The 71,349-nt window shown below is 44.2% G+C and overlaps 2 protein-coding genes across 2 annotated transcripts; both read left to right on the top strand.

The window, feature by feature from the left end:
• Positions 1–14,597: 14,597 nt before the first annotated feature.
• On the top strand, positions 14,598–48,881 carry Clspn (claspin). Its single transcript, XM_028790138.1, has 26 exons — positions 14,598–14,696; positions 16,241–16,349; positions 17,009–17,406; positions 18,946–19,107; positions 21,307–21,384; positions 22,360–22,432; positions 23,337–23,445; positions 23,624–24,189; positions 29,501–29,692; positions 30,473–30,645; positions 31,931–32,106; positions 32,618–32,682; positions 33,431–33,627; positions 33,908–34,062; positions 35,173–35,402; positions 35,875–35,977; positions 38,474–38,549; positions 38,949–39,046; positions 42,097–42,261; positions 42,366–42,487; positions 44,178–44,305; positions 45,552–45,654; positions 46,233–46,315; positions 46,522–46,683; positions 47,543–47,692; positions 47,940–48,881. The coding sequence occupies exons 1-25, from the start codon at positions 14,673–14,675 to the stop codon at positions 47,651–47,653; spliced, it is 3,858 nt and encodes a 1,285-aa protein (XP_028645971.1). The 5' UTR covers positions 14,598–14,672; the 3' UTR covers positions 47,654–47,692; positions 47,940–48,881.
• A 14,925-nt stretch (positions 48,882–63,806) lies between these two features.
• CUNH1orf216 (chromosome unknown C1orf216 homolog) lies at positions 63,807–67,827 on the top strand. The gene is made up of 2 exons (XM_028790167.1): positions 63,807–63,881; positions 66,103–67,827. The coding sequence occupies exon 2, from the start codon at positions 66,103–66,105 to the stop codon at positions 66,793–66,795; it is 693 nt and encodes a 230-aa protein (XP_028646000.1). The 5' UTR covers positions 63,807–63,881; the 3' UTR covers positions 66,796–67,827.
• Positions 67,828–71,349: the final 3,522 nt, after the last annotated feature.

Genomic DNA, 71,349 nt, shown 5'->3' with positions numbered 1-71,349 from the left:
GGGAAATATGAGCTTGGCTGCTCACTGATGCAGAAAAGGAGGGAAAAGTCTGAGCGTGTCCTCACTCAGTGCATGCACTCAGTCCTCTGAGAGCATCACCGCAGGGCTGCGGGGAGCAACAAAGCTGTGGACTGAACCTGACTGAGTGAGGAGAGTGAGAGACAAAGTCAGAGAAGAGATGATAGGTAGGCGGACAATAAGGGAGTTGTAGACCTATTTGGGAATCTAGATTTTTCCTCTGAATCATTGGGACTATTTAAAAGAAATCCAAAACAAAACAAGACAAGACACTACTTGCTCTTGAAAGGATCAAAACAGGGGCTGAGGGTGTGGTTTAGTTGGTAGAGTGTTTGCCTAGCATGCTCAAAGCTCTGGGTTTGACTTCCAGAACTGTCAAAACTGGGTATGCTGGAGTGCAAGCCTGCAACCCCAGAACTTGGGAGGTGGAGGCAGGAAGATCTGAAGTTCAAAGTTAATATGAAAACACAGTCAGTTGAGAATTAGACTAAGTTACATGAAACCTGTCTCAAAACAAACAAAAACAGTATGAAGTGTTGGCAAGATGACTCTTCAGTTAAGAGCTAACTGCTCTTGCAGAAAACCTGGGCTTGGGCTCCAGCACCCAAATCAGGTGACTCACAACTGTTTGTAACTTCAGGCAGGGATCTGATGCCCTCTGATTTCCATGGGAGCTTATATGCATGTGGTATACATAAACTTGTGCACTCACACACATATACATATAGAATGAAGAAAGAAAGAAGGAAAGAAGGAAGGAAGGAAGGAAGGATGAAAGAAAGAAAGAAAAGAGAAAGAGAGAGAGAGAGAGAGAGAATAGGTTACAAAAATGGGGTTGGCTAGTATTCCTTATAAGCTAAACTCCTAGGCCCAAGAAGCACCAAACAAAATTTTATCTGGAAATAGTCTTTGCAGAGACAGCCAATCATAAGAATGCAGCATTGTTAGGATGAGTCCTAATCCAGTATGACTGACATACTTATAAAAAGAGAAAATTTTCCAGGTGTGGTGGCATACACTTTTAATCCCGGCATTCAGAAGGCAGAGGCAGGTAGATCTCTGTGAGTCTGAGGACAGCCTGGTCTATGTATAGTGAGTTCAGGGACAGGTACAGCTGCATGAGCCACATAGTGAGACCCTGTCTCAAAAGAAACAAAAATAAATAAATAAAAAGGAGAAGAATAATACAATGACAACTCTGGAAACAGACTATACAGGTAAGCCCACAAACTATGCAGAGGTATGGGAACCATGCCCTCCAGTTCTCTAAGGAAGTATGTGACCTGGCTTGATCTCAGACCTCCAGGCTCCAGCACTGTGAGGTAGTTCACTTCTGCTGCTTGTACCATCCTGCTATGGCAGCTCTAGTAAACCAATATGATGCAAGAGCAAGACCAGGAAGCTGAAGAAGCAGGTCACAAGATGATCCAGGAGAACGATCACAGTGGCCTGGGTGAAGGAGTATAGCTATGAGTCCCAGCTATGTTTTCAAAACAGAGCTGATGGGATTTCCTGATGAGCTGAGTTTGGCATATGAAAAAAGAGAGGCATTAAGAATGATTTCAAAATTTCAGTGCTGTCAGTGCTCCAGAGATCTGCCTCTCTGTGCCTGAGGGCTTTCCCAGATGGATAAGGAAAAGCCACTCCAGCAGTTCCAACCTTAGACCTGAAGGACCAGAGATTAAAGTGTATAGAAAAAAAACTCTGAAGTCTGTGTATAAATAGCCCACCTCCTCCCTCCTTCACGTCAGACAGTGATGTGCAATATAGCCCAGGACTGCCTCAAACATGGCTCTCCCTCCCCAGGGCTGCAATTACAGGTGTGCAGTCAAGCCTGTTGCTCCAACTCCAGGGGAAACTGATGCCATCTTTTGGCTTCTTTGGTTATTGCATGCATGTGCACAAATCCACACCTAGACATGCATATCCATAATTAAAAATAAAAAGTACAAGTTGGCCGGGCAGCGGTGGCGCATGCCTTTAATCCCAGCACTTGGGAGGCAGAGGCAGGCGGATCTCTGAGTTCGAGAGTTCGAGGCTAGCCTGGTCTACAGAGTGAGTTCCAGGACAGCCAGGGCTACACAGAGAAACCCTGTCTTGAAAAACAAAAAAACAAAAAAACAAAAAAACAAAAAAAAAAAACAAAAGTACAAGTTGACTGGAAATTGGCCTGGAGGGACAGGCCTGACATGCCAGCATTTTCAAGGCTGAGACAGAGGATGATGAGTTCAAGGCCAGCTTGTAATACATAGTAAGATACTATCTCAAAATGAGAGGCAGGTGCAGGGGAAGTTGATTGGAGTCTTCTATTCAGTTTTTTTTTATGTTGCCAGTTGATGGTCTTTCATGATAATGGCTTCGTTTCTCTAAGGATGTTCAGTTCTACAGAACATGTACCACTTCCATATGTCACCAAGGCATGAGGAGTCCATGGGAGCTGAACTGGGAAAGGCAAAGAACTGAGACCATGTTGCCAATCCCCCACTTTTCATCGTTCGAAATAAACCTCCAGAGTCAGAAAGCACAAAGGTGCTTCCTACTAATGCTCTTGTCTTCCACCCATCCATCTCCCTGGGTCTTTCTACTTGGGTTTCTAGGCCTTCTTCTGGTATCTGAACTGAGCTGTAGTTGTGGGGCAGGGGGAAGCTTGCCTGCCATCAGCATCATCTCTGCACACTTACTGAAAAGCTTTCTCAGCAGGGCTTCCCACCGCCCCTCTGATGTTCCTCTCCCACTCGCTATCATCATGGGTTAATTCCGGTGTTATTTGCCTGCTCGCTTTTGTGAAGCTCTGGGAAGAAGAGGAGGTAAGCGTCTGTGTTCAAAGTCACTGCTCTCCTCCGTATCCAGCATATGGTCGCCACTTAGCCAAGTTATCAGCTCTGGGAACAGAATTTCAGGGGAGATAGTCTTCTCTGTAGTCTTCTCCAAGACCCCTTGGAGATCCTGGTATGCTTGGAGTTGCTCTCCCCCGCCCAGGGAGCTAAAAGCGAGCCAAAAGTATTTTTGCATAGGACTTGTGCTCTTTTCCAGCTATCTGACTATACAGGCATCTCCTTCTTTCCAAGGAGCCGACTCAAGCTGACTCCATGCTGTCAAGCCTTGTGTGTCACATGGGACTTAATGTTGAACAATATGCACAACTATATTAAGTCCTCGGAAATTAGGATGCACTTTGGGCTGAGTGTATCCTTGTGGTATGGGTAAGGGTGATTTAGGACACAAATTTATACAAGTTTCTCTCTGCATCTTTCTCCCTTCTTCCCTCCCTCTCTAAAGGACAAGCAAGCAAGATTTTACTGAGCAGAAATAGGGTCTCTATAGCACAGAGGGGTCTCCAGAATGTGCCACACAATCCCAGTGTTTCTTACAAAGCTGATGCTAAGAATACCTGAAAACGCTTTCATTGTAAAACAGTACTATTCTAAGTACTTAACATGTATGTGTGTGCACGAATGTGTGCATGCTCCCCACTTATACAATCACATGCGCATACATGTGCATATGGAGGCCAGAGGGCAACCTCTGGTGTTGTTTCTCAGGAGACATTCATCTTGCTTTTAGAGTCTTTCACTGGTCTGGATTTATCTGTTTCTGTTTCCTACTCCCTAGCCCTGCAGTCCTGGAATCACACATGCTGCCCCCCTCCTTTCCACATAGGTTCTGAAGATTAACCTCGGGCCCACTTCACTAAGTAAGCTATCTCCTTGCTGGTTTTCCTTCTCTCCCTCCTCTTCTGTTTCACCAGCATTGGGAACTAGTGATCCTCGGTTAGTTACTATGTATGCTCAATGGCTCGGCCCACCAGGCCTTTTCAGATTTTTTTTTTTTAAAGCTGTACTGTGGATTTGAACATGGTGACTTGTGAATGATGGGTAGGCATCCTACCAACTGAGCTACATCCCCTGTTGCACTGATTTTTGTTTTCTTAGAACAGGGTTACACGTAGCCTAGGGCGGCTTCAAAGTGGATATGAAGCTGAGTATGACCTTGAACTCCCGGTTCTTCTGCCTCCATCTCCTGAGTGCACAGATTATATGCTACCATACACAGTTCTAAATACTTAATATCAACTTGTAAAATAAAGTAATTGCATACTAACTATAGAATCTTCAGTGGGGCCATGATGTAGTTATTACCATTGTCTCCAGTTTGCTGCTAAAGAAATCAAAGCAGGGACAGGGAAGATGACTCAGTTGGCAAAACACTTACCTTACACGAATTTGGATCTGTAGCACCTGTGTAAAAAGATAGATGCCATTGTGCATGCACGACATTCTAGCATTCAGGAGGCAGACACAGGAGAATCCCTGGACTGCCTGGCCAGCTAGTCTAGCCAAACAAGCGAGCTCTGAGCTCAACAAGGGACCCTGACTAAAAAGATAAGGTGGGGAATAATTGAGAAAAAGACTAGATGATGGCCTCTATTCATTCTCTCTCTCACTCTCTCTCTCTCTCTCTCTCTCTCTCTCTCTCTCTCTCTCTCTCTCTACACACACACACACACACACACACACACACACACACACACACACGAGAAAGAGAGAGAGAAACAGACAGACACCAAAGCACAATGGAGACAAACCTAAGCCTAACATGCATTTCCCTAAAACAAATGAAAGAAAAAAAATACTCAGATCCAAGAAGCCAAGAAAACCCTAGCATAAGCATGTATGAAACCATACCTGGACATATTTTAGCCAAACTACTGAAAACTCAAAACCAGATGGTTCAGTGTTTAAGAGCACTGGCTGCTCTTCCAGAGGACCTGGCTTCCCAGCACCCACGTGACAACTCACAACCATTTGTAACTCCAGTTCTAGGGGATCTGATGCCCTCTTCTGGTCTCTGCTGGCACTAGGCACACAAGTGGTGTACAGACATATATGCAGCCAAGATATTTACTCATTCATACAAAATAAAAAAAAATGAAATAGTGATAACAATTGAATCTGGAGGTGGGGCGTGTCTGAGAATACAGTTCAGTGGTAGCATGGCTTGTCTAGCATGCATGAGGCCCTGGGTTTGATCTTTAGCAGTGCAAAAACAAAGCAGCTGAATCTGCTGCTACACTATTCAGAAAGCCAGTTTTAACGCAGAATGGGAACTAAACATTGGCCCAAAACAATAACATAGGAGTTGTCTGAAAGCAGATATCTTTTTTTTTTTTTTTAAATTTATTTATTATATGTAAGTACACTGTAGCTGTCTTCAGACACACCAGAAGAGGGCATCAGATCTCATTGCAGATGGTTGTGAGCCACCATGTGGTTGCTGGGATTTGAACTCATGACCTCTAGAAGAGCAGTCAGTGCTCTTAACCACTGAGCCATCTCACCAGCCCGAAAGCAGATATCTTATTTATCGTCTCTACTCTCAGTATAACTGTGCATTGTTAACATGACTTTGCCATGAAAGAAGAGCAAGAGCATTGGAGCAAGTTTTAACCAAGCATTTCTCGTAATGTTCAGTGACAGAGGAATGGCCAGACCCTACACTCATTTCGGCTATCACACTACTATAGCATTGTACAATGGTGATGCTGGCTGAGGGAACTGGCATTAATTTTCTACTTGCCACATACCAATCAGTAAGTTACAGAACGTGATCGGTACCAACACACTATTAGTATATATTAATATCATATACACTGTTATATATTATAGTCTTATGTATTAATATATTATGTATTACAATATATGATAATAGTATGTATGTGCACACTCACACATGCATGCATGTTGAATCCAAGAAAAGAGAAACAACTTGTATTCAGTTGCATGGCTGAGTAGTAGAGCTGGCATCTGGATAAGGATGTCTCTGATGCTGGTGCCTGCCTTGTTCCAATGCACCTTTACCTGGGCTGCTTTACCTGGGCCTATCACAGTGACATTTTCCTCTCCCATGTCCCTGGATCCAGTGTGTTCTTTCCTGACCCATTCTCCAGACTGAAGCAAATTCAAGTTCATAATACATTACATTGTTCAACTTGACTCAACCTGACTTCTCTTTGGTCAGATGGGTTTAATTTGCTTGGGCATTTAATGTCACTGAGATCCAACTTGTTATGTGAATGAAGCCACCTTCTGTTTCAAGTTTATTCAAACCAATTTGATCATTATTAATCCTATACAAATATATTATATGAATTTATTATCAGGCTGAATTTTATTGTTGCAGAGGTGGAGGACAGACATCACCTCAACATGGAGAGATAGGTTCCATGTTCCTCCATCTTACTACCAGGTCATGTGTTACAGTGACACCAAATCTCAGACTGAAACTGACACAGATTCAAATACTTATTAACAATCAGGTAAAATCATTCATATCATTCATAAGCTCAATGACGTCTCAGCTCTTGGTCATTGTCTTAGTCAGGGTTTCATTGCTGTGAAGAGACACCATGACCAAGGCAATTCTTATAAGGGCAAACATTTAATTGGGGATGGCTTACAGGTTCAGCGGTTCAGTGGGAAGCATGGCACCGTGCAGACAGACATGGTTTGGAAGGAGCCAAGACTTCTGTATCTTGATCCAAAGGCAGACTGAAGGAGATCTGCTTTAGCAGGCAGCTAGGAAGAGACTCTCTTCTCTGCACTGTGTACAGCCTGAGCATAGGAGCCCTAAAACTCACCTACACAGGGACACACTTCCTCTGACAAGAGCACACCTATTCCAACAAGGCCACACCTCCTAATCCACTTCCTCTGGGCCAAGCATACTCAAACCACCACAGGCATTTTATGTACTCTGTCAAGAATCTTTCACGAAACCCTTACTTTAGGTAAATAAGACATTGTGACAGGATTCATCTTGGATTATAAATAGCAAACAGGATTCTTGGCTGAAAGGGGTGCAAAGGCCTGAATAGAGAGCTAGTCTATACATCTCTCTGAAGAATCTAATTCCTGGGCTCCCTAGATTCTGCTCTCTAAACATTCAAGGGTAGGGAAAGTTGTAAAGAGCAATGCTTCAAACCAAATCACACAACTTTCCATTCATTTCACTCAGGAAAAACTATGGTCAATGCTGAAACACATTTAAGGACTTTGTAGGAATGACTGGAGGGAAAGACCTTTTCATTGCTACTGGAATGCAGGCTTAGGATTGGAAGTTCTCAGATATGTCTAACCACTCCTAGAGTGTAAAAGCATTTCCTTCCTTTTTTTCTTTTCTTTTTTGAGACTAGGTCTCATAGAGTCCAGGCTGTTGAATCCTCCCTCCAGCCTTTACTTCCCATGTTCCGTGATTACAGGCACCACCACCACACCTGGCTTTATATGTTGCTGGGAATTGAATCTAGGACTTTGTGAACGCTAGGCAAGCATTCTGTCATGTCTGGAGTGTATATTTCTTACTAGAATCTTCAAATGTTAAATATGGCTCCTGGAGTTTACATTAAAGATACTTAACACACATATATGTCAAATTTTAATGTACATTAAAACACTTATGATTTGCACATATACAAAAACATCTATAAACATGGTAACACTTGCTTTTTTTTATTTTGGTTTTTCGAGACAGAGTTTCTCTGTGTAGCCCTAGCTGTCCTGGAACTCACTCTGTAGACCAGGCTAGCCTCGAACTCAGAAATCTGCCTGCCTCTGCCTCCCAAGTGCTGGGATTAAGGGCGTGCACCACCACTGCCCGGCAACACTTTCTCTGGAGTTCTGTTATGTGATAAAACAGGACAAGCTGATTTCTTTCTTCCTTCCTTCTTTCTTTTCTTTATAAATCTATTTATTCTATATCTGTGAGTACATTGTAGTTCTCTTCAGACACACCAGAAGAAAGCACCAGATCTCACTATAGATGGTTGTGAACCACCATGTGGTTGTTGGGAATTGAACTCAGGACCTCTGGAAGAGCAGTCAGTGCTCTTAACCAACCACTGAGCCATCTCTCCAGCCCTATTCTTTTTTTTTTTTTTTCGAGACAGGGTTTCTCTGTGTAGCCCTGGCTGTCCTGGAACTCACTCTGTAGACCAGGCTAGCCTCGAACTCTCGAAATCAGAAATCTGCCTGCCTCTGCCTCCCAAGTGCTGGGATTAAAGGTGTGCGCCACCACTGCCCGGCTTTCCAGCCCTATTCTTTCTTTCTTTCTTTCTTTCTTTCTTTCTTTCTTTCTTTCTTTCTTTCTTTCTTCCTTCCTTCCTTCCTTCCTTCCTTCCTTCCTTTCTTTCTTTCTTTCTTTCTTTCTTTCTCTCCTTCTTTCTTTCTTTCTTTCTTTCTTTCTCTCTTCCTTTTTCTTTCTTTCATCTTTTTGTTTTGTTCATTCATCTGGAGGCTCACTGAGTCTGGCTGGTCCAAAAGCATCAACCGTGGCCTCGTCCATTGGATGCTCCACAGTCTTCAGCATTGTATGCGAGTTCCATCCACAATAAAGGCGAGCTGGTTCTAGCAGACGTTCAGGTTCCAACAGCACTGCAGAGTGCTAGTGAGTTGGATTTAACCTTTCTGTCTCATTCGCTGTCTCCTTCCCCATCATAATCACCCACTCTTCTCACTCCTTGAATAGTTCCTTAAACCTCTGGTTCCTTCCTACCTCCACGCCTTTGTTCATTCTACGTTCTCTGCCTAAATTATTCCTCTCCTCTTCCTCTTTGCTTATTTGAATGTTTCCCACTGACATTTCGCAAACTTGGCCTCCCCCACCAAAGGCCAACCATGTCTGCATCATGACGACAGCCATGAGAAATCTCTGGTTGCTACTCTAGTAAAACCATCCTTTGGGCCGATGGTGGGCACAGCGTTAGTCTGTCCAGTAGGATCTACCCCTTGCTAGCTATAACTTTCAAGATAGACTTTAGCTATCTCACATATCTGAAAGAGCTCAGGCATTAATCAACCTATAGGTGCTAAAACTGAACAAGATGTACAAATGGAGTAGCACCCCTCTTCCTTCTGTGGTAAAATCCTTTCCCTCAAGCATACATACCTAGAGAAGTCTCCCTACATTGGTTAAGGCTTTTATGATTAGCTATTATATACATAATATATATGAATATGTATAGAATATGTGACCTATATACATAAATATTTACATTCAAAAGATGTTCTCTCTCTCTCTCTCTCTCTCTCTCTCTCTCTCTCTGTGTGTGTGTGTGTGTGTGTGTGTGTCAGTGTCCTTGGAAGACAAAAGAGTGTCAGATCACCTAAAACTGGAAGTTATGTGCCATCTGATGTGGGAGCTAGGAACTGAATTCTGTTCTACAAGGGCAGTATGTGCTCTTAACTGCTAAGCCCTCTCTCAAGCCCAGACTAATAAATATTGGTCGATCAAGTGCTTGGGATACTAATGTCTCAATAAATCTTTGTACTGATATAAAACCACCGGAGAAAACTGAATCCATCTGGGGCAGAGGAACTCCTGTTATATGTACCCTTGGATAGGGAACAAGGGAAGAAATGGATTAGTGAAGGCAATAAGTGGGTCGGGCACAAAAAGCTGCTGAGCTAAGGCTCTCCTTGGTGCTAGGATAACAGATGTGTGCACCGTCTCACCGTTTCTGTGGCCTTGGGCTTGCTCAGTAAGCATTCTAGTGCCCCGAGCTATGTTTCAAATCCTCCTTTGCTTTCTCTGTTCTTCTGTCTCTATTTCCCCTCCTCTCCTGGCCTCAGACCCACAATCTTCCTCCCGTAGACCTCCTGAGTGATGAGTGAATTTTTTAAAAAGATTTATTTATTTGTTTATTTTTGGCTTTTTCTTTTTTTTAAGATTTATTTATTTATTATATATGAATACACTGTAGCTGTCTTCAGACACACCAGAAGAGGGTATTGAATCCCATTACAGATGGTTGTGAGCCACCATGTGATTGCTGGGATCTGAACTCAGGACCTCTGGAAATGCAGTCAGTGCTCTTAACCACTGAGCCATCTCTCCAGCCCTTAGTTTCTTTGAGACAGGGTTTCTCTGTATAGTCCTGGCTGTCCTGGAACTCACTCGGTAGACCAGGCTGGCCTCGCCCGGCTTATTTATTTATTTTATGTACATGAGTACACTGTAGCTGTCTTCAGACATGCCAGAAGAGGGCATCAGATCCCATCACAGATGGTTGTGAGTCACCATGTGGTTGCAGGGAATGAAACTCAGGACCTCAGGAAGAGAGCCAGTGCTCTTAACCGTTGAGCCATCTCTCCAGCCCCCGTGAGCAAAGTTTTACTTAGTGACATGCATTCTCAGTTTTGATGGGCACTACCATGGTCTGTCACTGGAGTTACCCCGGCTCCCACCCCTCAAAATTAACTCTCCAACAAGCACTATCAATTCTGCCTCTTTTTTTTTCCAGTCCATCTCTCTTCCATTGTTGCTATCATTGACCTAGTTCAAGTTCCCATAATCTCCCAGAGACAACTGGTCTCTCTGCCTCCGGTTAATTCCCTTTCACACACTGCTAGAGTAATCTTTCTCAGGTATATATATATATATATCTGACTATATCACTCTCCTTAACCCTTTCTACCCCCGACTTCTCAACTGCCCCACTTATTCTGTTTAAATTCAGAGTAGAACATTCCAGACATTTTGTTCCTTGTGTAACTGGCAGCCTTCATTTTGGCCCCTCCTCCAATCCCACATCCACACCCTGTGCTCAAGCCATAGTGACCTACTTTCAGTTCTGCAAACACAACATGCTTTATCAAGCCCCTGCACATACATGGAACGCTTTCTGTGCCAGCTGGATGGATTAATTCATCTTTGAAATTCAGTGAGTGAGTCATTTTCCCTGACTTGCCCCAGCCATAGTCTGTCGCCAGCTATAGTTGCTTCCCCCTCCAGCTCTCCACAATTTCTTGCACAAATTTACATATTGCATATACTTGCTTGCTCGCCTGCCTCCAACTGGCAGTGGGAGGCTCTCTGAGAACACACTGATTCTTATGTGTCTTTGCACGCTTCATATCTATTGTAGGCTTAAAATAGGTGCTATTGAATGAACAGGCGACTCTTTTGTAAGTGATTTAGGTTGGACAAAGTTGTGGTATAGGAGCCTCTGCATAGAAAATAGCCGGTGTGTATGCTGACTTACCTTCTAGAAAGGCCCTGGTCATTTTTTTGCTTTTTGTATGATATTTTGATCATTTGTTCAACAATTAAGCACCTACTCTATGTTTCAGGTCTTGCATGACTTTTTTTTTTTTTTAAAGATTTATTTATTTATTTTAGGCATATGAGTACACTGTTGCTGTCTTCAGACACACCAGAAGAGGGCATCAGATCCCATTAAAGATGGTCGTGAGCCACCATGTGGTTGCTGGAATTTGAACTCTGGACCTCTGGAAGAACAGTGCTCTTAACTGCTGAGCCACCTCTCCAGCCCTTTCTTTTTTTCTCTTTTCTTTTCTTTTCTTTTTTCTTTTCCTTCCTTCCTTCCTTCCTTCTTTCCTTCCTTCCTTTCTTCCTCCTTTCTTTCTTTTCTTTTCCTTCCTTCCTCCTTTCTTTCCTTTTCTTTTCCTTCCTTCCTCCTTTCTTTCCTTTCCTTTTCCTTCCTTCCTCCTTTCTTTCCTTTTCTTTTCCTTCCTTCCTTCCTTCTTTCTTTCTTTCTTTTTTTTTTAAGAATTAGGAGGTAATTGTGTTAAGAAAGCCAGATGTGACCTCAAAGAAGGATATTCTGTAAAAGCTTTAAAGTTGTTTGAAATTAAATTAAGAAATTTTTTTGGAAGTTTAGTGCGTGGTGATACTTCATTTTACCAAAGACAAGTTCGAATAACTCTTCGGACAATTTTACGGAGCCTCTCCTACTCAAACACAACCCAAGCCTTCTGTATGTGGCTTCAAATAAGAAGAGTGAAGGAATGGGAAAGATGCTGAAAAGATGGCTTAGAGGCTAAGAGCGCTTGCTGTTCTCACTCGCTGCTGGTAACTCCAGCTTCTGAGGGTTCGAGTCCCAGACCCCACATGCTAGAAGAATACCGATCCCTACAGGTTGTTATCGGTCCCCAACATGGGTGAGGGCATGTCCACCCTTCCCCAATAAAAAAAAAGTGCATGTGGGTGGGTGGGTGAATTACCTCAAAAAACAAACAAACAACAACAAAAAACCCTAGAATAACATTACTGAAACCTACCACTGGGTGGCAGTGCTTCTCCGTAAATGAGGTGTCACAGGCCTAGGCCTTTAGACTAAACCATAAACTCTACAGAATTGTAGTAAAACTATAACGGGATAGGCTCTCTTTCATAAAAAGAAGGGAAAAAAAAAAAAAAAACTAGAGACCTATCAGGAAGGGAGAGCATTTACTTAGCATGGATGAGGCTCTGATTCTCAGCATGGCAGCCACAAAACCAAAAGAGTCAAGATGAGAATTTAGGCATCTCTTCAAACTTTTCTTAATCTTGAGCATGTGTCTTAGTTCATTTCCATGGAACAAATCATAACAGAACACTTGAAAATGCCATGAATGTGTTAAGTTCCATTTTTCTCATGTACTTGTAATCTCAGAATATTTATTTATTTATTTATTTATTTATTTATTTATGTGTGTGTGTCAGATGTATGCTCGTGCTGCATATGACAGATGTGTGGAGGTCAGAGGAGAACTTGGAGGAGTCACGTCTTCCCTTCCACTGTGAGTTCTAGGGATAGAACTGGCCTAGGCTCTAGGGTGGTAGAGGCCTCTGCACCAAGCACCTTCACCTGCTGATCCATCTTGCTGACCTAGAACTGATTTGTAAATATTGATTCTGTGTGCTATGTCAAAATCCAAAGTGCCAAATTTGAGAAGTATAGGCTAACAGATGAAAGTAATTTTTATTTACTTTGGTGTATTATGGGTGTTTTGCTTGAATGTATGTCTGTGTTCCACATTCGTGCCTGTTGCCCATGAAGGCCAAAAAAGGGTATCAGATCCCCTGGAACTGGAGTTACAAATAGTTGTGAGCTGCCATGTTGGTGATAGGAATTGAACCAGGGTCCTCTGGAAAAGCAGCCAGTGATCTTAACCTCTTAACCTTGTTCCAGCCCTTGGAAATAATTTTTTAGACAGAAGTGTAATTGGGGTAACAGAACAGGAGAAGAGCCGGGCAGTGGTGGTGCACGCCTTTAATCCCAGCACTTGGGAGGCAGAGACAGGCAGATTTCTGAGTTCGTGGCCAGCCTGGTCTACAGAGTGAGTTCCAGGACAGCCAGGGCTACACAGAGAAACCCTGTCTCAAAAAAAAAAAAAAAAAAGAAAAGAACAGGAGAAGGGGGACTTTGGAGGATGCTTTCTGTGAGCCCTGAAATCATAAAGAGCAGGTGACAGTGGGATCCTGCAGTTCCTAGCTTTTTAAAAGTCTGTTCTCATTTGCTAAAATGGAGAGGACCATATTACTTCCCTTACAGGCTTACTCCGAAGATTAAGAAAATGATGATTATAAAATTCTGCCCATTGTTTCTGTCACAAACTGCATGGCCAATAGAAGTCAGCCCTCCAAATGCTGGAGGAAGTGCTACAGATAGATGCATATTTGTGAATCATTGATGTATATGGTCATAGTAAAATAGTTTTTTTAAGGTGAAATATGAGGATGGGACTCTTTTTTGTATTTTTTAGAAGCCTGGAGATTACTACCAGGGAGGGTCTCACAAAAGCTAAGCAAGAGCTCTGCTACTAAGCTACAGCCCCAGCTCCAGACCCTTAGGGGTGTAGAAGTGGGCTGAGATGTGAAGAAACGGAGTTGCTTTTTATCTGAATGTGTATTCAGATAAGGTTGGAAACTTTAAAGGGGAGGCCAGTGTCAGAGGTGACCGTCATCCTCAATATCCTCTGAGGAGGTTCTAGGGATGTGAGGCTTTCCATGCTAAACCTGGGAAAGTCCTAAGCAAACTGGACTGAGTTGGTCACCATACCAGAATAGGTGAACAGTAGGTGGTTGGGTGGGAGGGAGGATAATAAATACTCAGATACTTTCTTTCCCTGTGCCAACTGTTTCTTTGCAATAACTTTGTAAAGCGTTTTACCACTGGCTTGACCATACAGAAGACAAAAGGCAAGGAAGCTGGGACAATACAGTCCAGAGAGGTCAGTTTTGCCTGCCTATGGAACACAGGAAAGAAAGGACAGAGAATCGACCCAAGGAGGTAAAAACATTAACTCTGTAGGTTAGGATTGCTCCAGGGATGAACTGATGGAGAAAGCCTCCAATGGGGTCTCAGACTCCCTCAGCAAAAATTCAGGTGTGAGACACGCCCAGATACTTGGGGACTTCTTAGTTCACTTCCTTCGTTGAAATTTCTCTCCTTTAATTACATACGGTACAAGCCATCGAACTAAGACAAAGGTCAAAAGTCCAAGAACACCATTCGCAAAATACCTTCTTTCCAAGTCATAGCACCGGACCTCTTCGCACCGGAGAACCCCCAGCCACCCCAAAGCCACTCCTAGATCTGGTTGACAAGAGCAGCTACAACCCGCCAAACCAACCCAAATTACATTGGCGGGGCCGGCAGGAGGCACTTCCTGATTGGCAGGGCGATAGGGGTGGGGCCTTGGAGGGAAATCCTTCCTCGGATTGGTGCAAACTATCGAGGTTGAGCGCTGTACGGCGTCTGGGCGCGAAAGCTCGAACTTCGCTGCTGAGCTGGAGACGGCGGGAGCTGTCGCCCGCCAGTTGAGGTTACTGGGGACACGTTCTCCTGGAGCCGCGGTGGGGAGGCCGGAATCATGACCCGCGAGGTGGGTTCTGAGGTGAGTTTAGACTCTGATCCGGGCTGTGGAGGCCTGAGGGCCGGGTGGGACAGGCGACCCAGCAGGGCCGCAGTACCGAGCCGGGAGGACTACAATTCCCGGCGTGCACCACTCCGAGACCACTGGACTGGGTCTAGGTGCCTCTTGAGGGTCTCCATCTGGCTTCCCGCGCTTGGTCCCCACAGCTTCTGGTCCGGCGGCGCGCTCTGCTGTCCGCCCAGCCCGTCCTCAGCTTGTCACTGCAGCCCGCCCTGCTCTTTGGCGCGTTTCCTGCCGCGCAAGCTCCTTTTCCAGCATCCTCAGGAGAAAAAAAAAAGAGAGAGAGAAAAAAAAAAAAGAGTCATTGGCCAGCCTGGCCTGGAGGTTTTGGGGTGGGATTTAAACACAGGGTGAGGGTTGTATGCAGTTGGAACTCAGGTTCTGGGAGGGACTTCTGAGGGTGGCGCGCGTGGGCCCATTGACTTTGCCCACAGTGCTTCATTGGTCCAGCTCGCGGCGTCCTTCTAGTAGCTGACGGCTCACTAGTCGAATTTGGCCATAGAAAACTTTTCCCGGGATCTGTGTTCTTTTTCTGGAGCCAGGACTAGGACCAAATAATTAGTTGCCTTGGAAACAGATTTAATGGGACACCAGAAAACCTAATCACCAAAGGAAAGCCTTATTTTGACGCTGAAGTTTTCATGATTAGATATTGAACAAAATATCAGTCTTAAAAAATCAAGATCTCATTGTGTACCAACCTGTCTTCTCGTCTCACCCTGATCAAAAAGAAGCCTTAATTTCAGTAACATTATTTACAAAAGGTGGCTGACTTCATAAGCCACACTTTTGCTGACTCTTACTTAAAGAAAGAAAGAGACAAACAGGGCCAGAGAGATGGCTCAGTGGTTAAGAGCACTGACTGCTCTTCCAGAGGTCCTGAGTTCAATTCCCAGCAACCACATGGTGGCTCAAAACCATCTGTAATGGGATCTGATGTCCTTCTCTTGTGTGTGTCTGAAGACAGTGACAGTGTACTCATATACATAAAATAAATAAATCTTAAAAAAAGAGAAAGGAACAAACAAACAAAACATAAAAGTAGGAGACAGAGAGGCAAAGTTATAAGACTAGTATGTGTTCAATTCCCAGCGTCCACATCAGGACTGTCTGTAACAACAGCTCTAGGGTGTCTTATGCCCACTTTTGACCTCCGCAGGCACTTCATGAATATTGTGCACAGATGTATATGCAGATGAAACACCTATACACATAAAATAAAACAATCTTCTTTTCAATTGAAAAAACAAAAAACCAAGTGAATCTAATTTGTACAATTAACGTGTTTAATAAAAATAAATGGAGCTGTTCAGTTAGCATCCTGGAGCAATTAGTCATTGTTTGTGTTTGTTTGGTTTTGGCCCTCTATTTTAAATGTCATCCCTTCATCACACTGTCCTGTTGGTTCTTTCCAGTTGCAGCTGGGTGAGCCCTTGCTTTGTGGACCCATGTGTACTCAGTTCAGTCTCCTCTTTGTTAGTGCTAAGTTTATTCTCATTTTCTAGGTTAACCTGGAAGTCAATGATCCAAAACTCATTTCACAAGAAGAAGCAGACAGCCCTGTAGACAGTGGACAGGGCAGCTTTGAAGCACTCGAGTCCTTGAGTGATAGAGGTTTGTAATATATGTTATGTTAATTTTAGGAACAGAGTGTGGGGTCCTGGGCTGTGAGTGATTTCAGTTAATCTCGTTATTTTCTTGACTTATCAAATTGTTAGTGCCCCAACTTTAATAATTATTTTCTTCTTTATAACATAAAAAAAAAATAGTGCTTACATATATATATTTTTTAATTGGATATTTTATTTATTTACATTTCAGATGTCATCCCCTTTCCCCATTTCCCCACCCTAGAAAAGCCCTATCCCATCCCACTTACATATATTTTTAAAGAACTTCCATTCCTGTTATATAACAGGAATAAATAATATGTTATTTTTTAGATAAAAATAGATAAAATGTCTAATAGTTACTTCATTGCCCAGTTAAATGCATTTATTATAAAACAGGATTTCTAACACCTGCCAGGATGATTAGAACAACTTTACGCATTATAGATGTATATAATTACATTTCTTAGCAAGAGAGGTTTTGCCACAGAAGGTTTTTTTTTTAATATATTTTTAGATATGCTTTGCTACAGTGAGTTCTTAATGGTAGTTGTGTAATCCCACAAGGTGATATATCACATGTGTAATTAAATATATCTTTAAGTAGCTAGGAAGAAGGACAAAGGATTGGGTGACTGGGTACCTTCTCTTCGTTTCCTCCAGATTCTGACGAAGAGATATATGTGAGTAAGAAACCGAAGAGCAGGAACGTGTTACATGACAGCGATTCTGAGGCTGAGGACAGAGATGATGCGCCGGAGAAACCCTCCTACGACAGCGCGGAGGAGAATAAGGAGAACTTATACTCAGGGAAGAGTCAGAAGATCAGAAGCATTTCCAAAGCTCTGGCTGACAGTGACGAGAGTGACATGGAGGGAACTCTGTGTCAGGAGAGTCTTGAGACAGGAAGCTCTGTGGACTTTACCGCCAACAAAAAGCTCCCCAAAACACTCCGCAGAGAAGGAGCTGAAGGAAAAGCAAAATCCAAGAGAAGACTCGAGAAAGAGGAGAGAACAATGGAGAAAATCAGGAGACTGAAAAAGAAGGGAACAAGATGTGAGGTATGCTGAAGTGTTCTGACCTTTGTAATTGTTATTTTTGATCAGGGTCTCACCGTGTCGCCTTGGCTGGCCTGGAACTCACTCTGTAGACCAGACTGGCCTCAAACTCACAGTGATCCGCCTGCGTCTGCCTCCCAAGTGCTGGGATTAGAGGCGTGCACCACTAATTTTTTTTTTTTTTTATGTGTATGTGCTTATGTCTGTGCACTATGTGGATGGTGTAGTGTAGTGTAGGTTCCTGTGGAGATCAGAGGTGTTAGATCCTCTGGAACTAGACTTACAGGCAGTTGGGAGCCACCAAGTGAGGGTGCTGGGAATGGAACCCAGGTTCTCTGAAACAGCTCAAGATAAACTTTTTTTTTTAAAAGAATTATTTATTTTTTAAGATTTATTTATTTTTTATATATGAGTACACTGTAGCTGTCTTCAGTCACACCAGAAGAGGGCATTGGATCTCACTACAGATGGTTGTGGGCCACCATGTGGTTGTTGGGAATTGAACTCAGGACCTCTGGAAGAGCAGTTGGTACTCTTAACCACTGAGCCATCTCTCCAGCCCCAAGATAAACTTTTTAATTCCACATGTGAGAACATATGATGTTTCTCTTTCTACCTTGACATAATGTTCTCATTCTATCAACACTGCTGCAGATGACACAATTTTATTTTATTTTTTTATGAGTGAACAATATACCCTTGAGTATGGATGAACATTTTATGTATCTCTACTTGTTGAGGTACATTCCAAAAAACAATTAGGTTTTATTTTTTAGGTAGGTTGGTATTTTAGAAACATAGGTTTTAATTCCTGATAATTGTTTCTGCACTCAAAATATAGCTTTAAATTGACTGCTTTGCATAAAGAGTGACGGTTATGTAGTTTACAATTATTGATCTTTGCCACTGTAGATGCATTAAGGATATTTCCAAATAAATGGGGTACTGGTTTCTTGGTGTGTTCTTGTAGTAATTCTTTGTTACTGTTCCTCTGATGACATTGACTTTGAGGGGAGAATTTTTAAAAATACATGTATCAATCAAAAGTTCCATTTGTTAACTAGAAAAATTGTCTTCAAATTTTATTTTTTAAAGATTTATTCATTTTATGTGAGTATACTGTTATTCTCTTCAGACATACCAGAAGAGGGCCTCAGATCCCATTACAGATGGTTGTGAGCCACCTTGTAGGTGCTGGGAATTGAACTCAGGACCTCTGGAAGAGCAGTCGGTGCTCTTAGCCACTGAGCCATCTCTGCAGCCCATCCTCAAATTTTGTAGAGTAATTGCTCCATAAGTATTTAGTTGACTTTTCAAGACATTTTTTACTGTTTGCTAAGTAAATGTTGGGTAGTTACATAAAAATTACAGCTTGGGTTTCAAAGCATAAGTGTAAGTTAGGAGCCAGTGAGAGTGTTTTAGATGCAAGGCAGTTGTGTGTTAATGAAAGGTGGGCTTTTTATTCTCTTTCAAGTTACCATATGGTATTGTGAGATGCTAGGCTTCAAAATGACTTGATTGTGCATTTTCTTTATTGTCTAGGAAAGTGATGCAGACCGGCCAATTAATGACAGTGGCTGTCTCCTTGAAGATAGTGACCTTTTTGAAACAGGTTTAGAGGAAGAAAATGACTCTCCACTGGAAGATGAAGAGTCGTTAGAGTCAATAAGGGCTGCTGTAAAAAGCAAGATGAAGAATCACAAGGCAAGTCAAGAGCTGACCCAGCCCACTGCTTCAGTCTTTGTTTCATTGTTGCATTTACTGTGACAGCTTGCAGTTTTTAAACTTAATTTTTTAAATATTTATTTTCATGTATGTGGGTGTTTTGCTTGCATGCATGTCTGTGTACCACGTGTGCATATGGTGCCCATGGAGGCCAGAAGAGGGCATTAGATTCCTTGGAACAGGAGTTACGGATGGTTGTAAGCTGTTTTGTGAGTGCTGGGAATGGGCCTTGGTCCTTTGTACTTGGTTCTGTGGGTAAGATGGTTTGCTGTGCAAGCCTGAGGACCAAAGTTCAAATCTTCAGAGCCCAGATCACAAAGCCATGTGGTCATGAGCTGTAGTCCAGGACTGGGTTGCTAGGACTTGGTGAAGAAACTCTGTCCCAAGGGAGTGGGGGAGTGGGGAGGGATAAGAGAGTAGGACACCTGATAGCCTTCTCTGGCCTCCATGTGTACACCAGTGTACAAATAAGCAAGTACAGCAAACATGCACTCATACATACACACAATAAAACCTAAACAAAAGAGTATTTTTGTTAGGTTTCTGTTGCTGTAGTAAATACCATGGCCAAAAGCAAGCTGGGGAGGAAAGGGTTTATTTCAGCTTATAGTTTTGTAGTCCCAACGTGAAGAGAAGTCAGGGCAAGAACTGAAGCAGAAGCCATGGAGAAGTGCTGCTTACTAGCTTACTTTCCAGAGCTTGCTCAGCCTGCCTTTTTTTTTTTCTTTTTTTTCATTAATTTATTTATTCACTTTATATCCCAATGGCTGCCCTCCAACTCCCCTCCCAATTCATCCCCCCCGGTGGTTCCCTGGGAGGGGGGAGCGCCCTCCCCCCCCCTCCCCCCGGATATTCCCCCCATATCAAATCTCTGCAGGGCTAGGAGCATCCTTTCCTACTAAGGCCAGACAAGGCAGCCTAGTTAGAGGAATGGATTCCATAGACTGGCAGCAGCTTTAGGGACAATTCCAACTCCAGTTGTTGGGGGACTCCTATGAAGATGGAACTGTATATCTGTTACATATGTGCAGGGTAGGGGGCTAGGTCCAGCTTGTGTATGCTCTTTGGTTAGTGGTTCAGTCTCTGGGAGCCCTCAGGGGTCCACGTTAGTTGACTCTGTTGGTCTTCCTGTGCAGTTCCTATCTCCTTCGGGGCCCTCAATCCTTCCCCCTTTTCCATGAGCAGCCTGCCTTTGTATATAAGCTGGGACCACCTGTCCAGGGATAGCACCTTCCACAGTGGGCTGGGCTTCTCCTCCATTAAATAAGATAGTACTCAACAGATTTGTCAATTTGACCAATTTACAGATTTGACCAATTTACAGAGGCATTTTCTCAAGGTCCCCTCTTCCTCGATATGTCTAAATTCATGTCAAGTTGACAAAAGTCAACCAGCAAAAAGGATTTTCTCTCTGTGTTTCTTTCTCTTTTTCTCTTTTTCGATTATATTTTATGTGTATGAGTCAATACGCTGCATGTATGTATATATCCCATATGCATTCAGTGCCTGGGGAAGCCAAAAGAGGGCATTAGATTCCCTGGAACTTGAGTTATAAACTTCTGTGAACTATGATATAGGTATTAGGTCCTCTGTGAAAACAAGGGCTCTTATAATCCAAGTTAACATTTCCAGCCTCCATAAAAGAGGGATTTTTTTTTTCCTTTAAAGTTCCCTAGAACCACCAGACAGGAAGCGCTGTGAACTTCATTGCCAACAGAAAGCACTCTAAAACACTCCACAGAGAAGGAGCTGAAGGAGAAGCAAAGTACAAGAGAAGTTCCCTAGAAGTCATTTTCCTTCTTAGGAAATACATAAACAGGAAAATTAGGGTTATAATTCCATTCGTATCTAACTTTTTTTTTTTTTTAGCACAGTAGGAAAACTTATTATCCAGTAATTATTAATTTAAGAATAAAGTAGTGTGATATAGTTAGAAACATCATTTTACCAGCCTTGGTGCTTGTAATATCCAAGATACTTGGGAGGCAGGAGAATTGCAAGTTCAAAGCCAGCCTGGGAGACTTAATGAGACCCTATCTCCAAGTCAAAGTTGAGGCCTGGGGATTTATCTCAGCGGTAGGACACTTGCCTAGCATGAGTTCTACTGAACACCAACAAGAGAAAAACATCTTCTTATCTGAGTTTAGTTTTGTCTTTAATCAATTTGCAATCTTTTAGAAAAAGGAACCATCTCTGGAGAGTGAGACCTTTTCATTAGAAGATGAAAATGAGTTATCCAAAGGCAGTGTGAGGAAGGTAAGTCAGACCCCTGGCCACTATTTGTACCATCTCTTTCCAGAGAAGAGTGTGTTTTTCAAGGTAGATATTGTATCTTACTTGATTTCCTTGGTAACCAATGTCTTCTTTCTTTTTTATTTACTTCTTTCTTTTGTAAAGATTTGCTTTATTTATTTATTTTAAATTTTTGTTTTTTTGAGACAGAGTTTCTCTTTATAGCCCTGGCTGTCCTGGAACTCACTCTGTAGACCAGGCTGGCCTCGAACTCAGAAATCTTCCTGCCTCTGCCTCCCAAGTGCTGGGACTAAAGGCATGTGGCACCACTGCCTGGCCTGCTTTATTTTTGTATGTATATGTTTTGCCTGTATGTGTGCCTGTCTGTATGTCTGTCTGTGTGTCACGTATTTATTTTTACGTGTATGTGTTTTGCCTGCGTGTGTGTGTGTACCACATGTGTTTTGTCTGTGTGTATTTCATGTGTATGTGTCTTACCTGAATGGTGTCTGTGCACCACATGTTTCCTTTTTGTGTGTTTTGCCTGTATGTATGTCTGCATACCACATGTGTTTTGCCCGTATGTATGTATGTATGTATGTATGTATGTATGTATGTATGTATGTATACTACATGCATGCAGTGCCTAGTGGCCAAAAAAAGGCATCAAAGCCCCTGGACCTGGAGTTATGGATGGTTGTGAGCCACCACATAGGTGTTGGGAACTGAGCCTGGTCCTCTGAGAGAGAAGCAGGTGCTCACTGAGCCATCTCCTTATCCAAAATGTTTCTTTGTACACAGTAGGAACAGAAGTATCGTTCGTTCGTTAGGATAAATTTGTTTTCTGAGACTTGCTAATAAATATATTCCTTATTCTTGTATTGCATATTTAATACCTATTCCTTCTCTTCCTGTTTTCTTGGAGACAACAACTCTTCAGGAATAAATGTCTTCCTGGAAAACACCATTAATGTAGTTTCACTTTGTTTTGTTTTTAAGGAAAGAAAGGCAGCAAAGTTAAGTAAGGAAGCATTAAAAAAGCTACATAGTGAGACCCAGCGTCTAGTCCGAGGTAATACAAACCACGAGATGCATCCTGATGGGCTTTGTTTTGTTTTGTGGGTTTTTTTGTCAGCTCATCTTGGATGTTGGGGAGTTGGTTTGCTAATACTCATAATGTGAATTCATATCACGAGTGTGATACCAAATTTAGAGTTAAACTTGATAAATGTCCATTGTTCCCAAGCCCTTGGGCCATTAATATAAATAGAAAATTTGCAGAACTGGTAGAGCTAAAGGGGGAACTGTTTTTAAAAATATTTTAAGTTATATGTTTGTGTATGTATATGTGTGGGGTGGTATATATGTGACTGTACCTGCCCAAAGAGGCCAAAGAAGTCAGATCCTCTGGAGCTCGACTTACAGGCGGTTGTAAGCTGCTGCTGACCTGATGGGTTCTGGGAACTGAACTCTGATTCTCTGTCAGAACATGAGTGCTCTAGTCCTTGGAGAGGAAACTGTTGTCTATGAACTGACCACATTGAGATCCCTGTAGGAAATTTTGTAATATGTGAAATTTTTTGAAATATATAAAAGATTCTGATTTAATAGGTCTGAAATGGGATCTAAGAATATATATTTGTTAAAAGCATTCTGATTTCTTTTGCCTGGCATATGGCCCAGGACCCTAATGGTGTTTGAAGCTGGGAGGATTGAAAGTTTGAGGTCAATATGGATGATACAGTAAGTTCCAGGCCAGCCCATGTCACCCAGCATATCCTTGTTTCATAACAGAAGAAACACAAACGCCAGGTATCTTTAAGGCGCTTGCTGGTGTTTGGCTCTTGTCCTTGGTAAACACAGGACTGTTTTCTGTCTCGTGATAGCTTGGTTTTATATTATTTGGTTAACTGAATATGAAGTGACATTTCAGAATATGCACATGAGTATTTCCTTGTTTTGTTCCATTTTTTTAGAATCTGCACTTAATCTTCCATATCATATGCCTGAGAGTAAAACTATTCACGATTTCTTCAAACGTAAGCCCCGGCCCACTTGCCAGGGCAGTGCCATGGCCCTGCTGAAGTAAGAACCTGCTTTCCTTGTGGTTACAGTCTTAGAGAATGTTCAGTTTTGTAGCATCTGGTATAAAGTTTAGACTCCTTAGACCCTTAAAACTGCTTTAAACCATCCATTCCGTGTTGAGAGATGAGAGTGTTTCGCAGTGAGAATTTTCAATTCCGGCTCATGTCCCTCCTTCTAGGTCATGTAAGTATCAATCAGGCCATTACAAGGAAACCATAAACACTGCAGATGCAGCTGGAACGAATGCTGATGACCCCAGCAAAGGTCCTGAGCAGAGAACAGGGGCAGGGATTGCAACGGAAACTAAAATTCTCCCTGAGGTCTCAGAAGAAGCCAGGATCACTGCTGGATCAGATGACACTTGTGGGAAGAGTCTGATAAGACGAGGAGAGCTGGAAATTGAGGAGACCGAGAAGCACAGTGATGACAGACCTTCTTCTCCCGGGGATAGATCCTTGTCACAGCATGAATCCTCCATCTCCAGGATCAAAGACAATGAGGGGCAGCAGGCTGGAGAACTCACTAAATCTGACCCTCCTTCCCTGGAGGGAGAAGAACTGAAAACAGCAGAAGAAACTGAGGCGCCTGAACAGAAACCTAAATCAGCAGCTGCCCCACCTGAAAAGGTGAGACGATTCACCGTGGACCGACTTAGACAGCTGGGAGTGGACGTTTCCAGTCAGCCTCGGCTGGGTGCTGATGAAGACTCCTTTGTGATACTTGATGAACCTGAAACCAACAGAGGTAACCCATGAAACAGGGAAGAGTCTCTGGGGTGGTTCCTACCTGCCACTTTTGCTGCTGTGGAAGATGGGGAGCATGGGAGAAGCCAGTGAGTGCACATGATCATCTTCTAGATGCTCTAGAAGTGGGCAGAATCCTGTTCAGATGAGGTTGGCAGGATGTCAGGATGATCTTTTAAGTCATTTTTCAAAAGGAAACCTGGTGATAATTAACATTCCGAGGAGGCATACTGCTGTTTGGTTATGGGATTTAGGAATTTATTTCTGCCTTTTTGACTCAAACACCTAAATTTTTCTATGACCCTGTGTCAGATCTTATTAAATCATTCATAAAAACATTCCCATTTTTGACAGCCAGAGAGAAACACTTTAGTCCACTTAAATTGTCTGCAAAACTGAATTTCTTCCTCCACTCCCATGCTCAAGAGATACTAAACTATCTGCTGCATTTTTAAAATGCTCTACTCCTTTCTGGGCTGGAAGAGCAAAGTCACCTTGTAAGAATCCTGTTTACAATCGAGGTACTCTATCACACACCCAGGTAAATCAGATGTCGATCCTTCACTTATGGTGCTTTCTCTGTCAGACCCGGGAAGATATCTCACTGGTTAAGAGCAGTTGTTACTCTACCAGAGGACCAGAGGGAGTTTGAGTCCCAGCATCCATGTTTGATGGCTCATAACTACTTATAACTACAGCTGCAGGGACCCTGATGTTCTCATGTCTCATGTTTCTCTGGCTAGTTTCAAACTCACTGTGTAGCCATGGATGACCTTGACCTTCTGAGTACTGGGATTGCAGGCATACCTGGTTAATGGGAACTGGGGATTGAACCTAGGACTTCATGTGTGCTACTTGAGCACTATGCCAATTGAACCATATTCTTTCCCTAGAATATATTACAAAATGTTTAACTGAGTATAGGGTATTTAGTTGTTGAAACAGGCTCTCTCTGTGTAGTTCAGGCTAGCTTTAAACTCCCAGTCCTCCTGCCTTTCCGTCATACTGTTAGGATTTGGTAGGATCTGGTATGTGCCAGCTCAGGTGCTATACTAAAGTTATATTGAAATAATGTATTCAAATAAATAGAATAAGGAAGCATTCACATGATGGTAACTAAAATTGTTTACATCAAGACTGTTCCAGTCAACAACTTGTTGGCAGGTGTTGTGTCAGCCACAGGGTCTGGTATATAAAATATGCTTGGTGGCTTTGTTGAATAGGTGGACTTTGTAGACTTTGTAGAAGTGAGAGAAGGATATTTTACAGATATATTTATTTTTTACCTTTTTTTTTTTTAAGTTAGGGGTCTCAGTATGTAACCTTGACTATCCTAGAACTTGTGGTATAGATCAAGCTGGCCTCAAACTTTCAGCGTTCCTCCACCTCTGCCTCCCAAGTCCTGGAATTACAGGTGTTTACTCCGAGCATGCCTGAGAAGGACATTTTTAGAAAGGACAGAAAAGGCTCTGCACAGTACGTATTGGGAGAAGATGAGAGTTTGATTGGAACTAGATGTACAGTTAAGTTACATAACACAATTAACATAGATTCATCAGCAAAGGACAAGAAGGAACTGCTGCCCACAGCACTGAGGAAACCTGTTGCTAAATGACTCTAGGAATTACCTAAGGATGTTCTAAGTTGTCCTGTGCTGGAGGAGGAAAACAGTTTGAAGACCTACCATATTAAATACTGGTAGAGTCTCTATTATCGATTCTTATTTTGTAAAGTGAAACTGAGGCTGGGGAGTTGGGTAATTTTTCCAGCATGACACTTAGCTTATACAGAACTTAGCATAATACCTGCTACATGATACATACTTTCTTTTAACTCAGTATGCTTTCCAGCTAAGTGTGATAGCTTACGCCTTTAATCTGAGCATTTGGGAGGTAGAGGCAGGCTGATCTCTATGACTCCCATGCTAGCTTGGTCTACATAGAGAGTTCCAGGCCAACCAGGGATACAGAGCAAGACCCTGAGTCAAAAAAAAAAAAAGTTTTTTTTTTCCTTTAAATATGATTGACATGTAAGCTTGGTTTCCAGACCAGTCTTTTTCACTGTATTCTATACATGACCTTGGAGTCTATTCATGCAGTAAACTGATTTAGCATTTGGTTGGGTACTATGTGTACAAGTAAGACACAATCCTTATTCTTAAGGAAATGAAAATATAATAGAGATAGGCAAGCAGACCATTATCAGACTGGATGGTAAGCAAAGAGGGCAGTTTGTGTCACTGGAGAAGATGCATAGGAGCCCTAGAGCACGGTGGGGGTTATAATGAGAATTTTGGTTTCTTTAAAAACATAGAAATATTATAAGAATGTGTTTTCATTTTAATCCCAGGTGTGGGATATGGGGCTGCTTCAGATTGTCCACAGCAGCTGACCATTATTTGCTTCACGCTCTAGCAGGGGTGTGGTTTCGCCGGCTGCAGATAGTGTCTATGACTGTGTGACATTTGGAATTTTGGGGGCTCTTCAGAGGATATATAAATGCTAGACCCCCAAGTGGTGGTGGGTTGGTGTTGGTGACAGTTTGTTAATTAGTTGTTCTCGAAGAAGAAACAAGAGGAAGAAATTAGATATCCTGATGGTAGTAAAGATCAAACTTGCTCCAAGGAACTCGACACACCAATCAGCAGGAAGCAGTCTAACAACAGTGTCGTCCCCTTTCTCCTCTATCCTTTATTCTCTCCTACCTAGTGTTAGGGGATTGAAAGGGTAGAAGAAGAGGGGTGGAGAGAGGTGGAAGAAAAAGGAACCCACAAAGTAGCAAAAGTCTGGCTATATGGAGTTCTGAAACCTGAGGGGGAGATACCAAAGGAAGGGGGGAAAGACAACTGCAAAAGACACAGATACTAGAAAGCACAGAGTGCGGCTGGTAGATGTCCAGGCTGTAGGGGTATTGATGACAGCCTAGATCCAGAAGGGCTTTGGGGGCATTCGAGAGCAGTAGAGCTTCAGTTGAGCTTTTTCTAGTAAAAAACTGTTGAAATTTTTTGTTTTAAGGAAGGAAATGGCTCACTCACTAATTTTAGAACGTTCAAGCTGATAACTAGTATAGTTGATGCCTTGTAAGGATTTAAGATTAAAATTACAGGCATGATACCATGTGCCTGTAATTCTAGCACTTAGAAGGCTGAAGCAGGATTATTGAAAGTTCAAGGCTACCCTGGGCTATGTAGCAAGTACTCTAGGCTAGCCAAGGGTACAGCATGGTCAAGATTCTGTTTCAAAAACCGAAGAAACAGAAAAGGGAGTTGAAGAGATGGCTCAGTAATTAAGAGCATAATCTGATCTTACAGAGGATCTAAGTTCAGTTCCAGCACCCACGTCTGGCGGCTCATATCCACCTGTAACTCCAACACCAGGGGATCTGATGCCTTTGGGCCTCTAGGGGCACCTGTCGTCATGTGCACATACACAGGCATGCATACATACACACGTGTAGGTAATTAAGACTTAAATAGAATTCAAAAAGTAGAGACAAGAAAGAAAACAATGATACATTTCAATTTCTTTATCTCATAGAGTAAATGTCCATGGGAAAATGTAGATTTAAATTGAAATATATTATTCCTATTCTTTATGAAGGCACATGAACTAACTGGGACTGAGACTATGGACCGGAGCTACAGGCATAGACTTGAGCTGGGGCGGTTTTTCATTTGAAGAGATGAAACTAGGAAGACGGAGGGAAGGAGAGTAAGGGATAGGTGAGTCAGGTAATGAAGGCAAAGAAAGTGGCTGCCTCACCTGTTCCAGGATGGAGAGCTGGAGAGTCTTCACATTCTCTTATTTTGAATGAAGACACTTCCTCGATGTTATTTTAGGGCCTTGGTGAGATCTTCCTACTCAACTGTTTTATTGTATTCGCATCAATAGTGAGCTGCCTATTTCTGTTCTCTCTCTGCTGGGACCACCTGTTGCTTCCAACTTTCCTGAGTCACTATTAATAGGAGGCAGACTCAGGCTTTCTCTCACTGTTCTTTTGTCTGCAAGTAGATATACCATCTTTTAGAGTTGAGTTTTTACTGCTAGTAATTGTTAGAGGCACAACAAAAACTTTGGTTTCCTTCTCTAGGGAAAGTAAAGAACTCATGTAGACGATAACCAAACTGCAAACAACTCGGGTTTGAGTGCATGTTTGTAAGAAATGAACCATTGACTGGTGTGATGGTGTGCACTTACAGTCTCAGCTCTCAGAGAGTGGAGGCAGGAAGAGTGGTACTTCAAGATAAGCCAAGACAATGTGAGACCCCGTCTCTAAAAATAAACAAAATAATAAGACCCAGCAAAAAATAAACTTTATTTTATGTTTTCAAACTAGTCTTGCTTCTTTTTTTTTTTTTTTTGGTTTTTCGAGATAGGGTTTCTCTGTGTAGCCCTGGCTGTCCTGGAACTCACTCTGTAGACCAGGCTGGCCTCGAACTCAGAAATCTGCCTGCCTCTGCCTCCCAAGTGCTGGGATTAAAGGCATGCACCACCACTGCTCGGCTGTTTTGCCTCTTTTTAAAAAGTTATTATTTGTTTCTTTTTATGTGTATGTTTCTGAATGTATGAGTGTGCACCATGTGTGTGCAGGAGCCCCTGGAGGTCAAAAGAAAGGATTGGATCCCCTGAAATGTTACAGGAGTTGTTAGCTACTGTGTAGGTGCTGGGAACCAAAACAAACCGAGGTCCTCTGCAAGAACAACCAGTGCTCCTAACCACTGAGCCACTTCTCTAGCCCCAAATTACACTTGTTTTTTGAGACAGTGTCTCACTGTGTAGCAGTGGCTTTTCTCCTTGGAGACTTTGGAGATTGGGTGGCTTGGAACTTGCTGTGTAGACCAACATGGCCTTGAACTCACAGAGTCCACCTGTCTCTTTAATCCCAATTAACCTTTTTAATAGCTGAAATGAAGGCAGTTTTTTTTCCCTACTGATTTGATACTAAAAAAGAAACTGAGGGCTGCAAATGTCTCATAGAATAAAAGCACTTGTCACCAAGCCTGTTGGCCTGGTGTCCCTGCACCCACAAGATGAAAAGAAAGAACTAAAGCTTGTCTCCTGACATCCACACAGGGCCATGGCATACATTCCTACATACACACAATAAATAAGTAATAAAAATTTGCTTTTAAAAGTCTGGTTTTTAAACCAGAGAAAGAACAGTTATAGACTATAGCGCATGAATTTTGTGCAGATCTTAGTAGCAAGGTGGGTTTGGTTTCTGCTGTTGTTAAGTTGGAAAACTTATCATTCTTAACTGAAATCTTCGCATGAGCATGGCACATTGACACATTGGTTCACATTTGGGTTTAGAATTGGAAGCCTTGAAGCAGCGTTTCTGGAGGCACGCTAATCCAGCAGCCAATCCCAGGGCTCGTAAGACAGTGAATGTGAATATCATTGTGAAAGACTTGGGCACTGACGGGAAGGAGGAGCTAAAAGCAGAAGTGGTGCCTGTCACGTTGGCAGCGGAGAAGCTGGAAGGAACAAGCCACACAAAACCAGGTATTTGTCTTTACTATGAAAAGCCTATGATAAAAAGTTACAGGACCTTTTCTCCTTGGAGACTTTAGAGATTGGACCCTGCCTTCAGGATGATTTGACGGTGGCAGGGAGAGAGATGGGAGTGGGCAAGATAGCTTTATTTTTTTAAAATAGTACTTAACTAATTATAAAAAGTAATAAATAATCACAGAAAAATATAGAGAGAAGCCAGGCATAGTGGTGCACATAAGTGCACATCCCAGCATTTGGGAAGCTGAGGCAGGTTTATCACTTTAACAAGTTACTTTTTAACTGTTTGGGTTTTTTTTTTTTTTGTCTTTTTGTTTTGTTTTGTTTTTCGAGACAGGGTTTCTCTCTGTAGAACTGTTTGTTTTTATGTAAGTAAGTGTATCACTGTTTACCTCATGACTTTTGAGCTAGAGACTTTTCCAGTGCTAAGAGTCAGACCCAGGAACCCTTGCATGCTAACCACGTGTTTTCCTACTGAGCTACATCCCTATCCCTTTGAGCTAGAGACTTCTGAGGCTTCATTCCCTTTCCTTCCTTTTAACAGTTACTTATAATCACCTGGGTACAAACATTCTCTTTTATACTATCCCATATAGAAATAAGTAAAAGCCTAGGGTACTAAGATCTTTGGTTTTCCTTTGGGGTGTTCAGAATACAAATAGAGTTTGTATTAAATTGCTTACATTTGTATTAAGTTGCTTACATTTCATGGTTATTTCTTGTGCCTTGTAGTCTGTCATATCCAAAGAATGCCACTATTTTTTTGTTCAGGTGAAAAGCTGCAGATGTTAAAAGCTAAGTTGCAGGAGGCAATGAAACTCCGAAGGCTTGAGGAGCGGCAGAAGCGCCAAGCATTATTTAAATTAGATAATGAAGATGGATTTGAAGAGGAGGAGGAAGAGGAAGAAATGACAGATGAGTCTGAGGAAGATGGAGAAGAGGAAGTGGAGGAGGAAGAGGAGGAGGAGGATCAAGACATTCAAGAGGTTAGGGAAATTATATAATTTTGTTACTTGACTATGATGAATATGAGAAAGATTAGAGTTAAGATTTACTTATTATTTATGTGTATGAGTGATTTACCCGCAGTGCCTGCAGAGGCCAGAAGAGGGTACTGTGTCCTCTGGAACTGCAGTCACAGGCAGTTGTTAGCTAGGTGCTGAGAACTGAAACAGTTTTCTGGAAGAGCAAAAAGTGCTTTTAAGTGCTGCATCTCTCCAGGCCCCAGTGTGTGTGTGTGTGTGTGTGTGTGTGTGTGTGTGTGTGTAATATATGCATGTTTTGCCTGTATGTATATGTATATAACGTGTGTGCTTGGCAGATGGATGAAAATAGCTTTCTGTGTATGTGCCCTAAACTCAGCACATACAGTTCTGTTGGCATTATTGAATACCTGCAGTTCACAGCTGTGTGTGTGTCCTGTTCCTGTTAGTTTATGTATTTTAATATAGTGCTATATTGAAAATAACCTTACTAATAAGAGCCTTTCTGTTTGTCATTGATTGAGATTGAAAAGCAATTGTTCTTATTTAGGCTGAGGTCAGGAATCAGTTCTCAGGCAAGAGGTCTTTCTAAATTCATCTCACTCTTAGTTAAGGAGGGTGTTTATGGAAGACCCTCTGGCCCTGTCCCATTGTTGTTTTGCAGCCCAGGGAAGGCAGGTATTCATTATATGGCTGTTTGGTATGGAAAGAGCTTTCTTTTGGGTTGAAAAACATGGTAAGTCCTTAACCCTGAGTAAAGAAAGAACAGGGAGTATCTGAGCTGGGCAGCACATTATAGTCTGTCTGACTACTCTTACTGCCTTAGTTGCATGCTAATCTAATCTTCTTTAATAATTTTGTAGCAATTTGAGGAGTATGAAAAGCTCTAAAAGCTAGCCAGGTGTGGTGACACACACATTTAATCCCAGCATCTAGGAAGCAGAGGCAAATAGGTCTCTGAATTCAAGGGTAGCCTGGTCTACAGAGTGAGTTCCCACTAGTCAGGGACCCAGGCCCACATGGTGAGATGCTGTGTGAAAAAACAAAGAAAAGAAGGAGAAAAAAAAAAAAAAACCTGTCTGGGGAGTAACGGTGCTGATAGTACTTGGACTTAGTTTGTTTCAAATTCACTTTTTCATGCTTGATATGTAACCTATAACCAAGAATCCATATTTCAGGCTAAGAGTGGACTTACTTTTAACATTTTTTGACTTATATTATTATTATTTTTACATGATTGGCTTAGACTACAGAATATCTTCTTGGTAGTGAAGATATGGAAACCAAAGACGAAAAAGAAACAGATAAAGAAAATACAGATGCCAGTAGTGACATTGGCAAGTCTGTTGCCCTCTGTGTCCCCAAACCCATCTCCTCAGACTCCACCTTACTTCTGTTTAAGGACAGCTCTTCTAAGATGGGGTAAGTTCTTCTGAGGAAATACAAAATTCTTTTGGATTTCTGAAGACTTTTGTCTTTTTAATGTGTGCGTGTGTGTGCGCGCACGTGCGTGCGTGCATGTGTGCATCTGTCTGTCTATGTGTGGGTATGTGCACATGAGTGCAGGTGCCTGAGGAGGGCAGAAGAGGGCACTGGATCCCCTGCAGCTGAGAACTAGTCTTGGGGACCTCTAGAAGAGCAGTGTGCACTTTTCTTAACTATGAGGCTGTTTCTCCAACCCATCCTTGAATTTCTTTTTTTTTTTTTTTTTTTTTTTGGTTTTTTGAGACAGGGTTTCTCTGTATAGCCCAGGCTGTCCTGGAACTCACTCTGTAGACCAGGCTGGCCTCGAACTCAGAAATCCACCTGCCTCTGCCTCCCAAGTGCTGGGATTAAAGGCGTGCGCCACCACTGCCCGGCCATCCTTGAATTTCTTACAAGAGAGTAGGAAGTAAGGACAGATACTCAAGCAGTTTACTATTTTATTTTGTAGTTACTTTCCTACTGAAGAAAAATCAGAAACAGATGAACACATGGGCAAGCAGTCTGACAAACTAGGTAAGTAGTGATTCTAACATATGTAGAATGTTTCTTAGTTCTGGTATATGTAAAGGCCATAATCCTGCAAATGCTTCTTCCTTCCTTTTTTATTCTATTGATAGCACATTCTTACGTGTAGCAATGACAGGAATTTATGACTTTAAATATTTTTCCTAGCCCATTTTTTGAGCTACTTTTATGTATTTTCTCTAACATTCACTTATTTTTACTCTATGAACATGAGGGTTGCACCTGCATGAATGTGTGTACCTGGTTCTCACAGAGGTGGGAGAAGGTTCTGGGTCTCATGGACCTGGACTTACAGATGGTTGTGAGCTGTCATGTGGGTGCAGAGAACTGATCCTGGGTCATCTGCAAGAGCATCAAAGGCCCTTAACTGCTGAGCCATCTTTCCAGCCCCTGGGCTATGTATTTATAGTTGACCATGGACATATGATAGGTCCTGAATGGGTGTATGTTGATTTGTTGATTGAGTGAAACATGAAATTATTTCTATGCAAAGATCAAGGAAAGGTATGTATGTAAACAGAAGAGAAGGAAGAGAACTCTCATGTGTGACTTAGCTCAGAGTAATGAGCCCTAAGTGTACAGTGCTGTTGTAAATTAATTTACCTTTAACAGAATGACTTGGAGCTAGAACTTAGGTGGTTTGCCAGTGAATTTTACCTGTTGGGTTCTCAACTCTTTTTCCTAAACAAGTACACTTCATTTCCGTATTCACAATGCTCTTTCTCTCCTCCTTTAGATGAAGATGACTCGAGCTCACTCCTAACAAAGGAGAGCAGCCACAATAGCAGCTTTGAGCTGATTGGCTCCACAATTCCATCCTATCAGCCTTGCAACAGACAGATAGGCCGTGGGGCAAGTGTTCTCCCTACAGCAGGGTTCAGATCACCGTCCCCTGGGCTGTTCCGAGGCAGTTTGATCAGCTCTGCTTCTAAGGTAAGGCAGGGAGAGCTGTTCTCATCCCCTCTGTTCACTTCCCACATTGCTAAATAGCGTGCGGCCCGGCCAGCCAACTCCCACCCGCCTCGTGTATCAGCAGACATTCTTCTTGCTTACAGGTAGTTTCCTTAGACTCCGTTGACTATGCATTGTCCTCCTCAACTGCGATCGATCGCCTGAGAGCAGATGACATAGTGCAAGTCGCAACTTCTGTTGTTGTCATGACACTGGATGGGATTTGTGAAGTGTTTTGCTTTTGTTTTTGTTTTGGTGCCAGAGTTCAGGAAAACTGTCTGAGCCTTCACTTCCCATAGAGGATTCCCAGGATCTGTACACCGCCTCCCCAGAGCCTAAGACACTTTTCCTAGGAGCAGGAGACTTCCAGTTCTGTTTGGAAGATGACACTCAGAGCCAACTGTTGGATGCAGATGGGTAGGTAGTTTTGTGTTTCTGTGGGTGGGAATAAGGCTGGGTGCTGCTTAATTTTGTTTAAAAATAAAATGAGCTTCTGCCACTCCATCTGCGCTTTCTCTTCTGAGAAAGAGAAGGTGTCCCGACCATTAGTCTTATATTCCACGAATTTGAATGAAGTCTCCAGAAAATAAAATGTAAATACCCCTTGCTGACATTCCTATTCTCTGATCTTATTTCAATTACACAGACCTTGTATTGTAAGGTCTTTCTCTGTTCATCCCCTTGTGTTCTGGTTGTTGGGTAAGATTGAGATATGGCACCCACCCCTGATGTTTATCATTAGAAGCCACCGTTATACCCTAGAGGTTAGCCTTTATACCTCACCTTTGACAAACCTTGCCCATCCTCCCTGCCTAGGCTAGCATGAGGCTAACCTTTAGATCTTGTTGCCTGAGTTGAGACCCAGTGTTAGTGACTGGTCTTATGGCTCTGACAAGATACCTGAGAAAGCCCCTAAAGAAGGAGGTTTGTTTTGAGTTCCAGTGCACACCGTGTGTCACGGTGGGACAGTCACGGCAGCAGGAGCACGGGCATGAGGCTCATCGTGTCTACAGTCAGGAAGAAGAAAGAGATGATGATGTTCACCTTCCTTTCTCCTTTTTACTCAGTCCTGGACCCAGGCCCGTGGAATGGTACCACCCACAGATAGGGTGGGTCTTCCTGCCTCTTTTTACCTAATCTAGCTAATCCCTTGAAGACACACTCAGAGATGTGTTCGAGGGTGATTCTAAATCCCTTTGCCTTGAAATTCACAATCCCTATCACATTTAGCTTCTTGTTTTTCTTTTTATAATTTTTGTTTATCTTATGTATGTACATGTGTGAGCACAGATGTGCCACAGTACACATGAGAAGGTCATAGGACTACTTGCTGAAGTTAGTTCCTTCCACCATGTGGCTCCTGGGGATGGAACTCAACTTAGCAGGCTTTGCAGCAAGCGCCTTTACTCACTCAGCCATCTTGCTGGCCATGGTCAGCTTCTCACCCTGGTGTTGGAAGTGAGAAGGTTTTTACCTGTGGTTTTGTCTCTTCTCTGGGTAATTTCTGACAATTCACTGTACTTGTAGATTTTTAAACATTAGAAATCACCGGAATCGATATCAGGCTTTGAAGCCCCAGTTGCCGCTGGCCAGTATGGACGAGAATGCCATGGACGCCAACATGGATGAGCTGCTGGATTTGTGCACTGGACAGTTTACATCTCAGTCCGAGGAGAAATGTCAGCCTAGGAAGAATGACAAGAAAGAAAACATGGAGGAACTTCTAAATCTCTGCTCGGGCAAATTTCCTTCTCAAGGTAAATATTCAGCGAGAGTGTCCAGTTTACCACAGCTAGACTTCAGTCAGCTTTACGTCCGTGTCCCTGAAAAGAAGCTGTTGCCCCTGTCTGTAAGTGCACAGAAGACAGGGATGTGATGGAATTCCCTCAGTTCCTCACCTTTACAGTGACAGTGTCAATTTAGGACTGCTTCAGCCTCAGCATGTTAATGTATAACTTAATCTATAGAGAGGTTAGAACAGTGTCCAGTGTATCGTAAATGTTGCATGCTTGCTGGGACAGGAAGTAGGTAATTGGATGTTCATTCTGTTCATGATTATCTTCCTGGGGATTGGCACATAGTAAGTATAAGTAAGGACTTGTTGAAAGAATGGCTAGTGAACTGTTCCACATCCTACCTAAGAACTGAATTGAGCTGGTCAATATTTAGATGGCCAGGGAGAGCAAAGGTGTCGTTTCCTTCCTTACTGATCTTTCCTTGTTGAGATAGATGTCTCCCCGGTGGAGCTGAGGAAGCAGGAGAAGGAGGGCAGCACAGAAGATCCAATGGAAGAGGCACTTGCTCTTTGCTCAGGCTCTTTCCCAACAGACAGGTGAGTCTCAAGGGTTGGCAGGAACTCAGGAAGATAAAACTCTAGGATCTGTCAGGCATGGTGGCACACACCTTTAATCCCAGCCCTCAGGAGACAGAAGCAGGAGTTCCAGGACAGCCAGGGATACAACCAACCAAACAATCCTAGGATCCTGTTCTCTGTGTTTAGCAAAAAACTAAATAACTTTGGGAAAGGCAAATCTGAGATACTACTTCACATCCTTTACAGTGACTACAGTTTTTTTGTTCTTTGTTTTTTTTTAATGTTTATGAGTACACTCTTCAGACACACCAGAGGGCATCGGATCCCATTACAGATGGTTGTGAGCCACCATGTGGGTGCTGGGAATTGAACTCAGGACCTCTGGAAAAGAAGACATTGCTCTTAACCACTGAGCCATCCTCTCCAGCCCCATTTTGTTTTGTTTTGTTTTGTTTTGTTTTTCGAGACAGGGTTTCTCTGTGGAGCCCTGGCTGTCCTGGATCTCACTCTGTAGACCAGGCTGGCCTTGAACTCAGAAATCCTCCTGTCTCTGCCTCCCAAGTGCTGGGATTAAAGGCGTGCGCCACCACCGCCCAGCAACTACAGTTTTATATAAACTAAATATTGACAAAACTAAGGGAAACCTCTGTTTGTTCTTGGTAAGCTGCTAGGAAAAACAGTGCAGTGGTTTCTCAGAATTGATAATAGAATTACCATCTGATCCAGCAGTTCCACTTTGGCTCCAAAGAAGTCTGAGTGGTGGCATATGCCTGAGACCTAAAAAAAACTCGGAAAGCCTAGTGTGGTGTGTGCTTGGAATCCAGTAGTCCTATAACGTGTGTAGTTATAGGTGCACATGCCTATACATGCACACACATTAAATAAATAAATGTATAAATAAGTAAAAGCAAGAAAGTTAAGGCCAGCCCCACTAAACGAACTCCTTTCCTACAGATAAATGAATAAAACAGGTTTTTATAATTTGTGTTTAACATTATTTGATAATAGCTAAAATGAAGAGAGAGTGTAATGGGCTGCTGTCTTGGTTAAGGTTATTATTGCTGTGATAAAACACCATGACAAAAAAAAAAAAAAAACAACTGAGGAGGAAAGGGTTTATCTAGCTTACTCCCCTCATCACTGTTCATCATCAGAAGACGTCCTGGAGACAGGAGCTGACAGAGGCCATGGAGGAGTGCTGCGGACCGACTAGCTCAACCTGCTTTCTTATAGAACCCAGGACCAGCAGTCTAGGGATGACCACAGTAGGCTGAGCCCTCCTCCATCAATTGTTTATTATGAAAAGGGGCTGGAGAGATGGCTCAGTGGTTAAGAGCACTGGCTGCTCTTCTAGAGGTCCTGAGTTCAATTCCCAGCAACCACATGGCAGCTCACAGCTGTCTATACTCGAGTTCTCGGATCTGACATCTTCACATAGACATATGCAGGCAAAACACCAATGAGTGTAAAAAATAAAAAGAAAAGAAAAAGAAAATGTCCTATACACTTGCATACCACTCTATCTTATGGAGGCATTTTCTCAATTGAGTCTCCCTGCTCTGTGATTATAGCTTGTGTCAAGTTGACATAAAAGTAGCCAGCACATCTGCTAAATAAAATTTATATGCATTAAATGGCTGTAAAAGGAAGGCAATTTGTTTTTGTTGTTTGAGGTCAGGTCTTCCTATGCAGCCCATACTGGCCTGGAAATTACTGTTAGTTCAGGCTGACCTCAAACTGGTAATCCTTCTGCTTCATCTGCCAAGTGTGTACCATCGCACCTAGTCCAATAGGAAGGGAATTATGACACATGCTTCAACATGGAGGAACCAAGAGATACTTGTCACTGAAGGACAAATACTATATAAGTCCACATATATATAGTCTTTGGAATAAGCAGTTTTACAGAGACAGCGAAATTAGATGGTGGCTGGAGAGAGGGGAAGATTTGTTTAATAGGTGTAGAGTTTTTGCCAGCTGAAGGACTTTGGAGGTTGATTATATGATACTATCAACATAATTTTTCCTGGTTGTTTTTTTGTTTTTGTTTTTGTTTTTTTTTTTGAGATTGGGTCTCATTCTGTAACCCTGGCTGGTCGGAACCCACTCTGTAGACCACGCTGGCCTCAGACTCAGACTCACAGACTCACAGAGATCTATCTGCTTCTGTCTCCCAAGTGCTAGAATTAAAGGCCTGGACCACTACACCCAGGGATGACTAGTCTTTCTGGTCAGTTCATCCTGAGCATCCTTTCCTCTGCCTTATGAGGCTGTAATTACAGGTGGGCCACTCTGCCAGCCTGGCATTGGCATGGGTTCTGTGGATCAAACCTCCAGTTTTCACAGTAGCAGAGTAAATGCTTTAGCCATCAAGCTCAAAAATATCTTTTAAAAAAGACAAAATACCTCATTTTATCCTTCTTAACAGAAGTTACTGGCACTAATAAGTTTAAGTCCTTAGCTTGGCTGGCTGCTTGTGATGTGCTTTCAATAACTTAGTGTTTTATCTTCTAGGGAGGAAGAGGGTGAAGAGGAGGAATTTGGAGAATTTCAACTTGTTTCAAAAGAGAATGGGTTTGCTAGTGACGAGGTAAGTGCAGAGAGAGTACAGCCAAGCTCCACAAGGTACTCCCCTGAATCGGTTCTTGAGAATTCTGAGCTTAGAGTCTTACCAGAAGCAATGTGATGAGGCATGGGGACAGAACTTCATAAATCCTCTTGTTGCCTTCTTGTTTTGTCACATGGTGCTGGAGCTCAAAGCCGGGACCATGTATGTGCCTGTAATCCCAGTACTTGGGTGGCTGAGGTAGGTTTATGAGTTCAAGATCAGCCTGTCCACACAACAAGAGTCTGTCTACAAAAATAAACAAGTTTAAGAACAGGGGAAGGAGCACACAACTCTTTGTTACATGCTCAAGGCATGGCAGCACTCCCATCCCGTGGCTCCTGTTGTCACTGTGTAACTGGGTTTGCTGCTCTGACGTTGCAGAATGACCGCAGTGACTCTAGTGATGAGGAGCTGGCCCTGGACCTGGAGGATGATGAAGAAGAGCTCCTGAAGCAGTCTGAGAAGATGAAACGCCAAATGTAGGTGTTCTGTTCATGCCTTCGGCTTCTAGACAGTTCCCCTAAGTTGAGGTGTAGCCTATCTGTTACCTTTTTACATAAACTTGCTGGTTTGGTTTCTGCTTTTTGTTATTAACATAAATTAAATAATTCCTTCGTGGCCTTGAGGCAAATGAGATGACTCAGCAGGTAAAAGTGCTTCCTATGCAACCCTGACTGCCAGTCTCTCCAGATCCCACGATGAAAGCAGAGAACCAACTTCCAAAAGTTGTCCTCTGACCTCCAGGCCTGTGCTAGGGCATGCATATGCACACAGATGGATCCATTTTAAAAATCCTTCTGGGGCCACTTCTTGAATACTCAGAGATGGTTGTATTTTCCTTAACTGGCATCAATATCACATATCTCCTGAATCCTCCTAGACCTGATGACATTCTCAGTAGCATTGCTTCCTACTCTCATTCTGGAATATTCTCTTTCTACTCAGGTGTGCTCTGGCTGTTTGCTAGATGGGTATTAGTCACGTGGCTCAAGATTAGGCGAGCTAAGTCACTCCCTATGCCCAAAGGCTGTTGCCGATAACTGACATTGGCAGGAACTTTGCTCCGTCATTCCTGGTTTTCTTGATTCTCATCTCAGGCAAATGGCCTGCTTAATTTTCTTATTTTTAAAATATTTGTCACTCTGGTCATCAGAGTAAAACTTTTTATTTTAGAGTATTCAAAAGAATGTATGAGCTGGGGATATAGATCACTTGGTAGAGTGCTGGCCTTGTATGAATGAGGCCCTGAGCTTAGTCACTGCCACATACTCCATAAAACAAGTAGGTAGGTGGGGGATGGACAGACAGACAGGGGTTGGAAGTGTAGCCCAATAGTAAAGCACTGCACGGTGTGCACAGGGCCTGGGTCCATCCCCAGCACCACAAACACGAAGGGAAGGATGAGGGCTGGGGAGGGAGGAGAAAGGGGAGGGACTTGTTTATAACCATTGGCCAGAATGTATGTGAAAGCGTTAATAATAAATTTCTTCATAACCTTTCATGCAAATATTCTTATATATCTGAGATTTAAATAATTTCCCTATGTGTTTAATTTTGCATCTTGACTTTCCCTCATAGCACATCCTTAGTATTGTAATTTTAAAGAATTTCACAAACATAACTTAATAAAGATTCAGTAACATATAGCATGTGCATGACTTTTAGGTTCATGTCCAGGACGTCATATTGATCTCTATTAGATTTATATTTTTTCTTTTGGCCTGTCATTTCATCCTCTTAGGATCCAGCTGGGGTTCTCATTTGTCACCTGTCAGTTTAACTTTTTTTTGTGCAGCTTTAGGATATAACTAGATCTTTTTCCCCCTAGAGGTAGTAATTATTAAACTTTATTTAACTGCAAAACTCTTCAAATCAGTCCTTAAAGAATGGCAGCCAAAGTCGAACTGCTCAGCGACATTACTGAGAAGCCTGGGAAGCCTGGTGACTAATGACCCTTGAAGGGACTCTCCAGGGAGCCTAGGATTTAGAGGGAAGATACAATGTAAGAGTAGAGCTGCAGTTTAGAGGGGTTTAGGGAACAGCCTAGCATGTTCAAGGCTATAGACTCAGTCTCCAGCACCTCACCAAAAAAGAAAACAGAAAAGACAAACTGTAAGGGTCTCCGGCAACAGGGAGTTCTGTGTCATACTCTTCTCTAGCACTGACGAGCTTAAACACAAAACAAGCTAGTTTGAACCTTCTAGCAGGTACTCCTAAATACGTAGTAAATGTTAAGGGTTCTGGGACCAGGTGATGGCTCTGGGTGAAACTGGTATCTATCTGTGCAAGCCTGGTAACCTGAGTTTGATCTCCAGAACCCACTGATCCCCAGAACCCACGTTTTGGAAGGAAGGAAGCCAGCCAGCTGGGTGCATTGGTGTGCATTTATAATTCCCAGCATCATAAGAGATAGGAGAATGGGGCACTGGAGAGATGGCTCAGTGGCTAAGAGTACTGGCTATTTACAATAATACAAAAAAATAAATAAAGTACAATCTTCCAGAGGACCCAGGTTCAATTCTTAGCACCCACATGGTGGCTCACAACCAACTGTCACCCTAGTTACATGGGGTCTGACATCCCCTTTTATCTTCTGGAGGCGTGTAGTACACAGGCATATTACTCAGACAAAACACTCATAAAATAATCAAGTCATTTTAAATGTTTTTGTTTGTTTGTTTGGTTGGTTTGGATTTTCTTGTTTGTTTGATTGTTTTTTAAATAGAGTCAGAATGACCTGGGAGCCTGTGGGCCAGCTGGCCTGGACTATACAATGAAGCAGCTGAAACAGAAATCCCATAACACAGTGGAAGCCAGAGCCGTCACCTACAAGGTGTCCCCAGACACTTTGTGTCTGCATGAGGCACTCACACAAAATACATTTTTAAAGTTTTCTGGCTGTAAGGTTGCCCAAGCTAGGTTGAGGTCATCTCCTACATGGGAACCTGTTGGTCTCTCTGAGCCTCCTTACACAATTTCTATACAAACATCTCTAGTTCCTTCCAGAACAAACAAGTGGCATTTTAGGGTTGTAGCTTCTAGTCTCCTTGAGTCTCAGACTTTCTCTTTTTTAACTATCAAGTGACAAGAGATAATAGGGTAATGGTATCACCTGTAAAGTACAGCAGCTCGCACCGGTCTGGGTTAAGTGTCCAGCGTTTAAATATCAAAAGAATACTCAAGATATTATCACAATGTGTTACACATTTAAACTATTAATGGTTCTATATTCTGCTTTTCTTTGTTATTAACCCTTTGGCTGTTTACACATGTACACAATGCATCCTCCTCACATTTCTCTGCCCTCTCTCATTCTCCCAATCCTGACAGCCATCACTCCACGCCTTTTCCTCACTAAGCCCATCCTACTTTCAGCTTTGCTTTTGCTCTGACTTCTGGGTTTGATGAGGGCCATCATGTGGGGCTGTCCACTGGGACAGGGATAACCACAGTGGCTTTCTGCTTTTCATATATATTCTATGTATGAAAATCCACCGTCTAGTCTCTAGTCTTTCAAATTGCTTTCTAGGAGACTGAAGAAATACTTGGAAGATGAGGCAGAGGTGTCGGGCAGTGATGTGGGAAGTGAAGACGAGTATGATGGAGAAGAGATTGATGAATACGAAGAGGACGTCATTGATGAGGTGCTTCCATCTGATGAGGAGCTGGAGAGTCAGATCAAGAAAATACACATGTTGGTATTCTAACGAGCCCTTCTACACAGTAAGAAGCCTCAAGGCAGCCGTGTTACCAGGCAGAATGTTCCTGGTGTCCAATGCCTTGTTGCTTCTGTTGTAGGAAAACCATGTTGGATGACGATAAGCGGCGACTGCGGCTATATCAAGAGAGGTACCTTGCTGACGGAGATCTACACAGCGACGGACCTGGACGAACAAGAAAATTCCGATGGAAACACATAGGTATCGTGGTCCTTTAGAAAGAAATGGTTCCAGTATTTGTCCACTTTAAGATGGTAAATGGCAATCAGAACTAAACCAGGAGGCTGGAGATATAGCTCAGTTGGTAGACTGCTTACCTAGAACACAGATGCTCTGAGTTTCATCCCCAGCAACACATTAGGAAACAACTGGGCATGGCCGTGTGCCAAGGACCTGCGTTAACTTGGAGAGGGGTTCTGACAAAGGGGTATCTGCGAGCGGTGAAACAAATGACGGAAAGTGAAATCTTGGGTCCGAGCTGACGGCTTATGCTCTGCTCGAGACAGCATTCCAGACTGCTCTCTTTCTGTGCTCTGCCCTCAAGACATCTCCCTTGGTATTCTAAAAACTCTCTGGATAGCTCATCTCTTGCAGATCAAAAGCCCCATTTTTTGGTTTGGTTTTTTTTTTCCAGTTTTTTTTTTTTTTTTTGGATATTTTATTTATTTACATTTCAGATGACATCCCTTTCCCCATTCCTCCCCCAGAAACTCCCTATCCTATCCCTCCTCCTCCTTGCTTTTTTTTTCTTTATTAGTATTTTAAGTTAACATGCTGGGTTTTATTACAGCATCTTTATACATGTGTCATTAGAGTTCTGATTTGTTTCCCTCTGCCCCTTCCCTTTCTTCCTCCAGCTAGTTTCCTCTTCTGATTTCCTGTCACATGTATTCCATCACCCTCCCAAAAGCCCAGTTTTTTATTTTACATATTAATTCAATCATTACCCCATTTTGATTATCCTGTGACCCCAACCCCTTAATTCTTAAAGACAGCAAGTACTAACGCAGACAATAAGATAGCTGAGTGGGACCTCTCCCTGAAATTACCATTCTGATCGGACCTGTCCCAGGCTGACCTGTACTCAGGAATCCACCTGTCTTTTTAAACATAAACAAAAATCTTAGCTGAGTGAGCTCTTGCCTGTGACCACCACTCCCTAAATCTCTTTATCTCCTTCCTTAGTATCTTTCTGACAAGCTGGCTCATGCTGTAGCTGCCTCTGTTCCTTTAGATCTGTGAAGCTCCTTATACAGTTCATATTGTATCCTTATATTTTGCATAGTTGAGAAATTATATATTTTCAAACTCATGTTTTCAGCATTCTGTCCCACCACCTTAAGGGCTGTCCTGATGGTCACAGCTGAGACATAGACATGCCCTCGCCTCCCAGTCTACTGCAGTCTCTTATTATCATGGAGTCATTAACCTTGGCAGAGAGGACATTTCTTAAAGGAAGAATGTGAAATGTGTACATTATAATACAAACAAGCCTTTCACCCACAGGAACCATAGACACTCATGAAGCTCACACCCTGCTGGTCTGTTCAGGGGCAGGAAACAATGTCAGACTGTCCCTTACATGCCTATAACCCAAGATTTGGGAGGAGGAGGGAGAGGGAGGACAATCAGGAGACAAGATCATCCTTAGCTCCATAGCAAGTTCAGTGCCAACCTGGCTACTTGCAACCCTTTCTGGGGAAAAAGATGCCACAAACAGAAAGCCACCTACACACCAGGCTGTGTGGTAGATGTAACTGTATCCGTTGATTTCCTTTTATGGCTGGAAAAGGTTTATGTCAAAACGCTCAGCAGATAGGGGTTTGTTTTGTGTCTGACCACTCCCTCTGTGAGGATTACCGAATGCTAACGCCTGACCTCTTTCCTTTAGATGACACCTCCCAGATGGATCTGTTTCATAGGGAGTCTGATGACGATCAGGGTGAAGAACAGCTTGACGAGACCGAAGCCGAGTGGAGGAAGGAGCGGATTGAACGAGAGCAGTGGCTTCGGGAACAGGTAGAGACAGTCCAAGAAAATTGCCTGTTTTGACCAAGTTTTGGGGGTGGGGAGGTGGCAGAGATTCAGCCACTTCATCTGCCATATAAACTTAGCAACAACATATTTGATCCTTTTAATCTTGGGGTTTGCCCCCCCCCCCCATACACACACACTGAAAAGGTTACCATAAGTAACTCTAGCTAACTGTCCAATGTTAAAAAAAATATATGTATTTTAGTGGTAGGAGTTGTGTCACGCGCCTTTAATCCAGGCACTTGGCAGGCAGAGACAGGTGGATCTCTGTGAGTTGCAGGCCATCCCAAAGTATGTAATGAGACCTTGTCTTGAAAATATGAAATACATGATGTTTAATATGTGGGGTGGGGGGAGAAGTACATTTGAATACAGTACCTGTGGAGGCCAGAAGTGGGCATCAGGTCTCTTGGAGCTAGAGTTCCAGGCAGTTGTGATCTGCCTACGTGCATGCTGGGAATCAAACTCCTCTAGAAGAGCAGCACATGTCTCTAACCACTTAGCCACCTCTCTGAACCACTCAGACATCTCTCCAGCTCTTTTATGTTTTTGGTCTAAGGCAGCATAGCTTGTAAAAAGGAAAACAAATGGTAGTAGCCAGGCTTTACAACCCGGCCTATCTACTTTTTGTATATATTACATTTTTGGTACATCTTCTTTTTGTATATATTACTATTTTTTTGTTTGGTTTGTTTTTTTTGAAACACCATCTTACTATGTATCTCTGACTGTCCTGGAACTCACTCTGTATACCAGATAGCCTCAAACTCATAGACATCCACCTGCCTCTGCCTCCAGAGTGCTAGGATTAAAGGTCCAGCCTTTAATTTTATTGTACATATATGGGTGTTTTGCCTACATGTATGTCTGTGCACCACATGTGTGCCTGGTGCCAGCAGACCCCAGAAGAGGGTGTCAGACTCCCTGCAAATGGAGCTACAGACAGTTGTGAGTGGCCGTGTGGGTTCTGGGAGTTGAACCCATATCCTCTGGAGAGCAGCCAGTGCTCTTAACTACTGAGCCATCTCTCCTACTCTCTTACACTATTTAGAAAAGCTGAAGGTAGTCTAATGTTGCATGAGTTTGTTTTGGAGACAGAGGCTGGTCTGTCATTATGTATTCCAGACTGGCCTCAAAACCATGGTTATCCTCCTGCCTCAGCTCTCCAAGTACTGGGATTATAGACATGTGCCACCATTCCTGGCTAATATTGTATGATCTCCATGTTCAGGCTCAACAGGGGAAAATTGTTGCTGAAGAAGAGGACATTGGGGAGGACAGTCAGTTTATGATGCTAGCCAAGAAAGTCACAGCCAAAGCGCTGCAGAAGAACGGTGAGCGCTTCCTTCTTATTTTAGTCTGGCTGCTTAGATTGTGAGTGTTGGCGCCCTGGAGGGGACTCTAACCTTCAGGGACTGTGGCAGCTAACGTAAGCCATCTGTAATACTGTTTTAAAGGAGCCATCGAGGTGAGGAGAGACAGAAGTTGGCTCTTAAGCTATTGGTCAGCAGAAATTGTATTTAGGTTTATGGAGCTGTTTTGCCTCAAGTTTTGAGGCTTGGCTGGTGACTTGTGGCTTCTCTCTGGGTTGCCCAGGATTTATCCGCTCAATTGTTAGGGCTGGCATTTGAACGTCAGTGTATCGAACTCCAGAACCATTTCTCTCATACGGTACTACACAGCTCCAACTGCTGTTTTCTCTTATATTAGTCTTTGTTAATGATTGATTGGCAAGCTCAACTTCATTATTTCCTTGGTGGCACTTGCTATAGTTTTAAAGTCATGAGTATAAAATAAACAAGAGTATAAAATAAAACTTATTACGTCAGCTTTAAGGCTTATTAGCTTGTCTAAATATAGAAGGAATTGTACCTAGCTTTGCCCAGAGTACTTCTCTCTGTTTTCTTTCCAGCCAGTCGTGCTGTGGTTGTTCAGGAACCAAAGGCTGTGCTAAGTAACCCTTTTGAAACCATCAGACTAGGAGGTGCTCACCAGGTGAGTTGGGACCATGCTAATCTGACATCATGGTCTGTAGATCAGTCTTTTATCCAGGGAGGAAGGTGGACACAGGACGTGGGAAGGTCTTGCATAAGGTAGAAATGCATCCCCTCAGTACCAGGCTAGACAGACGGAGATAGACGTCCTTCTTTTTTTATTTTTGGCATTTGTGGTTTGATATCAGGTAACTCTTCTTTCCTCAGATGAAGACAGGCTCCCTGCTAAACCAGCCCAAAGCTGTGCTTCAAAAACTTGCTGCCCTGTCTGACCTCAACCCCAGCGCTCCCCGGAACTCACGAAACTTTGTCTTTCATACACTTTCTCCCACCAAGGCAGAGACAGCAAAGGACTCATCTAAGCCTCAGGTGGGAACTGATATGTGGAACTTCCCAAACAGAGTTTATTTTGTCTTTTGCTTTTAAAAGATTAGTTTATATTTTACCTACATGTATGTACATGCAGTACGTGTGTCTGGTACCTGGAGAGGCCAGAAGAGGGTGCCAGATCCCCTGAGACTGGAGGTTCAGACAGCTGTTACACTGTTAAGCTGTGGGTGCTGGAAACAGAATCTGGTCCTCTGTAAGCAGAGCAAGTACCTTAACCACTGAGCCATCCAGTCCCAGATGTACGTGTGTGTGTGTGTGTGTGTGTGTGTGTAAGAGAGAGAGGGGATATGGTTTAGCAGGTAAGAGAACTTACTGTGCAAGCATGAGGATCTGAGTCTGAATCTTAGCACATATAAATGGCAGGCATAGCTGTACGGCTGTGCAATTCTATAAGCCGAACATTGGGCAGAGAGGGGCTGCTGGCCAGCTAGCCTAGCTGAAGTGTCAAACTTTCTGCTCTGAGAGAGCGACTGTCTTAAAGGAACAAGTCAGAGAGCAATGGAGGAAGATCCCAACATCCTCCAGCCTCCATGTGCGTGCACATGGCATACACCATGCACTACATGCATACGTCACATACACCCAAAAAAGTAAGAAAAAATGAAATAAAAATTCTTATCCAACAGCTGTAATAGTGTTAGAATGTTTCACGTCTCAGGAATTTATAGGGGAGTTGCTGCTCCAACGGACAGTCAGCTCATCAGCTTTTTAAATTTGCCTTCAAACTTTGTTTGTCTGTTAATCACCTATGCTTTAACTGAGTTGCTGAGGAACTCACTGAAGGAAAGCCCTTGTTTGTGTCTTGAGCTGGCCCTGAGTCCTTCTGTGTTCTCTCTAGGTGAGAAGAAGGGGACCATCATCAATGATGTCACCATCTCCTAAGCGGCTAAAGACAAACGGTAGCAGTCCAGGACCAAAGCGAAGCATCTTCAGATACTTGGAAAGCTAACACCATCCAGGATGCCAGCGTTCGTCGAAAGTACTCAAAGTAGGTCTGGCACCTGGCACAGAGGGGTGGGGCTGCTGATCCACCGATGACCTCTCCTTCCCTCAGACTCCATGCGTTATGACCAGAGCTTCCCTTCTCCCCACCTTCAGCTCTCCACAGCATTTTCTTTCCTAGTGTTATGTTTCAGTTTGGCCACCAATCTTTGCACGGCAGAGTTTCCAGCATCGACTTACAGAATAATTGAAGTCTCACTTCTTCTGTTAAGCACTTGACATTTTTTTCTTAGCAGTTTCCTGGGTTGACACCACTTTCAAATAGAGGTGTTCGGAGGAGGAAGAAAGTGTGGCATTATGGAAAATTACAGAAAGCACTGAAAGCAGCACTGGGATGAGGCCTCCACAGCCACATGACCCCTAACACGGTAACAGGCCAAGAAGCACACACCCGCTGCTGCATCATCCTGTTCCTTCTGTGTCTTGTAAGCTTCTAGCCTTGACCTCTGATTAACCTTTATCACCTTTGAAATAAGGACTTAAGCTGGTACCTAGTTCAGAAAGAGGCTATCCCTCACGTCTGCAGTGTGGGGGAAGATAAAGGGTTATACCCAGTGCCCACCCACACTGGATAATCAATGGAGAAGACACTGTCCCTGGGACTAGAGTCTCAAAGCATTTGTTCGAGAGCAAACCTCCTTTCTGCAGAAACCCGACCACTATTTATTGCTGCTCTTGGGCTGAGTTTCTTGCCCTGACCATCAGAGAACATTTTAATATTTCCTCACTAATATTGAGAGCATACCAGTAGAATTTAATAAAAGCGTTGAAGAGAACGCTATTAGTTGCTTTCTTCGACCGGCCACTGGGCTTTCAGAAGCATAGACCAATTCTCTCCCGTCAGAACTGAACTCACCGCTGCTTTGCAAAAAGCATTGCAAGTGAATATTGGGCTTCAGTGTCGAAAGCCGACCATGGGAAGTTGGATGAGGTTATGTTTATCTTTTATTGAGAGACATAAAGCAGCCTATTCAACTGATGAAATTAAGATGTAGGTTTTCTGTTGGGTGCTAGGGCTTTTTGTTTTTGTTTTTTAATATTCAGGATGCTGACTTGGACAGAACACACATTTGTATATTTGTAATCTTGTAATGGGAGAAATGTGTATAAAGTTGTTTTAATATGTATGTAGGTTTTCAATAAATCTCGTTGCCTTGAGGGCAGGGTTTGCTGTCCAGCTTCAGTGTTCATTCTTCGGTCAGTGTGTAAGTTGAGAGAGGATTTTATTTTCAGTATGTTCCCTCCCAGGGACTCTGCGTCCAGCATAAAGGGTGCCGCAGCTACCCTTCACTGGTGTCTCCATCCGCAGGAAGTGATCAGACAACCCACTTAGCGGTCTGAATTCAGAGCTGGTCAGGAGGAGAGATGTCATACAGTCCTCCCCTGCCCCAGTCCTCTGAGAGACAACTTTCTCCTTGGCTGGCTTCCATGTACTTCAGTGTTACTCTCGATCCAAGGTGATGGTTATTGCTGCTCTCTGAATGTTATAAAAAGCATCTAATATAGGCGCCCTTCATCCCCCTGAGCGACAAAGCTGAGAAGGGAGGCTACAGATCCCCCCACCCCCTTCTTCTCATGCCTTGTGAGTGGTAAGTTACTTGGGAGCAAACTGAGGGCCTTGCCTAGGCTGAGCAGGCTCGCCAACCTTTCCACATGCTCATTTTGGGAGAAATGAAAAAAAGAACTGACCGCTAAATAGAAGAAAATCAATACCTGAGAAATCTGGGAAATAAATTGATTTTCTTTGAGTCTCTGGGTAAATGCATTCTATTTTCTTAATCTTGCTACATTTCATTTCATTTATGTTTGTGTGTATGTGTGGACACACATGTAGAAATAAGAGGATAATTTGCAAAAGTTTGTTTTCTCCTTCCACCATATAAGCCTTGGGGATTGAACCCCTCAGGTTTGGCAGCAAGTGCCTTTGCCTGCTGAGCCAGTTTGCTGGCCCCCAATCTTTTTGTTTGTTTGTTTGTGTTTGTTTGGTTTTTGGGTTTTGGGTTTTGGGTTTTTTTTTGGTTTTTTGAGACAGGGTTTCTCTGTATAGTCCTGGCTGTCCTGGAACTCACTCTGTAGACCAGGCTGGCCTCGAACTCAGAAATCCACCTGCCTCTGCCTCCCAAGTGCTGGGATTAAAGGCGTGCACCACCACCGCCCGGCTTCTTTTTTGTTTTTACTTTATTTTATTTTTTCCCCCAAGAACATTCTTAAGCTTGCAGGTGTAAGCTTTTCTATCCAGTCTGTTTGTTCCCAGAATAATGTCTTGGGGGCTTTTTATGTTAGAATTGATGCCTAGGCCATGACTCTCCCTTAACTTACCTAACCCTTTTATGCTAGTCTGTGTCTGCCACATAGTTAGTTACCTCGCCTCAGTTTCAGGTGTCTGTCTCCTTCAGAGTTCCCACGCTTGACTCTATCCCAGAGTTCCTTTCTCCCTCTTATTTTCTGCCTCAGATAATAGGCCATCAGGTGGTGCTTCCATACAGTGAACAGGAAGTTCTTGCTACACTTTAGAGAAAGAAAAATGTAATCTTTAACTATAGGTCACTTTTCATTATGAAACACCTTCCAGAAGTCATGCTCAGCTTCCACCTGTTAACAGGTGGAAGAGTGTCTGCCTGACCCACATGCTGTTTGTCCGGAGTATTGAGCCACCAGCGTCTGTCCTTCTGACTCCTAGTAGGACTCAGCTCTACCATCTTGGAAATCACCTGTTAGGAAAGAGCCTAAGTCTGGGGAACACTGTATGTCTGTGTCACTCCTTTGTCTCTCCCTCATTGTATACCTAAGTAGAGGCAGGCAGAATTGAAGCCATTTAAACCAGTCCCTATTTTATCTAACCACTTCAGTCCACAGTTCCATAGACTGTGTAGTCTCTTCCTATAAAATATCAAATTATATTCCCCAAATCTCTAGAGGCCGATCCTCTCAGATCTCCATAGGAACCCCTGTCATGTCCACTTCTCTATAAACTCCCTGGTTTGAGATTATTTTTATTTATTTATTTATTTTCCTTTGTTGTTGTTGGGTGTGTTTTGGTTTTTGTTTTGTTTTGAGACAAGATTTCTCTGTGTAGCCCTGGCTGTCCTGGAACTTGGCTCTGTAGTCTAGGCTGACCTCAAACTCAGAGATCTGCCTCTGCCTCCTAAGTACTGGGATTAAAGGTATGTGCCATCACATCCTGCTTAAAAGTTAATTTCTAATGGCTCAGAGGCTGCTCTCCTAGAAGACTTGAGTTCAGATGCAGGTATCCATGTCATGTGGCTCTCGGTTGCCTGTAACTCCAGCTCCAGGGGAGCCCAGTGCCTCTTGCCTCCCCCAGGTACATGCACTGCACAAACTCACACTAGCACATAAATTTAAAATAGTAAATATAAACCTTAAAAAAATAGTTATCACCCTTCCCCTGTCCCTCAAGTAGGAAAAATGAAGAGCATTCTCCATTGCCAGGCCGTTCTCTAGGTTCTTTCTGTTTTGGGGTTTTGTTTTGTTTTGTTTTGTTTCGAGACAGGGTTTCTCTGTATAGCCTTGGCTGTCCTGGAACTCACTCTATAGACCAGGCTGGCCTCGAACTCAGAAATCCACCTGCCTCTGCCTCCCATGTGCCGGGATTAAAGGCGTGCGCCACCACTGCCCAGCCTCTAGGTTCTTTCTTATAACTTGTATCTGGAATCAGCTCACTTATTCTGGCTCCACAGCCAGTGCTGTGCTCTGAGCTTCAGCTTCTTTCCAGGGTCCAGCAGTAGTCTCCTGATGTCCCCACTTCTGCTTTTGCTTCCCTTGCGTCCAGTCTACATAGCAGCCTGAAGGTGGCCTTTACACATTCATAGTCTGTGGAGGATGTACTGTCTAACTTAAACCTTTCCCCAGGTAAGGGTTGCTGTTCACTGGCAGGGTGTTTGCTTAACAGGCACAAGGCTTGGGGTTCAGTCCCTAACAACAAAAGCAAGCTTTCACACCTGGGTGTGGTAGTGAATTTCTACAATCCTAGCTCTCAATAGGCAGAGGCAGAAGGATTGCCATAAGTTAGAGGTAAACCTGAGTGACATGGTTCTGGCCTGCGGGGGGGCTGTAATAGTGAAACCCTATGTAAAATAGGCTGTTTGTTTTTTATTTCTTTTTTTTTTTTTTTTTTTTTTTTGGTTTTTGGTTTTTGGAGACAGGTTTTCTCTGTATAGCCCTGGCTGTCCTGGAACTCACTCTTTAGACCAGGCTGAACTCAGAAATCTTTTTTTTTTTTTTAAGATTTATTTATTTTATGTATATGAGTACTTTGTAGGTATCTTTAGACACACCAGAAGAGGGCATCAAATTCTATTCCAGATGATTGTGAACCACAATGTGGTTGCTGGGAATTGAACTCAGGATCTCTGGCAGGGCAGTCAGTGGTCTTAATTGCTGAGCCATTTCTCTAGCCTGGTGGCTCAGCTGTTAAGAGCATTGGCTTCTAGGGGTCCTGAGTTCAATTCCCAGCAACTACATGGTGGCTCACAACCATCTGTAATGGGATCTGATAATACCCTCTTCTGTCATGCAGTAATACATGGAAATAGAGTACTCATAGACATAAATAAGTAAATCTTTTTTTTTAAGCTTTTTTTTTTTTTAAGATTGTTTTTTTTATTTATTTATTATATGTAAGTACACTGTAGCCGTCTTCAGACACCCATATGAGGGCATCAGATCTCATTGCAGATGGTTGTGAGCCACCATGTGGTTGCTGGGATTTGAACTCATGACCTCTAGGAGAGCAGTCAGTGCTCTTAACCGCTGAGCCATCTCACCAGCCCAGTAAATCTTTTTTTAAAAAAGAAAAAAGAGGGCCGGGCGGTGGTAGCGCACGCCTTTAATCCCAGCACTTGGGAGGCAGAGGCAGGTGGATTTCTGAGTTGGGGCCAGCCTGGTCTACAGAGTGAGTTCCAGGACAGCCAGGGCTACACACTACACAGAGAAACCCTGTCTCGAAAAAAACCAAAAAAAAAAAAAAAAAAAAAAAGAAAGAAAGAAAGAAAAAAGAAAAACAACCAACTAGGGGCTAGAGAGATGGCTCAGCAGTTAAGAATACTTTATGTGTTTCATTCCCAGCACCCACATGGTGGTTTATAATGTACTCAGGCAGTATATATTCATACACATAAATGAGTCTACAAATATGTTTTTTAATTCATCAATAAACTCTTCACTGTCTTCTATCACACTCAGAATAAAGTTTGAACTCCTCAGAGCCCAGCAGGCCCTGCAGGATAAAGCCCTGCTTCACAGCCTCAGTCCACTCCCTTACCCTTAGCCCTTAGAGCTATGAGCTACCTCAGCCATCTGTCAGGCCACCTATGTTTGTATTTTTGAGGTAAGAGCTTACCATATAGCCTAATATAGCTGGTCTAGACTTTGCTGTGTAGCCTTGGCTAGCTTTAAATTCACTGCAGTCCTCTCTTAGCCTCCACACCAGGATAACTGGTGTGAGCCACCATGCCTGGCTTGTTTATATGGCTTTCCAATGTAGGATGGAATAGTGGATATGACTGTGAGACTGCAGCTTACAAACGGTGTGACCCTAGATAAATCATTCTCTCTAGACTTTACCCTTCAACTGGAGGATACTCATGGACACTAACTTTATGCAGCTCACTGGGTTATGGTTGGTCTAAAGGTACGACGGACTGTGGCATGATTCTTCTATTTAACACCGTGTATCTAACACGCTGTTCAGAAAGGGATAGGGCTGATGCCTGGGTGCACTGTGGGTAGGGGAAGCCATCCCTCAGCAAGGCTCTGTGATCCCCCAGCCCATGGGGCTAATCCAACAGCCAATGGCAGTGCTGTTCTGAGACATTTGTAGGAATGGAGGCCTGTGGGTATTGTCAGGACTCTCAAAGTGAACTAGGGAAGTAGGCCTGGCTTTCTGTGTAACTGGCGTCAGCCTCGTAACCTTTTGTGAGCAAGGCAGCAGATCTCTTGGTCCCTTAGTTGTAGCATCTTCGTTTTATCCATGCCCACCAGTCCCCTTTCTTCCTATCTTCTCTCACCTTAAAGGGTTTCATTTTCAGTGTATTGATTTCGTCCTTCCCTGCGGAGGCTACATAATGAGAAGAGGGAGTTTGAAGCAGCCACAGCCTAAGGGTGATTGGAGGAAGCTTTGGGGTCGAACACTTGGGTTCTTTGCTAATGTTCAGATGAAACGCTGCATGTGGTGTTTTCTATGGCTGGTGGGTTAGTGGGCCAGCAGTGGGGTGACAGAGCTGCTCCTGGCTCCAGCCTGGGGAAGCACTGGGCCGGGTCCAGAGGGTTGAAAGTCCTGGGGCCCAATTGGGAGCGGACTGTGTTATGGGTTTTCCAGCCCCCTCTTTTTCTAAGAGAGAAAGGGGGGGGGGGAACCTGATTGTTCACCCCTCTCTTTGTTTGTCTTGTCTAATTTAACTTATGTTATTTATCAAAAAGACAGGTTATTTGGAAAACCAGATGGACCCAGGCAAAAATCATCTGGGTTTTCTAAACGTGAAAAATTAGGTTCTGGGAGCCCAGGAGGGAAGAATGTGTGACTGTGTGTGTGTGTGTGTGTGTGTGTGTGTGTGTGTGTGTGTGTGTGTGATATAGTGAGATGGAGGGAGAGTATTGAGTAAATGCCTCCATTCATTCTCAGAAAGAAATTATAATATCCAAGGACCCTTCCCTCTTTCTAATTTAAACTAAAATGAGGAAGCTACTTCGTGTTGATGCCTGGGTGTGCTGAAAGGTTCTGGTATTGTTTTCTGAGATGGTCTCACCGTGTAGCCCAGGCTAGCCTCAAACTCACACACTTGCCTCTGCTTCCCAAGTTCTAGGTTTACAGATGCACACTACCAGGGTGGGAAAGGCTTGATTGTCCAAGAATGAGAACAAGTCAGGACTGTCACAGCAGCAGCTGAGGGGTTTCTGGAACACAGTCCCTTGCTTCCTCTTGGCTGTCGGTAGCTTATGCCAGGACTTTACAGTCTGTGGCTCACTTACCTCTGGGAAGCAGCACTGTTAGGAAATCACTGAAGCTGGGGCTGTGGAACAGAACTCTTGGCAATAACTGAGACTGTGCTCTGACTGCAAACCTTGAGCCATCCAATTCAGATAGCACACACAGGCGGGACAGAGCCAAGACCTTTTGTGGCCTGAAGAATCTTTGACAGCAGAAATAACACTTGTCCCATTGTGAGTATCATTTTTAAAAGTGTCATTGGACTGTGAAAGCCACTTAATAACTTGATCTCATCTGAATAATCTGACTTAATGCTCGCCCCACAGTTGTGAGGATTAAATAGAGAAAATGGAAATCATCTGCCTCCAGGCCTGGCCCAGGAAATCTCCATGAATGGTAGCTGGGTGAATGAGTCCACAATCGAAGTATTAAGCTTGCCTGAGCATCCCCAAGGCTCAGAGCACAGCAGGCCAGTAACTAGACAGTAAGACTGTCCCACTGAACCTGGAGCCCAGAGCTCAGGTCAATTTAGCATGTTTGATGAGCATCCCTGGTGTGTGGAGTGAACCCATCACTGAAGGCTTTATTGGCCCAGGTGCTGGGAACACTATGAGAACAACTTCCTGTGTTCACTCCTTTGAGACTTGTCTCAGCCACAGGGCACCTTGCAAGGCCAGGTCTCTTTCCAGCACAACTCCCTTGCAGTGGTGACAGGTGTATAAAGGCATGGCCAGCTCAGATCAAGTAGGGATAACTCAGAAGGAGCCATTCTAAGCTCAGCTCCTTGTGGGGACCTGAGACTGCCACAGGCTTATGTTGCCTCTCAGCTTCCTTTACCTCTTTCCTGTTTCCATGGATTCTGAGCTCAAAGGCACTAGGGTTGTTCATTTGCTTGCTTGATACAGGGCTTGATTCATGTTGCCTGGGCTGATTTGGGGCTTACTATAAACTTTTGATCCTCTTGCCCCTGCTCTCTGAGTGCTGGGATTACAGCTTTTGCACCATGCACTACCATGCATGCTGTAGTACACCTCCAGCCAAAGAGCAAGGGCACTTTTCTTTTTGAGACAAAGCTTTACTATATAGACCACATATTCTTACAGATCCTCCTGGCTCTACCTCCTAAGTCCTAGGATTAAAGGTTGGTGTCACCGTGCCATGTAAAAAGAACTTCTTAATAAACATTCTTTTTTGTTTTGTTTTGTTTTTTGTTTTTTCAAGACAAGGTTTCTCTGTGTAGCCCTGGCTGTCCTGGAACTCACTCTGTAGACCAGGCTGGCCTCGAACTCAGAAATCCGCCTGCCTCTGCCTCCCAAGTTTTGGGATTAAAGGCGTGCGCCACCACCGCCCGGCCCTAATAAACATTCTAATTGAATGCTACATTCTGTATCACCTTCGTTCCTGAGGAATCCAACCTGTGAGCCTGTGAGGATGTTAGCCATGGAGGTCACCTGAAAAGAAGGGATTTCAGCATTGACGGAGTTGATGTCCACCAGAGGGCAGCAGCCTCTTAGTAATCGCCCCCTTGAGGCTTCCAGGAAGGGGCTTAGAGCCGGCTTCTTAGGCCCCTTCCTAGTCACTGTATCCTCTCCCCTGTTGTGTCCCCCCACCTCCTTCTGAAGGAAGAAAACTTCCTGAGCTCTCTAGGCTTTGCCTTGTCAGTTTCAAGCTCTCCTCCTCCAGCACTGAGCATCAATCAGTCTTCCTGCTGTTCCCTCCCCTTCCCAACTGGGCGACCGCGCCGGGGATCTCCCAACCTCTCACTGGGAAGGCCTATAGTAGATTTGTTTTCTGTGTGACAAGGTAATTACAAACTTGGAGCTCAGAGGCCCAGGGGCCAGTCTGAGGATGGTCACATCAACCTGACACTCCTGTTCTGCTAACATTATTGATTTTTTTTTTTTAGTTTTATTTATTATGATTTTTTTTTTAAATGTCTGACCCTGGTGACATGAGCTATGGAGATGGGAAGACAGGTTTGCTTGTCATAGTTTTGTTCTTGAAGCTACTGGCCTTGGGGCTAGAGAGGTAGCTCGGTGGTTGAGAGCATTGGATGCTCTTACAGAGAACCCAGGACGGATTCTCAGCATCCACAAGGCAGCTCACAACCATCCATAACTCCAGTACAAGGGGACTTAACACCCTCCTCTGACACACACCCAAAGGGTACTTGATTTTATGAGATATAGCTGGACATCAGGCACTCCCGTAGGGCACATGCATACATGCAGGCAAAAAAAAAAAATTTTTTTTTTTATAAAGAAACTACTTGTCTGACATTTGATTTTTTTTTTTTTTTTGGATAGGTTCTTTTCATGGAGCCCCAGGCTATCCTCAAACTTATGATCCTCCTGCCTCGGTTTGCCAAATACTAGGATCACTAGGTGTGCACCACCGTGCCTACCTAGAGCTTACCGATTTTTATTATGGTTCTCAATCCCCAACATTTCCAGAGATTCCTCTGCAGGAATGTGGCTTGGATGAGTGGGGACAGCAATACCTTTGGCCAGCAACCAACCCTTTATGGCTTTCCCACTGCCGATCAGTTTATCTAGACTAAGCCACTCAACACCCTGCTTCTTCCTCTGACCTATCCTGTGCAGGCAGTTCTAAACGAAGCCACCCTATGTGCCTTGCAATTTTATTTCTTTACTTTAGGGAGAGGTGTGTATATGGGTCTCTACAGACTGTGAGATGGGCACCAGAAGGAACTTGATTGATCCCCCTCAAAGGAAGATGCCTGCCTGACCCATCCCACTCCCACTAGAACTTCCAGAAGCCTCCCTAACAGGGAAGAGGGACCTCAAGCTTTAGGCAATAAATTATGGGGGGTAGGGAGTGAAGTCTCTGAACTTCAGTGATGATGGTGGGAATTATGGAGGCCCAGGGCGATTTGTGGGGCCACGTTCCCTGGAGCCTGTTTTCTCCGAGCGTGCCAAGAGAATGAATAAATCATTGTTCAGGGGCGGGATGCAGCTGCCGGGCTCCTCCCCTCGGCACATGCCTGACTTCAGCTCCTCCATTGAGGGCTGCTGGAGCAGAGCGCTTTATACACCCAGCTCCCCAAATCCTATTGAGACCTCCCCCTCCGCACGAGCCACTGGCTTCAAGCCCATTCAGCGTGGCCTTTTGTGCTAGGGGTTAAGTGGTTACATGTGGGGGGCACCCAGAAAGGCTCTGTCAGCCCCTGAAATGCTGCACTAATATGGTCCCCTCCTACTGATGAACGGGGTGGGCGGAGGAGAGGTGGGCAGCCAGAGGGTGGGGCCGAGGTTGAGGGAAGGGGATTACGGAGCCCACAGAAGCAGCTGCCAGGAAGGAGGATGCTTAGGAGAATGAGCAAATACCCCCTTCCCTCATTCCTCCTTCTGTTCTGATTCTCTCATCTAGTCACTCCTGCTGTGGGCCCTGGGCTGTTCCACAACCTCAGGCTGTGGATTTGGCTTCTCTGATCTCTTGGAAGGTGTTGGGAGAAGATATTCACTACTTGAAGGTGTTGCAGAGAGTCTCCGTGGTTTCAAGCAACCTTGTTCCTTTCCTCTTGCTGTATGGGAGTAGAGATAGAAAGAATATCCATCTTCTGGGTTCTTGTGGTGTAGTGGGCTTGAAACTGTCCCACTGAACTTTAAAAACCTTCCTCAGGCTTTCCTGAGCCAAAGCTACCCATAGAAACTCTGTCTCGAAAAACGAAAACCTTCCTTGAGGCTGGAGAGATGGAATAATAGTTTTTTTTTTTTTTTTAAATCTTATTGTGCAACACTGAGGTCCAAAGTTCAATCCTCAGAATCCCTGGTAGAACAGGCTTCTCCTGCAAGTTGTCCTCTAAGTCCCACGCATATGTGTGCCTGCATTCCCCTCCCCACAAGAGTGAATGAGTGAGTGAATGAATGACACCTTCCCTTAGTATGGATGTGTAGCTCAGAAGTTTAGCATATAAGATGTCCCCAGATCAATCCTCAGCACAACAAATGAAAACAAAACCACAGCCGAGCAGGAGCAGTGGTGGGGCATGCCTTTAATCCCAGCACTTGGGAGGCAAAGGCAGGCGGATTTCTGAGTTCGAGGCCAGCCTGGTCTACACAGTGAGTTCCAGGACAGCCAGGACTATACAGAGAAGCCCTGTCTCGAAAAAAACAACAACAAAACAAAAAACAAAAAACCTTCTGGTTTGGAAGTATGTCACCCTCACTTCCTATCTGAGAAAACAGCCAACCTTTTAACCTAAGTCACACAGTCCTTTCGAGATAGTCTAAGGTGGCCTTTACCTTTAAGAGGTGGAGGAAAAGAGATGAAAAGAGTAGGCCATGGGCTCTCTGGACCTTCCTTTCCCAAGAACAGCCAGTTCTGGGTGCAGTCTCCCTTCTAATCTGCCCTAGGGCTCTCGGACTTAAGTCAAAGTCCTTGTGTGTTATGCCCATTGAAGTTCAAGTGACAAAGTTCACAAGTAACTTATCTCCAACTGTTCTAAAGGCACATTAGCCTTACTTACTGTAAAAAGGTTGACATGTTTGTCCAAGTTCCCAAGCTGTGTGACGAAGTGTGATCTTAGGAAAGGAGAAGAGAGCGAACGCAAGTAGTATGCCCTCCACGACTAGAATGTTCTGAAGTGCAGTCACTGGGGACTTCCCCAGTTACCACCCTGCAGTGACAGGCTGAAGCCTGGGCTGAGTTTTCAGCTGAGTGTCCTACCTCCGCCTCGCCCCCCAAGTTCCAGCCACTCTGGCAAACTCCATTGTCTCAGTGCTCTCAGAACACGCTGTCTCCAAGGCTCGCTGTGTGTTGGTGACTTCTATCCAGTCAAGCCCAGTCTCCAGTAATAGCCTCTGGAAGCTTTGCCCTCTCTCCTGTGCCCATTCCACGGGGCCCATCGCAGTATGGCGGCCACTCTTCTCTGTTTCCTTTTCTTTTTTTTTTTATAGTTACTTTTTTTTTTTTTTTTTTTGGTTTTTTGAGACAGGGTTTCTCTGTGTAGCCCTGGCTGACCTGGAACTCACTCTGTAGACCAGGCTGGCCTCGAACTCAGAAATCCGCCTGCCTCTGCCTCCCAAGTGCTGGGATTAAAGGCGTGCGCCACCACTGCCCGGCTCTGTTTCCTTTTCTAAAAGGGGAGCTCATCAAGACTGGGCTTGATTCTGCCCTGATCCTCCCGCAGTGCTAAGCAGAGCACTTTGTGGATGGGAAGGGACAAGGTTGCTGAACTCCGAGACTTAGATCCCATCCACCCTCTCCTCCTGGGCGTACTGACACTGAGAAATCACCCGCCATTAGGAGCTCTCATCTTTGTCCTTGTTGCCTGGGGAATTTCCCCTCCTCTTTTCTCCTTATCTGATACCCCAGAACCTGGGGCCTGACCTGGTTACTCACTGCTGGCCTCTCTTGCTTCTGTCATTTGTCCTTTGCCAATGCATGCATGTGTTGTGTGTCCCCATGTGGGTGTGTTCATCTCCGTATATACATGTGGAGACCAGAGATTGACTTTGAGTATCTTCCTATGTTTCTCTGCATTACTGTTGTTGTTGTTTTAGATTTATTTTATGTGTATGAGTCTTTGGCTTATAAGTATGTTTATGCATTGAATGTATACCTAGTGCCTGGGGTGGTTAGCAGGCACTGGATCCCCAGAACTGGAGATACATAGGGCTGTGAGCCAGCATGTGGGTTCTGGGAACTAAACCATAATCCTCTGCAAGAACAAAAAGTGCTCTTACCACTGAGCCATCTCTCCTGTACCTTCACCTTATTTTTTGAGTCTCTCAAGAACCTGGACTTAGTAGGCAGTGAGCCCCAGGGATCTCCTCTGCCTTCCCTGTGCTAGTGGTTACAGGTGCATGGTGCCATTGCCTGGCTCTTATGTGGGTGCTGGGGACCCACAGTTAGGTCCTCAAACTTGTGCGGTAAGCAAACACTTTATGCGCTCAGCCAGGTCCCCATCCTGTTTGCCAATATTCATGATGTTCACTTCTAGGCCTCCATGATGACCTGGCCTGCAGCGGAACCCTGGTGAGCCTGTGGTTTCTGTGTCTCTGGCATATATGGGGAGAGGGGCGAACACAGTCAAAGATATTTCTATATTTGGGGTGATTGATCCCCCAGCGTCCTGACTGTAGACGTGACTGGTGATTGAATAACAGCAGCTGTGTTCTGTTTCCAGACACAGAGAGCCATGGCTTCCTGAGCCTTTCTGTCACCACAATCTCATGTTTCTGGAAATTATGGAACAGCCAGAATCACTGTACGCATTATTTATACAATGCCTTGACCAAGAAGCCACTTTCTGGAATCCACTTGACTTACATGTTACTATGTCATTTGGAAGCAACTGGCAGGGGGTTTGGGTTTTTTGGTTTGTTTGTTTGGTTTGTTTTTTGTTTTGTTTTGTGGGTTTTGTTTGTTTTGGTGAGCAGGAGTGGGGGTTGGGGGCGACAAATCTTTTTTTTTTTTTTTTTTTGAGACTGAGTTTCGCTTTGTAGTCCTGGCTGTCCTGGAACTTGCTCTGTAGACCCAGTTGGCCTTGAACTCACAGAGATCCATCTGCCTCTGCCTCTACCTCCTAAGTGCTGGGATTAAGGGTATACAGCACTAAGCTCAGTCCAACTAACTTTAAAGGATGATAGAAGCCAGGTCTGGAGACATGGCTCTGTCATCCTAGCTGCTCCAGAGGCTGTAGCAGGCTTGCGAAGGTCAGCTTGGTCTACAGAGAACAATGGAATTATTGAGGGAGTTGTACCAGGTTGGGGTGTTATGATGCAAAGCATAATACAGGCTTCAAATCAACAATCATAATCAATACACGATTTAAAATTTATTTCATGAGTATGAGTGTCTGCCTGTGTGTAAGCATGTGCATCATATGTGTGCCTGATGCCCATGGAAACCAGAAGACAGTGTCTGATCCCTTAGAACAGGAGTTAGGGATATCATGAGCCCCTGTGTGGGTGCTGGGAATTGAACCCAGGTCCTTTGCAAGATCAAGTACTCTTACTTTTACTCTTTCTATTGAGCTAGCTTTCCAGCCTCTATCTATAATCTTTATTTAAAAAGATATACTTACTTTTATTTTATGTGCATGACTGCTTTCATGGTGTACATGTAGAGAGGCCAGAAGAAGACGTCTGATCCTCTGGAACTGGAATAACAGCCAGTTCTGTGCTGCCACATGGGAACTGGGAACAAACAATTGTCCTCTTGCAGGAATAGCAAGTGTTCTTAACCTCTCTGGCCTTGACATATAAATCTGTTTACCATGTTGCCCAGGCTGCTCTCCAACTCTTGATCTCAAATGTTCTTCCTGCCTCTACCTTCTCAATAGCTGCAGCTGCAAGTACCTAACTTACAGTTCTTTATGTTTTGAAGTCAGAATGCATATATATAAAAAGGTAGTGGAAGGGTTTGGTACTGTATGTGGTTGAAGACTTTGCAGGTTTGCTTGTTGTTTCTGAGAGTCTAGGTTCTGCAGGTCAAGAAGTTTAACTAAAGGCGTGCACCACCACTGCCCGGCAAGATGGTTTCTTTATGTTTCAGACCCTTTCAACTTCTACATGAGGGTGGATTACAGGCCCTATCGTCCTAATGGAGACTATCAAGGGCACACGAACTGCTAGTGCTTACTGAGGACTAGGCAGTCCCCTTCTGAGGAGACATGAGCAGCCGCCACTCCCACCAGAGAGAGCAGTGATGTCAGACTGAAGGATCAGTCCCATCAAAGTCTAGCTTGGTGAACCAAAAAGTTGACCAGGATTGCTTATGGTCAGGGCTCATTTACAGGGCCGTCAATCGCTCAAAGGCAGCTAGGTCACTGAAAACCTGAGTCCAGCTGGGTGACCAATCAAAATCTGCATCCCTGGATCCCCCAGCACAACTCGCAGGCAGCTTCACTGAAGAGTCTGTGTTGCCCCAGCAACCCCTACCTCACTCACTACCTTGAAGAGGGCCCTCAGGAATCTTCTGAATCTCACAATCCTCCCTCTGATGCTTCAGTTCAGAGGAGACAGCTACACAGCAGTGAGTGAGCAGAAGCTAGGGTTGCCTTATTGTGCTAGCATATTAATTCAAGAATCTTTTGACTACCAGTGAGATAATTTCCACTCAGGTTGGGTATGGCAAGACATGAACTTCATGGTAAGGCATCAAAACTAGAAACTCAGGAAGCAGAGACTGGGACATTAGCCAGCCACATGTCTTTGTCTCAGTTCCTGTGTATCAGTATCATTTTTCTCCTAGTACACAGACTGGCTTCTTCCACTTGACAGGAAATATGATTGCTGCAGGCATAGTCTGAAATCTTCACTGTCTTGTCTTTTAATTTCATGTCTAAAGGAAGAACTGTGACTTACCTAGAGTGGGGTTCCATTCTTAGTTACAGAGAGAGAGAGAGAGAGAGAGAGAGAGAGGAGAGAGAGAGAGAGAGAGAGAGTGACACTAACATATATACATAAATAAAAAATAAAATCTTAAAGAAAACTGGCTGGCGGTGATTAAGTACGCCTTTAATCCCAGCACTTGGGAGGCAGAGGCAGGCAGATTTCTCTGTGTGTGTTGGAAACCAGCCTGGTCTACATAGTGCTTTCCAGGACAGCCAGGGCTACCTATTGAGACTCCGTCTCAAAATAACAAACAAACAAAACAATAAAATCCGCCTAGCTGTAACCAAGTACATTTAGTCAGATAGGTACAGTACAGTGAAGGGATCTTTTAAAAACCAGGTCTAAGAGTCAGAAAGGAGCTCAACGATCCCAAAATAGAGTAAGTGGGGGGTGAGCAGAGAATTCTCGGCAGAAAAGGCGCGCCGAGCTGGAGCTGGCAAAGGACCGCAACCGGTGCTGCAGCAGAACTGGACCCGCACCACGATCTCGCCAATTTCCGAGCCACTGGGAAACCCAGGAAGGAAGCATTTCGTGGCCATGTCTACAGGAAAGAGAACCGATGGATTCGTGGCGCCTGGCCAGGGTGATTAGGAGATGACACCGGACCTAGAAGGCTCTCGGGTCAAGTCGCGGGAGGAGGCAGTTCCTGCGCGGAGAACCGGACCGGCCCACGTGGGTCAGGCCGCTCCGCCCAGCCGCGCAGCCGCCGCTGGACTCTGCAGTCCGGGCAGGGGTTAGGGACGCTGTGCCGGGAGCAAGCAGCCGCGCCACCACGCGTGCACGCGCAGGTCCAGGACCCCCCACCTTGCAGCGAGCAGGCCCCGAGGAACCGTTGCGAGCCCCGCAGGAGCGGGTGCCTCTAGGCCGTGAGTCCGGGCCCTGATGGAGGGCTTGGGGCCCACCGCAGGAGAGCGGGTTGGGGAGCTGCCTCTGTAGAGATTAGGATCACAGTGCTCTGTCCCTTAGGAGGCTGCCAATCCCCATGCTACAGCCGCCCCTTCCCCCTTCACGCTACAATGTGGATTAGCTTGGGGAAAGTCCTGATCTTTTAGGATGTCTGGACTCATTTCACCGACTTTTCGAACCTGGATCCTTAGTCCCATTCCCACCCTACCTCAGCTTCCTTTGTGAGCCCGGCCAGATTTAGGAAAAAATTTAAACTAGAGTATGTGTCGGGAGTGGAGGTGGGGGTGGGGGAGGTGGTAGGAGTGTCTTCAGGCCTTTTCTCACAAGCCAAAGGGGTGAAACATCTGTCCCAACCTCAGTCTCTCTTCATGACGTTTGCCCATTGCTGGATGTGGGGAGGGGCCTGCCATCTATAGGGGAACCTTTCTAGTGGGTGCTTGATTGACTTAGTAGTATTTCTCTCTCATGAGGCCTCAGTTCTTTCAGTCATAGAAATGTGGTCAATAGAACCTCCTGTCAGTTCCTACTCAAAAGCGATTATTGGGGAAGAAAGAGAGGGAGGGATCAGGACGGAGCAAACTGGGCGCGGTGAACATGTACCAGGAGCACTGGTGTTCAAGGGACAGATCTGCAAGAGAGACAGCTTGAGATTGTGGGTTCAGGAGACAGGGGTTCCTTGGTGTGGTGGAGGAGAAAGAGATCAGCTCCTCAAGCCCTGGGTCCTCTGCAGTAGCCGCCTTCTGGTCCGATTACCGTGTCTTCCTAAGTACAGGAATCCCACGGTAGTCGCTCTTATTCACTCTCTGCAGGTAATTACCGACACCTGCTATTGCTGGCTTTACAGTAGAGCAATGGTTCCCAACCTTCCCAATGCTGCCACCCTTTAAAACAGTTCCTCATGCTGTGGTGACCCCCCAACCAGAAAATTATTTTTGTTGCTACTTCTTTTTGTTTGTTTGGGTTTGGTTTTTTTGTTTGTTTTTGTTTTTCCAGACAGGGTTTCTCTGCGTAGCTCTGGCTGTCCTGGAACTTGCTCTGTAGACCAACCTGGTCTTGAACTCATGCGATACACCTGCCTCTGCTTCTCAAAGCGCTGCGATGAAAGGCATGAGCCACCAAGACTCACCCATTGTTCCTACTTTATTACTGTAATTTTGCTGTTATGAATCATCACGTAAATGTTTGTGGTCTTCGATGGTCTTATGAAGTTTATCTGTCTATACCTATACATCTATATAGATATAGATGTGTGTTCCTTTTGGAAGTATTATTTGTTGTTATTTAACTAGACATTTTTTTAATTAGTATATCTGTGTGTGTGTGTGTGTGTGTGTGTGTGTGTATGTGTGTATATGTAGGCACACATGCATGTGGGTGAACAGAGAGGCCAGAGGAGTGGGTGGCTATGAAGCTGGTGATGCAGGCAGTTGTAAACCACCTGACCTGAGTTCAGGGAATGAGACATGGGTCCAGTGTACTTAATTGCTGAGCCATCTCTCCAGCCCCTAAATTTATATATATATTGTTTTTCGAGACAGGTTTCTCTGTATAGTCCTGGCTGTCCTGGAACTCACTCGGTAGACCAGGCTGGCCTCGAACTCAGAAATCCGCCTGCCTCTGCCTCCCAAGTGCTGGGATTAAAGGCGTGCGCCACCACTGCCCGGCCTAAATTTATATTTTTAATTGAAGGAGAGTCAGTGGAAAGGCTGTGCCAACCACTTAGGTCAAAACGACCAGAACCAAAGGAGAGTTGGTCAAAATGACCAACAGTGAGATGGGCATGGGAGGAGGGTCAGAGTCCAGGGTACTCCTGGGCATTTGGCTAGACAGACTTAACAGCAGAGCTGTCCTGTCTGAGGACCCTGAAAGGAGAACTGTTTGGCTGTGTAGAATTTGAAGAACTGGTGGTAGGTCACAGAGTAGGGGTTGAATCCAGGCTGGACACAGATCTGAGAGCTACCTACACATGATGGTTCTTGAAGCTCTAACAGGATGAAGTGACCTGTGGAGAAGTTTGTAGAATAAAGAGACGGTCAGCCTTAAAGGGAAAACCCTGTGAGAGAAACAGACCAAATCATCAGACAGAAGGGAGGGACACCATGAAGAGGTTACTGGGCTCAAGGTTGCTATTCCATCCTGTCTTGCTGTGACTCATTCTTCTGCTTCTCCTTCACTGTCCAGATGTTTGCAGCCATCCAGCCAGGACTGGCAGAGGGGGCCCAGTACCTGGGGAGCCTGCCTCCTGGAGTATGTCAACCGGACCTCCAACCAGACAATAATTCCAACTTTGTGGAGAGTGCTAAGGATGCCAATAAGAACTGGCATGGTGTGCCAGGCAAAGTGGATCCCATTCTGATGAGGAGCTCCTCTGAGTCACCCTCTGATAACCAGGTCTTCCAAGCCACTGGGCTCCCTGAGGCCGGAGTCCGCAGTCCCCCAGAGGGTGCAGAGATCCCTGGTGCTGAGCCAGAGAAGTTGAGTGGTGCCAGCAGTGTCTGCTCGCCTCTGGAGGACATTGGCTATGCCAGCAGTTCCTTGAGCATCGACAGCTTCAGCAGCAGTCCAGAACCTGTCTGTGGCACCCCTCGAGGACCGAGCCCTCTGGATCCCCTTCTGCCCTCCGTGGCCCAGGCTGTGCAGCAGCTGCAGGCTCAGGAGCGCTACAAAGAACAGGAGAAGGAGAAACACCATGTGCATTTGGTGATGTACCGTCGCTTGGCACTGCTCCAGTGGATCCGGGCTCTGCAGCACCAGTTGGTTGACCAGCAGGCCCGACTGCAAGAGAGCTTTGACACCATCCTAGATAACCGGAAGGAACTTATCCGCTGTCTGCAACAGAGGGAAGCACCTTGCAGGCACCAGGACCAGGGCTAAGGGTGTGTACAAGTGTATATATTTGCAGGCTTATGTGTGGTTATGCACAAGGAAGTATGTGAATTAGTTGGCATGTGTGCAAGTAAGCATACGTGATTAGGTGTATGCTGACATGTAAGCAGGTATGTAAGGCATGTGTGAATGAACTTGTATGTATTACATGTTGCATGTGTGTTTATGTATGCATGTGTGGCTAGATATCCAGGAATGTGTATATATATTCCCAAATGTAGAGGCAAAAGATATGTATGTGTGTGTATCCATTTAAATGTACAGGCTTGTGTTGGATGTGAGTGAACCTCTGTGTGTTGAGACTTACCTGTTCCTGTGCTGGCATTAGAAGCATGTGCTAGGAACATGTGTATTTGCAGAGACTTAAGAGCAGGTGTGTGTAAATATATGTTCAATTGCACCTGCAGGGCATCTACCCATCCCCTGTGTTCCCAAAGTCTACCCCAGCCTGATCCTCTACTGAGTCTCACCTCCCAGCTTCCGGGAGCAAGAAGCCTATCTCACTGTCATATATCTGAGAGCTGTGGCTGATCTGTACTCCTGGAGTTGCCCAGGCTACCTTTCCTATCCCCTCCCCTCTGATCTTGCTCTAAGACTGCTGTCCCTAACGTTGGCTTTTTTGTAAGTGTTTTTTATCTGGGGTGGTTGCTTTTTGTTTGTTTTGCTTATGACATACAGTACCAGGGATTGAACCCAGAGCCCTGTGCATGCTAGGCAAATGTCCTACCACTGAGCTGAACACTCAGCCCCGGTTCAGAGATATATTGGTGCACTGGCCTTCCTGTGTATGCATTTATGGTTGTTTGGCTAGGACGGTTTGTGGAGAATTGGCATCAAGAAGGGAACTGGCATAGTGGTGGAGGCTGTGGCCAGGGTGGGAGTGGAGATAAAGAATGATAGAAGAAACTGTCCTCTTAGCGGGGCTCTAGTGGTACACACCTTTAATCCCAGCACTGGAGAGGCAGAGGCAACTGGATCTCTGAGTTCCAGAACAGCCTGGTCTACAGAGTGAGTTCCAGGACAGCCAGGGCTACACGTAGAAACCCAAAGAAAACAAAAGCAAGAAAGAAAGAGAAAGAAAGAAAGAAAGAAAGAAAGAAAGAAAGAAAGAAAGAAAGAAGAAAAGGAACTGTATTTTTGAACCCGGTCTTTGGCTCCGTGGGAGGTGAGGGTGGGTGAGAATGACTCTGATAGAACTCTGTGAAGAACAGAATTCCAAAACACACTATCCTGCTCCACTGTGAGGAGAGGCTGAAAGCCACACTGATTTAAGTCTGTTGAACGGGACTGTGTGTATAAGCATGCAGGTCCAGATGCGCCAAGGCCAGGAGTTGGGGGACCTCCCTTCTCTTCACCTCTCCCTTGATCTGCCTACCTCGCTTTAGCAGCAGTGAATGTCCCACTGATTTGGTTCATTTTCCTTAATCAGACTATCCAGAGGACCCAGAACTCAGCTTTCCAATCAGTCAAAGGACAGGGTCACTCCAGCCTCCTGAAACTCTTAGGATATGTGGCCCCTGGAACGGGGATTGGTGGGCCCCTAGGGAAGGCTTCATGCCATAGAGATGAATTCGTATTGGGTGGATCAGTAGTTAGGTAGTAGAGCCGTTTGTTTTGGTTCTGGGTGCCAAGATAATTCAGGATCCTAGTGGGTGAAGCAATGGCTCAAAGAAGGAGTGGCAGCGGGCTGGAGAGATGGATCAGCGGTTAAGAGCACTGACTACTCTTCCAGAGGTCCTGAGTTCAAATCCCAGCAACCACATGGTGGCTCACAACCATCCGTAATGAGATTGGATGCCCTCTTCTGGTGTGTCTAAAGACAGCTACACTGTACTCATCAATAAAATAAATAAATAAATATTAAAAAAAAAAAAGGAGTGGCAGCAGGTGACAGGGACAGCTCTGATTCTGTGTCTGGCCCTCACTCTCCTCATCTACAAAGTGGGGACTCTTCCACACTATCTCCAAACAGTTCCATCCTTGATGGGAGAGTAGGGGAGATGTGGACCCTGGGACATTTATACAGCTTGCATGATGAACGTGAACCTGGCCTCTGGACTGATCCAATATAAATAAACTAAGGCAGGAAATTAAATCGTTCGAGGATATGTTTTTGTTCTGTCTGTTACCTGGTGGTTTCTTTCACACTGAGTTCCACTTTTAAGCTGGGGCCAAGTGCTGGAAGCCTGAGAGATACTGGGGACAAAAAATCAGAATTTGCCTAGCCGGGTCAGGGCCTCCCAAGGCTGACAGTAGAGATTTGGCCTCTGCTGTAATAGCACCACAGGGGATTGCTCTTGTCATAAGTCAGACTTGTATTTGAACAGATTCTGAGGGCACATACCACACACCCCTGCTCTGAAGGTGCCTTGACTGCAAAAGGCCAAGAGTCATACTGGGTGTGGTGGCACAGGCCTTTAATCCCAGCACTTGGTAGGCAGAGGCCAGCCTGCTCTACAGTGAGTACCAGAACAGCCAGGGCTACACAGATAAACTCTGATGGCTGGGAAAATGACTGAGTTTAAGAGCATGATTGTTCTTCCAGAGGACCCTGGTTCAATTCCCAGCACCCACATGGCAGCACACAACTGTCAGTAACCCCAGTTCCAGAAGACCCAACACCCTCATATAGAAATAAATGCAGGCGAAACACCATTCCATGGGGGGGGGGGGAGTGGAGGGAGAGGAAGGGAGGGGGAATGCTGTCTCAAAAACAAGACAAAAACACATGGTCTTTACATGGCTGACACAGATGTAGTTTTATTCTATCTTATTGTAGTACTACAGATTGAACCCAGAACCTGCATTTTTGAGACTCTTCCCAATGAGCTATGCCCCAGCCATAATATTTAATACCATGCCTGATTGAGATATCAGCTGATAGCAATCTAGATGATTGTCTTCTACTATGGTTTATATGATTATTTCTTTTTTAAGATTTATTTATTTATTTATTTGAGTACACTGTAACTGTCTTCAGACACACCAGAAGAGGGCATCAGATCCCATTACAGATGGTTGTGAGCCACCATGTGGTTGTTGGGAATTGAACTCAGGACCTCTGGAAGAGCAGTCAGTGCTCTTAACCACTGAGCCTTCTCTCCAGCCCCATATGATTATTTCTTAATCAAAAATTCAGGCACTAAACATGTAGCTGCAAAGTACTTATTCAGCATGTGTACAACTCCAGGTTCAGTCTCCAACACTGCAAAAAAATTAAAATAAAATTCAGGCTTAGGAGTAAGTATCTAGTTAGTAATGCTAACACTTGGGAGGTGGAGGCAGAAGATCAGGAGTTCAATGCCATCCTTGGCTACACGGCACCTTTACCTGTTGAACTACCTCATCGGCCCTATACCTGAATTTTTTTTTTTAATAGAAAAGCAGTTTGTTTTTTTCATTAAGGAAGTTGGATCTAAAAATTGGGACATATTTTTCTTTTAAAAATAGAAGGAAGGTCTATAAAAAAAAGCAGAGTTGCCCAGTGTGCACCCCAGTATGCCTTTAATCCCAGCACTGGAGAAATATAGAGTCATGGGGAGCTCTGTGAGGAAGAGCACAGCCTGGTCTACACAGCAAGTTCCACAACAGCCAAGGCTTCCCAAGTAAGACCCTTACTAGGAAAACACACATAAACACACACAGCCCAAAACCAAACAAAATTTACGGTTGGAGCATCTCAATTTGGGAGTTTGTAATCTCAGCTTGGGAGGTTGGGGCAGGAGGATCAGAAATTTAAGAACAGGGCTGGAGAGATGGCTCAGTGGTTAAGAGCACTGACTGCTCTGCTCTTCCAGAGGTCCTGAGTTCAATTCCCAGCAACCACATGGTGGCTCACAACCATCTGCAATGGGATACAATGCCCTCTTCTGGTGTGTCTGAAGACAGTGACAGTATATATATATATATATATATATATATATATATATATATATATATATATATATAAAAAATAAATCTGAAGAAATTATTAAGACCAGCGGTTGGGCTATAAGACACTGTTTCAAAATAAAAACAAACAAACATAATATTCTTTTCCATGAAGAGTTCTCTGGGGCTGTGAGATGCCTCCGTGTAGCTAGGAAGGAGCTCTTGGAGCCAAGCGTGATGACATGTTGGATCCCCAGGCCCTATGCGGTGGAACAAGAAAACTTAATTCCCACAAGATGGTTTCTGATCTCCACATGTGGACACGTGCCCACAACTCATGCACACAAATCAACAAACAATTGTAAAAACAATAAAAACTTTGAAAAGTTCTTTGATGGCTGAGGGGTGTTTAGCAAGAGAGAGACACTGGGTTTGAGCCCTGGTTCAGAAAGGGGAGGATATGAAGTAGGAGCTAGGGGGCCGTCTTAGGGTTTTATTGCTGTGAAGAGACACCATGACCAAGGCAACTCTTATAAATGCAAACATTTAATTGGGGCTGGCTTACAGGTTCAGAGGTTTAGTTCATTGTCGTCATAGCAGGAAGCATGGCAGTGTGCAGGCAGACATGTGCTGGAGGTGCAAGAATCTTGCATCTTGATCTGGAGGAGCCAA

Source organism: Grammomys surdaster, unplaced genomic scaffold (genome assembly GCF_004785775.1).
Source record: "Grammomys surdaster isolate TR1022 unplaced genomic scaffold, NIH_TR_1.0 125863, whole genome shotgun sequence".
NCBI lineage: Eukaryota > Metazoa > Chordata > Mammalia > Rodentia > Muridae > Grammomys > Grammomys surdaster.
This window is presented reverse-complemented; position numbering and strand designations above follow the sequence as displayed.

Bases quoted from the DNA above. Each gene is read 5' to 3' on its own strand.
- Clspn (XM_028790138.1), top strand. From the start codon at position 14,673: ATGACCCGCGAGGTGGGTTCTGAG. The intron at 14,697-16,240 runs GTGAGTTTAGAC...CTCATTTTCTAG, and splicing joins CCCGCGAGGTGGGTTCTGAG to GTTAACCTGGAAGTCAATGA. The intron at 38,550-38,948 runs GTAAGTGCAGAG...CTGACGTTGCAG, and splicing joins ATGGGTTTGCTAGTGACGAG to AATGACCGCAGTGACTCTAG.
- CUNH1orf216 (XM_028790167.1), top strand. From the start codon at position 66,103: ATGTTTGCAGCCATCCAGCCAGGACTGGCAGAGGGGGCCCAGTACCTG.